Source organism: Paramisgurnus dabryanus, chromosome 19 (assembly GCF_030506205.2).
Source record: "Paramisgurnus dabryanus chromosome 19, PD_genome_1.1, whole genome shotgun sequence".
NCBI lineage: Eukaryota > Metazoa > Chordata > Actinopteri > Cypriniformes > Cobitidae > Paramisgurnus > Paramisgurnus dabryanus.
In genome coordinates, this window is record NC_133355.1 from 32,929,177 (window position 1) to 32,983,729 (window position 54,553).

At 37.9% G+C, this 54,553-nt stretch overlaps 1 protein-coding gene across 2 annotated transcripts; it reads left to right on the top strand.

Annotated features, from left to right (window-relative positions):
- Positions 1–1,062: 1,062 nt before the first annotated feature.
- On the top strand, positions 1,063–34,042 carry nt5c1aa (5'-nucleotidase, cytosolic IAa). Of its 2 annotated transcripts, XM_065290876.2 has the most exons (7): positions 1,064–1,451; positions 4,110–4,154; positions 13,742–13,909; positions 14,725–14,854; positions 23,002–23,124; positions 30,447–30,631; positions 32,607–34,042. In XM_065290876.2, exons 1-7 carry the CDS (start codon positions 1,305–1,307, stop codon positions 32,943–32,945), a joined length of 1,137 nt encoding a protein of 378 aa, XP_065146948.1. In that variant the 5' UTR covers positions 1,064–1,304; the 3' UTR covers positions 32,946–34,042. The 2 variants fall into 2 exon arrangements, with proteins under 2 accessions (XP_065146949.1, XP_065146948.1); XM_065290877.2 differs by lacking the exon at positions 4,110–4,154 and having other exon boundaries at positions 1,063–1,451.
- Positions 34,043–54,553: the final 20,511 nt, after the last annotated feature.

Below are 54,553 nucleotides of genomic sequence, written 5' to 3' on the forward strand. Positions count from 1 at the left end.
TAAATGTAAATTCAAAAATATATTTAATTAAGCTTTTACTTCATACAAAATGTATTTAGCATATATTTAAAATATATTTTTGGCCAAAAGAAATGTTTTTTTTTGCCATATGGGTTAAGATATTAAGTATTGTTTATTGAAATAAATAATGAAATTCAAAAGGTTTATGCTTAAAACAAGTACAAAAAAATCTGACAATGAGGTGAGAAAATGTACTTAATTTAAGTTTAAACTTATTTCAATAAACTCGACAAAAGTACATTTTTCTTAGCCCAATGTCAGAATTTTTTACTTGTATTAAGCAAAAACCTTTTGAATTTCATAATTTATTTAAGTAAACAAGACTTAATATATTAAGACACTTTGCTTATCAAGTATATTAATGTAAGCATTCTTAGATAATTCTTCTTGAAAACAAGATCAAAATATTAAGTAGCACATTCATTTTTGGAGTGTAGAACCTATGAACTTTGCATTGCTAATATGGTCTACTATTGCTGATCAATTTAAATGATAGAGGATAATTTTTGCCTTCACACAGAGGGCTTTCTCAACGTATCATCGGTCAGAATGGGTGATCTGTCACTCACAGCTCCAGGCCTTTGGTCACGGCTGCCACTAACCAACCAATCCCTGGGAAGGTTAAACATGGAGTCTGAGAGCTGCCTAGCAACGGGTTATTAGGTTATAGATTGTTTTGTCCTAATGCAATCAAAGGAAAGAGAGGTACAATTGGTCACTAGCATCTGCATGGTTTGAATTTGCATCATGTTGTCATGTTCAAGTGTCAACTTTGTCCAGCTTGTATCTCTATAACTCTATAACCTGTTATACATGCAGAGTTTACATGCTGTGTTTTGCTTTCTATAAAGTCAAGCTACAAATCAATACACACAAACAACAAATATTTGTCTAGTCAAAAAAGCAACATGACGACAGCTGACAGCATGAAAAAAGAGGGAAAAGACAATCTGCGGATAAGCAAGGGGTGAGGGGGGCAAGAGAGAGAGAGAGAGAAAGAGTGAGAGAGGGGAGGGGGGTCTGATACCAGCACCGCGTCAGACCAGAGAGGATATAGCTGAACACAACCAAAGCCAACACTTCTATTAGAAGGACAAACAGGAGCTTTACCATCAGCAGCATTGGATTATTGGATACTAAACAAGATTCGGCTGTCGGCTGGTGGGCATAGACTGAAATCCTTGTGTGTGTGTTTGTGTGTATGTTTCTGTGTGAAGAGAGAAAACAGCACAGCGTAATACAGCACTGGATCAGTGTACTGTTCATGAACACAGTTGGGGAGAATGAATCTTGACCCTGTACAGGTCATGATGGGGCCAGACTCCATGCCCAACACCTGTCCAACAACCTCCAATGGAGATAGCAAAGGACCCTGGGAGGACAGCAAGGATATACATGAAAACGACGGTCTTACAAAGAAGCCCAAATCTGTAAGTATCACATTTTTCCCTAACATTTACGTATGATCTGATTTTCCGTTTCCCACTTCTGGTGATGTCACACTTGGCAGTCTCCTTCTTGTGCGTGTAATGTTTACATAGCACACGTGTTTCCAAAGCCTTTACCTTTGCTATCCATCATCAGCGGGTAACACCATCGTATTTCTTATTTAGTAATCTTCATAACACATAAAGTTCTTGCCTGGTTGCAGATATGTACGTGTTCATAAATGAGAACCAGAAGAGATTAGGGGAGGGGATTGATATTAGGTAACAGTACTGAATGTAAGGAGATAATGCCATCTGAGGGAGAGCAGGTGTGGCTCTTTTAAGTCATCCACAGCTTATTTAGAGAGCGCTAACACCCTCATATAGATATCGAAATGCCATCTTTCAAATGCACTGGCAATGCTGGCAAGGACAGGGGTTTATCATTAAAGATCTGATTATACAGTAGTGTCCTAAAGCTTTTAGAGGACATACATTACAAAATTTTGCATGACTAAGCATAAAAGCAACGTGCACTGAGTGAAGAGATGCTTTCAACGTGCACTGCTTTATAAAAATACGTAGTTTTATACTCAGATCATGAAACATGTGTGTTGGATAAGTGTACTGGTTGTTACCGCTGTATTAACTCTCTCTCTCTCTCTCTCTCTCTCTCTCTCTCTCTCTCTCTCTCTCTCTCTCTCCTCTCCTCTCTCTCTCTCTCTCTCTCTCTCTCTCTCTCTCTCTCTCTCTCTCTCTCTCTCTCTCCTCTCTCTCTCTCTCTCTCTCTCTCTCTCTCTCTCTCTCTCTCTCTCTCTCTCTCTCTCTCTCTCAGCCTGTAGTTCTATACTTACTCTAAGCGTCACTGGCCTTTTCCAGCTCTATTAATAACCTGATCTTTGTTATCCTCTGCTATTCTCTCATTCCCTCAATACCTGATCTGTTTGTCCTAGACTGCACTATCAACATCAATAAACACAACACAACAATCCTCCACATACTGGTTTCCATTATTAATGGACAGTTTTAGTGGTAACAACATAAACAAACGGCTTTCATGCAACAGAGGTACCTTCCGGTAAACTTCCACAAAGAATCAATAACAACAAAGTTTTTTAGAGTAGTTTATTTCTGATAACAAGCAACTAAATAACAAGAAGATAAAATCAAATCAAAGCTATCAAAAACTACACTGAACTAAAGTTACCATGCAAAATGAATGTATACAATGTTAACTACAGATCCTTAAATTCTTGCCTGGCTGCCAAATAATCACAATGGTGATCCAAGCTCGCCATCTCCCCTCTTCTTTTGGAAACCCAAACAGTTGTTTTCCACGAGGTGTTTGTTCCAGAGGTCACTTTAGTCGCTAGCCAGACCGATAAATAAGCACAAACTGGAAGTTAACTTCGGGCCAGGCGTGTAACCATGACAACACACTTGCATCCGAAGAAACATCCATAGATATGTACACTAGATGTCGCCTTGGCTACGGCAGTTCATTGGACCGAATGCGTCAAATAGAGCCGCCATCTTGAAACAGGGGAACCCCGCATCAGCGTCATTGTAGGCAATGGTGTAACAGAAATAAAATCACCATAAATCGTCATGAATACGATTTTCTTGGTTTTACATTTGGTTCGTTTCATTAGTCAGACATGTATTAAGCATTGAGTCAAGAAAAAAATTACGTTTTGATATTATGAAATTCTACTTTTCCTAACTGTAATGCATAGTGCTAGTAGGCTTAACATCCATATGCAGCACAAAATTCCGGCACCGTCCATGAATTCAAAGTACAGGCGGAGATAGCAGCTTTACTCCCTATGACAAGACCTCTGTTCCAAGATGGCGGCGGTTTTGATGCATGCTTAGAACCCCAAGGCGACATCTAGTGTATTTATCTATGAGAAACATCTATAGGACATTTCACAAAAGTAATAGTTTTTATACTGTACAAACTGTATATTTTATCCTGTTCCCCAACCCTCTAGATTTAACCTCTTACAAAAATCTATATAATTTATAAGCATTTTATCTTATGGGGACTGAAAATTGTCAACCCATGAGTTCAGAAAATTACTGGGGTGACCATCTTTATGAGGCATGTAATGTATGGTAACTGTCATGAGTAGAAAGTCCTCATCTCTTTAAAAATGTTTTCTTGAATGACACCTAAACTGTGTGTTGAAATTGAAATACATTATTTAGATTTCTCAAGCCTGATTGCAAATAAAACCAATCATTTCTTTGGGTAAGTGAACGTCTTCAAAAAGAGATGGTGACATTCAAATGCATTGATAATTTAGTTTATTTTTAAGATGGTTTCTAGTTGTTGATGGTAAGAGTAAATCCTGAACTCTTTATGGTGTCTGTAACTGTAGCTAAGCTAACTGAGTGTAATTACAGTGAACCATTAATAACTCCACACTGGATTTATATATAACATCACCTCAGGAGAACAACATGGCATGCTATCATTCAAGCTTCACTTCCAACCTGTTGTCTGAAATTGAGTGTAAGCAAATAGTAATATTCTCAATATCAACATCAATAAATACACTGAATGTAAATGTATTTTCATATGTTTTACATAACAGACTGATCTCTATACACTGTACCTGTGAAATGAAGGTTGATATGAAATGTTATTTTATAAAGGTGCCGGTGAGACGGGTCAGGAAGGTGGAGGGAGGCATATTCTTTGTAAGTATTTTTAAAATGGTGTCAAGGGTCATGCAGACGTCCATCTCTACCGTCTCATTAACATCTTGTTCTGCTTGGTTCTGTACTAAACGCATGACCCACAGCATGAGTTAATACACTCCTAACAACACAATTCAGTTCATTTGTACATGAAATCACAAAAGTGCAAAAACACTGTATTTAAAAGCCATTTCTGTCTGATATATTTACATTTAGTAAGAATGCGAGGGAAAAATAAAGGGAAAAACATCTCAGTGTTGTGATCTCATACTGTAAATAAAGACACAACACTCGTCTAATCAAATAGACCTATAGCTGGAGGCAAAATTAAGGAAAAACTGGAAATGACCAACTGGAGATGATCCTGTCACATCATCCCTACACTAAGTAGTTGATAGTTCACACAAAAATGAAAATTTTGTCATTATTTCTTCAACCTTATGTTGATTTAAACCTGTATGAGTATCTGTATTCTGTTTAACACAAAAGAAGATATTTTCAGAAACAATGGTAAGCACACAGTTGACGGTAGGATAAAAGAAAAGGCAAAAGTAACATTTTTCAGAAAAACTTAAATTTAAACGATAATGAAAGTAACACAACAGAACAAGATAGATGTTTGTGTTACACTTGTTTTTATTAAATATACATGACTGTGACCTTGTAATATGTAACTGCAAACATATTTTGTTGTTTATCTTATCTTGTAATGAAATTTCATCAAATTTTAAATTTCGAATGTTTCAAAGCAACCTGACAGTACAAACTTGAATTGTTGAGAATAAAAAAAAATTTCAACAGTATGAAAACTATGAAAATTAAATTAAATAGAATAAAAAATAAGATATTGCAACAGTATTAGCAGTGGGACAAAAGTAACAAGTGTTTTTGAAAAACTGAAAAATGCAAACTTCAGGAGGTGTTACAGCACTAAATAACCAGTGGCACTGGTCAAATGCTGTGCTGATCAATACTGTAACACATGAAACCAGAAACACAAAGTGTGATTAGAAAGAAATTACTGCTTTAGAAATGTACTTACAGTGCTTGAATAAAGCTTTCCGGACATATATTGTACAAAAAATCAGCATTTTTGTCAAATCAGCAAATATTTTTATGCTACTTTTATTAAAAAAAGTTTATAAGTGATGTCAACTAGTCACAGATAAAAACTTAAAATAGTAGGTTGAATTGATTTGCAAAACCAAGTTGTTTTAACATTTTTTACAGTGTACTCACGGGAAACGATGATGAAATAACGCAATATTTGTCAGCTCTGTCAAGGGTTGCATGCTAAAGATGCTGTCATAGTTTGAAATGCTATTTGCTATTGTATTATATATGCTATTTGAAATGAATTGAACAATCTGAGAAAATCACTTTGGTTCTCCCCATCCATTGACTTCCATAATAAACTTTAAATAACAATAAATTATAAAATGTTTAAATGTTTGTATTGTGTGGGATAAACAAAATTCGTGCACTATTAACAATGACATTTTTTGTTTTAAAATATTTAATTTAGTTTGAGAGATTGCATTTGTAACAAAATATGCATGTTCCCGCTAAACCCCAGACAGGTATCATGGATTGTAATTGCAACAATTAAATTTTTAACACATATGAAGTGGTTATATTGTGAATATAGGTTTTATTTATATATACATACACACACTCACCTAAAGGATTATTAGGAACACCTGTTCAATTTTTCATTAATGCAATTATCTAATCAACCAATCACATGGCAGTTGCTCCAATGCATTTAGGTTCTGGTCAAGACAATCTCCTGAACTCCAAACTGAATGTCAGAATGGGAAAGAAAGATGATTTAAGCAATTTTGAGTGTGGCATGGTTGTTGGTGCCAGACGGGCCAGTCTGAGTATTTCACAATCTGCTCAGTTACTGGGATTTTCACGCACAACCATTTCTAGGGTTTACAAAGAATGGTGTGAAAAGGAGAAAAAAATCAAGTATGCGGCAGTCCTGTGGGTGAAAATGCCTTGTTGATGCTAGTGGTCAGAGGAGAATGGGCCGACTGATTCAAGCTGATAGAAGAGCAACTTTGACTGAAATAACCACTTGTTACAACCGAAGTATGCAGCAAAGCATTTGTGAAGGCACAACACGCACAACCTTGAGGTGAATGGGCTACAACAGCAGAAGACCCAACCAAGTACCACTCATCTCCACTACAAATAGGAAAATGAGGCTACAATTTGCAACAGCTCACCAAAATTGGACAGTTGAAGACTGGAAAAATGTTGCCTGGTCTGATGAGTCTCGATTTCTGTTGAGACATTCAGATGGTAAAGTCAAAATTTGACGTAAACAGAATGAGAACATGGATCCATCATGCCTTGTTACCACTGTACAGGCTGATGGTGGTGGTGTAATGGTGTAGGGGATGCTTTCTTGGCACACTTTAGGCCCCTTAGTGCCAATTGGGCATTGTTTAAATGCCACAGCCTACCTGAGCATTGTTTCTGACCATGTCCATCCCTTTATGACCACCATGTACCCATCCTCTGATGGTTAGTTCCAGCAGAGATGTTCACAAGTCTTTGAGCTTGAGTCCAAGTCAAGTCTGAAGTCTCTTAGCTTGAGTCCAAGTCAAATGTCAAGTCTCGTTGTAACAAATAAAACTCTAATAACAAATAAAGAAATTACAAACATTTATAAAAAAGAGGTCTAAAATTAGCATAAGGTACAGAAATTAAATTAAATGGCACAGCAGCGGCCGGTGCAGTCGACATGTATGTTCGCGGCCACGCGCGCAGAGAAGATACGTCACGTGTTACGTCGTGGGCAGGTTGTAGGTAACGGAGGGAGGGGAATAACAGCGAGCTCATCAGGCGTTACCTAAAAATAAACATTGTTCAGGAATCGCGCGGCTCGAGTCCAAGTCGAGTTTGAAGTCTTTGAGGACAAGTCTCAAGTCGAGTCTGAAGTCACTGTGTGTCCCCATCTCTGACTCCCAGCAGGATAATGTACCATGTCACAAAGCTTGAATCATTTCAAATTGGTTTCTTGAACCTGACAATAAGTTTACTGTTTTAAAATGGCCCACACAGTCACCAGATCTCAACCCAATAGAGCATCTTTGGGATGTGGTGGAACCGGAGCTTCCTGCCCTGGATGTGCATTCCACAAATCTCCATCAACTGCAAGATGCTATTCTATTAATATGGGCCAACATTTCTAAAGAATGCTTTCAGCACCTTGCTGAATCAATGCCACGTAGACTTAAGGCAGTTCTGAAGGCGAAGGGGGGTCAAACACAGTATTAGTATGGTGTTCCTAATAATCCTTTAGGCGAGTGTGTGTGTATATATATACTAGTCAACATTTGAAGTGGATCAAAAACGTTTATCAAATTTGTCCTAAGACAAGAACGGGTACTGGGTACTGGTTTTAAGACAACTTTTAGGAAAGGTTTTGATCCACTTCAAATGTTGACTAGTGTATATACGCCATTTAAGAAAAGGGGGAAATCTATTTGGAATATTTCCTGTTTGTAAAGGTCATTGCAGGTGCTGGTTGATCTGAGGGTTGCATGGTGAATGCATTCTTTTTTATTTGTTTTCTAAAAGTTGTCTCTGGTGTTATTTAGTTGGTGCAGATTTTAAATATTTTAATCAAAATTTTAATAAATAATATTTCCTAAATGTCCTCCGATCTTGAAATCATCATGATGGCAGCCTCCATTTTAGAAAAGACTGGATTGAGGCTAATTTGTTACTGGTGTTACTGTCTTTTTACTTCAAATATTTGTAACACCACAGAAATAAGTGGACGTTTCACCAATGTTTTATTATATTTTTTAGTATTTAAAATTAAATAAAGCTAAATGTTATTAAGCTTCATTTGAATGGATATATAAAAATTAAACTTATTTTAAATGCATAACAATACATTTTATTAAAAGAAAACAAACAAGCATTTTTAAATTGCTGCCTCTCATTTGCTACCCCAATTGAAGAATGACCAATCAACTGTGTTGTTACCATCATTCATCAAAATATCTTCTTTTGTGTTTAACAGAATAAAGAAACTCAGACAGGTTTAGAACAACATGAGGGTGAAGAAATGAATGACAGAAATTTCATTTTTGTCTGAATTCACCATGCTAACAGGATGAGATGTATTGGCATTACCGAAGATGCCAATGATGAAATAATAAATATGATAAATGATAAATAAATGATGAAAAACTATATTGCTTATTGTTAGTTCATGTTAGCATCTGCCCTGTAACGCATATACTAATGTTAACAAATACAACCTTATTGTAAAATGCTAGCAAACAAACTATCAAAAGCTTTAGTGAAGTAGTCAGCGGTCTTTTTGCCTCCACAAAAAATAAAAACGTCACAATGTTTACTTACTAAAAAAGGGTCTATTAGACAACCAGAATCACATTATTTTAAGTTAAGTAGTGTCTAAAAATTAAAGGTTGCATTCTTATACAGTAGTGGGGTCAGTGAAAATATTGGCAGGTCCTGTACTGTATATTTGTGTGTTTAACTGAAGGCAAGGTAAGGAATAGATTGAATGTTTATCATGCATAATGAATTGAGTGACCACACAAGAGAGGGATTTGAATATCTAATAATCACATATGTGATTGATTATTAAAGAAAGCATATAATGTCGGTAGGTATATGTGTATAGTAATACATTCGGTAAGTGGGCCATAACAGTGTAAGTCAGATCCTGAGTAACACATCAATGTTCACTTGTTTCTGTTGGTTGTCATTGATTTTTAGACTAAATGTTCCTCTCTAGTGTTGTGCTGACTGATTCAATCCAAATCCAGTCATTCCTACAAACCCATTCTCCCTGCAATCGTGCCATATAATGGCCACTCATCCACTCACATTCCCAGTAATGTCTAATGTCTATAAACACCAATCAAAAACTCTCCCATAAAACCTCTCCGGATGTCCCAGCATGAGTGAAGCGTCTCATCTGGAATGACATATCATTCTCCTGTTCTTTAGGGAAAAAGGCTTTTACTCGCCACAGATCCACTCACACAGGCTAGCTTTGTTCCCATAACCCCCACAGGCAGCACATCTTCATCTGGTTGGAGGGTGGTCGCTGGATTTAGGTCGTGTCAGGCAGCACGCACAGCAATCTGGCTGCGTCATACGGTAGCCCCTTTCCAAATTTAACTAGCCTTTCTCTTCCTGGTGGTTTCCTGTGACATACTGAGCTGTCAGCTGATAGGTGGACCATGTGACAGACTGCATGTACTGTGTGTTTATGCTGGGAATCACATTACTAACTACAACAACATCTGATACTTTCACCAACAGTGTGGTATACAAGCACTCATGAAAACATTAGATAGAAGTGTGATATAACTGTGTTGTTTTGATTGATCTGCATCACTATGTTGTCGGTTCCAGCTACATATTTAAATACCCTGTTTAAAAGATTAGTTCATTGGCCTGTTGATTAACCTAGTCATCAATTATATCTTTTGAAGGTGAGTTATAAATACAGTTATAAATGCAGATAAAGGTCTGATACTCTATGGAGCCGAAAAGTAAAACTTTTAAGTCCTAACTAATTGCTAGTTTGACTAATTTGTTTGACTTGACGTGGCATCGTGCAGATTGGTGGTATGACACATGAAGGTATCGTGAGAACAGTGCCAATGGTTTACAGAGAGACTGCATTGTATGTGATAGTGTGCACAGATAAATAAATGGCATACTGTTTATCAACCTAGCAAGCATGAATTTATAATGGACAATATATTTTTATAGCATTCTTTGTTATACAAATAAAAATGTTAATTGTGTGTTCAAGTTGGGTTATAAGCATCAACTAATGTGTGAAGTTGAAATTGTTTTGTTTAATATTTATTAACATGTACCAAAATGAATAAATTCTGTAGAAGTATTTATTTATTTATTGTCAGTTCAAGTTATAACTAATGAAGTGAACACTTTATCTTATTGCATAATGTTACTTAAACGTTTAATTAGTAAAGGTGTAGTTTGATAAAACTTTTTAACCTTTTATATCTAAATATTCACGGCTGGTAATTTTTTTCATTGGCAGATGTAGCAAGAAGTTAGTTTAAGGCCCTGACTAGAGATAAAGAGTGACAGTAACAATAATCCCAACTTTCTCAGTCCTGCTTGATCAAGTCTGAATGTCTAAATGATATAATAATAACACATGAACTGGCTTTGATCTGACTGCTTGCTTGAATAGAGGACTACTGCGCTTCAACCTGTCCTCTCTATCTCTTCTGGCTTTCTCTGTCTTGTTTTAAAGCAGACTTTATCTGAGCGTTAAGACTAGGGTTGCCAACTTTCTCACTATGAAATTTAGGACAAAAGGTGGCCTGACGCAGCATTGACGATATGCTTTGTGTATAAGTATATTTAAGTCATTTGTCAAAAGATAGCTAATCTTCTTATTAATTATTAATTAAATACTAATTAATAACTCTTATGCCTTGGAAACATACGGTAGGTTTATTAACCCTTGTGGGTTTTTCAAATTTACTACCATTTCCAAGGGCGTCAGTTTGTGTTGAAAAGTGGTGGGGACAAAAGATCAGATGAAAAAACATTATAGCAGGATGGGAAAAATATTGAATAACGGGGCATCAAAAATGGGCATAAAACCCTCAACAATGTCGATTGCACATGTAACAGTCCCTGCAACACCAGCTCAACCGAACAGTGCCAAAGCACCATACTATAGACAGCAGATACCAAATGTAAGTGATTTTGTGCATAAATCTGCCAATGGGGTAAGCAAAACATTTTTCTTAAACAATATTTTTCAAGAAAAATTCAAGAAAAAAATGCTCACCCCATTGGCAGATTTTTTGCTTGTTTTATGCACAAAATCACTTAAATTTGATATTTTTGATTTAAAAACTAGATTATTTTTGTCTTGTTTTCAGTAGAAAAAAAGATGTATTTTCTTGATAAGCAAAATGACGTAAGAGAAAATAAGTCAAATTTTTAGACAAAAACTATACAATTTAAGTGAATTTGTGCTTAAAACAAGCAAAAATATCTGCCAATGGGGTGAGAAAATTTTGCTTAAATTAAGTGTTTAAGAAAAAAGAAATCTTATTTTTAGATTTTTTTCTCACCCCATTAGCAGATTTTTTTGCTTGTTTTAATCACAAATTCACTTAAATTGTATATTTTTTTGTCTCATTTTTGCAGTGTAAGTCGCACAGGTATTGTTTGATTTTTCAGAACATTTTAACCAAATGCTTTCAAAAAGTGGTGGGGACAAAATCAGACATTTCAAAAAGTGGTGGGGACATGTCCCCAGCGTCCCCAGTGTAAATGACACCTATGACCATTTCGGTTGTTCGTGTACAAAAAGCCACAAAATTATACGGCTGAAAAAATGTATCAGATTTCCTTTTTATTCATAAATCTGTTAATCAACCTCACTACTGATGAACACTACCAAATGTTTACAAATATTTCAGGATTTTTGAACTCTTTAATTGCCAAGTTCATCAGTGATGTCACTGATTTGAGAAAAAACACACAAAATGAGAGATTTTCAATATAAAAAGTGATTGTGGACTGGATTTTTTTCTCCCTTTTTCACAGTTTTGGGCATGTCAAAGATTAGTAAAAACATTGGCTTTCAAGCATTTTTAGTTATTTGAGCAGCATCAGATTTAATATTTTTCTCCCTAATTAGTATTATATATTTAATTGCAAAGCCATGACACCTTATTATCATGCATTCTTGATTGTTGGTGGTTTTTCCATTTGCTAAGAGGTAAAATTTGTCATTTTTACTGTTGATCACCATGTGTCACTACTAACCCTTTAGTAGACCTGTCCAAAAAACAGATGTATGAAGTATAACAGTATATTAGAGAGAGAGTTTGTGTGTGTGGGGTGGGGGGGTACCTGGTAATTATTACGTTGTGGGGACCAATTGATAGGAATACCAGTAAATTTGTGACTCTGTGGGGACATTTTGAGGTCCCCATGGGGAAACAAGCTTATTAATCAAACAGAATGATGTTTATTGAGAGTTTAAGGTACCAGAAAGTTTTCTGTGATGGTTGGGTTTAGGGTTTGGGTTAGGGGAAGGGAATAGAATATAAAGTTTGTACAGTATAATGGCACGCATGAGCACACACACAAATATGCTGTTATACACCATACAACTTAATGTACATGCCAGAAATTAAGCTCTGTTTTTTGCACAGGCCTACTGAAGGATTAATGGTGGCACATGGTGATCAACGGTAAAAATAAAACATTTTACCACTTGACAAAAGGAAAAACCACCAACAATCAAGAATGCATTATAAAAAGGTTTCATGGCTTTGCAATAAAAATGTTTTTGTTATAATGGAAGTCAATAGGACAAAAAAGCCACAAACAACTAATTAGGGAGAAAAAAATGAAATCTGATGCCGCACAAAAACTAAAAATGCATGAAAGCCAATGTTTCTAGTAAGCTTTGACATGCCAAAGACTGTAAAAAAGAAACAAAATCTAGTCCACAATCACTTTTTATATTGAAAATCTGTCATTTTTTTGGTTTTTTTCACAAATCGGTGTCATCACTTAAGAGTTAAAATCCTGAAATTTTTGTTAACATTTTGTAGTTTTGATCTGTACTGAGGTTGATTAGCAGATTTATGCAAAAAAAAGAAAAACAAATTCAACTGATACATTTTTACATCTGTTTAATTCAGTAGCTTTTTTGTACACAAACAACCCGAAAGGGTAGTAAATTTGCCCACAGTATGTTGTTGAGTTTTTGAAAGATTTCAAAGCATTTTCTCAAAATATGTGTCAAAATAAGATTTGTCACCAAAAATCATTCAATTTGTTGAAACAGAGAAAGTTGTGGCCAAATTAAGACAAAAAAATTGCCCCTCAACAACCCATAAGGGTTTTGATAGACCCGCACCACACATACGCAACCCAGGCAACGGTGTTGGTTAATAGACACGCCCCTTACTGCTGATTGGCTACAAGTGTGTTTTGGTAGTCGGCCCGACTCCCTTTTCAAAGCGTTTTTCAGAAATCGTGCACTCTGCCTTTAAACCTATACAGATTATGCTTGAAGGGGTCTGTGATTGGAGATCATTATCAAGTGTTGTGATAATGCACTGCTGCTGTTGCTGCTTGTGGCGCTGCAAGGACTGACATGTGGATGACATCAAAGTACTGCGAAACTATTTCGATAGCAGTCGTCCCATACAGGACGTTCTTTTTTACACATTTTTTTTTATCCTATTTAACAAATTATGTGTGATTTCGTGTTGATTTTGTGTTTAAATAAATAAAAGGACAACACAAGATGTGTAAAAACAACACAAAGAGATGTTTCATTTAATGTGTTGTCGTTTACTAGACATAACATGTGTTGTTTTAACACATTCATTTAAGAGCAACTGTGAAACATGTTCTTATTTTGTTGATCTAAAGTACAGTATATTAACCTAATGAGAAATATAAAAATGATGCTTTCAAAAGTCTGAAACATGGATGTTAACTTTTTTACTTACAGGCTATATGCTAAAAATGTTTAATGAATGTCTCTTATTGTGCCTGTTTAGCCTAAACCAGAGAACGCAGTCACCATAGCCGTATCATCACGGGTTTTGTTTCGCACAGACATCGAACAGAAAGTGTATGAAGAGAAAGGAGTGGAGGAATATCTCAGATATCAGATCCAACATGAGAACGAACCTTTAGCTCCTGGTCCAGCATTCCCATTTGTTAAGGTAATAATGTGCTATTTGTTAACTTGTTTTTAGGCAGATCATGTTTTATCAAATTTAACAATGAGTTGTGTGAAATGTTAAACACTGTTCTTATATATATATATATATATATATATATATATATATATATATATATATATATATATATATATATATATATACAATACTGACCGTTCACATAGCCTTGATTATATGTTGCAGACATGAGAGTAAAACTCTGAATAAACAGGAAATTACAAATCCATTTATAACTGACAGTATTTTTCCAAAGCAATTTGATATCATTTGTTTGAATCAGATGTACATTTTTCCCACACTAATGGTAGTGTTAGAAAGTCCAAATCTTTTTTGTGAACCGGTTCTTTCAGACAGTTCGTTTTAAGGAACCGCTTCAAAAAAATGATTCACCAGTTCTTTATCATCCTCACGTAATAATGTCATTCATATTTTCTATCATTCAGGAGGGTAAATGTTCTCCTATGAAGAATTGATACATTAGATACAGATTACTCTCTCTTATTTAGAATCAGAATGACTATTGAGCACATCTGAAAGTGAATAACTTGTGGATCATTGCTGTCTCTCTTTTAAACAATTCAGTCTGATTTGGTGTACTGATTTAAAATAATGGTTTAAAAACGGTTAAAAAGAATGATTCATTCACTAACTCTTGGGTTTGCTAGCACTGTTCTCTAACAGTTGACTTTAGTAATATTGGCGGTATTGTTTGTTGACGATTTAATGTTTTTGAAAAAATTGGGGTAAAATCTATGCCACCGCTTGCAGTACCTAATTTCACTTTGTCTTTGTCTTAGGCACTGGAGACAGTGAACATCCAATTACGAGAACTTTATCCAGCCAGTGAGGAACTTTTTGACATTGTGCTGGTAACTTACAACCATGCCCACGTAGGGGTGAGACTCATCAACACCATCAACTACCACAGTAAGAATCCTTACTGACCGTTCCCATACCCTTGATTCTTACTATATATAAACATACACACTGTCTGACAGGACGAATGCTGGACAATAACCTGCTAATGTACTGTCTGCACAGTACAAATATTTATGACAAACTGATGACTTTGCAGAGCAAGGAAAATAAATACACCATTCCGAGGACACAAAAGCATGCAAAAAGTTATTGTTTATTCTGATTTCATTGAAGATAAATCTCCAGCTGCCCAATCAAATCTTCCCACAGAGATGCATGAGACACCTCTAACCTTTGTATTTCAAACCAGCCACTTCCTGCTTGCTTCCCTGCAGTGCCACAGCTGGAGCGGTTTTGAACGTTCCGGTGGCTAAATCGTAGAAAAACAAACATTGGCCCATCTCTTGGCCTTTATTTGAACAAAATAACAAATATGTGGATATGGATTGACGTTTACATTTGAAGTTAGAAAGTCACAGCATTGCAGTTCTTCCCATTCTATCATTATGTCAAAATATAATCTTGTTTTTTTTATATTAATCGAGAGCCAATGTGTCAAATCCCATGATTAGGTTATGAGACTTCAATTGGATTTCACAAACACGGTCGCACACTCAACATTTTCTGTTTATTATATTTGGCTGTAAATCAAACATCTAGAAGAAGAATCCATCAGATACATGAACGAACATTTGATATGTAATATCTTAAAAAAGTCCCCAATGATCCACTTCTAATCTCACTAGGGAACATGTTGTGTTGTGCTTATGAACCCCATTACCCTGAACAAAAACAAGAAATCATCACATTCATGAATATCAGCTGACGTCACTCACATCACAAACTTGTCTTCCGCCTAGAAGCTATGCCTTCTATATTTTGTGAGCATCAAAATTTTCTATACAACACTGAGAAGGCCTGACACAACATGATATTTTGCTGGAGGTATCACCTGTGTCTCTACTCGTGAACTCGAGCAATAAGAACATGGTTTGTGTACACAGAGTTTATTAAAAAGAAAGGTTTTGAAAAACGGGCTTTGGCTGTTTTGGTGTCCGCTCATCAGTCAAGATGTATCGACCTTGAATGCGACATAAGGAGGGAGGAGAGTAAAGATGTCAGGCTCAAAGAACACAGAAGATCCCAGTGCAGATAACAGAAAGTTTTATTGAAATAATAATGTATGCAAAACTGACAGTGGCACGTCTCGGCATAAAGCCACACCAGGGCAGACGGCTAAGTAGGGGAGCACACACTTGCACAGGGGAGAAAAACCACACACGTTCGGGCTCCGGCCGACAGCGAACGGTGGGAGAGAGTATATGTGGGGCTATCCACAGAACGCCAGGGAAAAAGCGACAATCCGGCAACAGGCACTCGAGGCAGATGGGAAGAGGAGATCCTGCGGCGGGCAGAGAGAGAGAGAGCGTTAGTGGTGCTGAAGGGAGAAGCCGGGCAGCTTCAGGGCTGAAGGACCCTCCTGCTGGACAGCGGCAATGCCACGGCGAGTGTGCGCTACTGCAAGCACAAAAGGCAGTCACAAAAGCAGGTAGATGGAGAGTAGTCCGTAACAGATGGATGAGAAACAGATCAGAGGGCCGTCGAGTGAACAAAGACTTCAGCAAAACTCCCGGGTAGCAGAGAGCACAGACTGGGGGTAGGAAAGAATAAATTTATTAACTAGAAACAGAGACAGGACAGGACAGGACAGGACAGGACAGGACAGGACTGGAAACTAGCAGAGCTAGTAATTTGGCGAGTACACACAAAGACGAACTTGCAATGAACAAAAGACACACAGGGATTAAATACTAAACCGATTGGGCATGAAAATAAGCTGCAGGTGAGGGACGCAGGTGAAGGAAATGACACTAATGACACCCGTGACAGAGACGCGCACGTGTGAAACTGACAACACAGAAACACAAACAGAGAAACAAAAATACAGCAGTCAATCAAACCAAAGTCATGACAAAAGATGGATAGCTCCTAAAGCATAGTTACCATATAAATGCTTGGATAATTCGTTGTTCTCAATGCTCGCGTTCATGTGTAGAAATCCAGGTGATACTTCCAGCAAAGTTTCATGTTGTGTCGTGCCTTCTTGGTATTGTAAAAATAGTGGTAGTTCGGTAGCAGTGGACAGCGGCTGGAAGAACGCATCAGGGATCGAGTAGGCATTACACCCTAACCAAGATATTTTTTTCATGGTAGTCGAGGTGCGAAATGTTGTCTTCCGTAGCCATTTCCTGTATCCGTAAGGATCATAGACAGTAAAAGATAAGACATCCATAAATTGTACCAAGCTAGCCAATGCTTGTCAGTAGCCTACTGGTACTCGGTAAGTACTCAGGATGACGGCAGTAAGCTGGAAAAAGAGCGGATGACGTAAAAGGTCACATGACTGATATTCATCAATTAATTAATTACAACCTTTAGTCTGTTGGGATACATCTCTAGTAACTTCGCACATCTAGACTCTGCAATATTAGCCCACTCTTCTTTGCAGAACTTTTCAAGTTCACTTAAATTTAATGGTGTCTGTTTATGGACTGCATTCTTCAAGTCATTCCACAGATTTTCAATGGGGTTTTAAGTCTGGGCTCTGACTAGGCCATGCAAGGACATTCACCTTTTCTTCCTTTAACCACTGTGCAGTCAGTTTTGCTGTATGCTTCGTGTCATTGTCATGTTGGAAGGTAAACCTTCTTCCCAATGACAACTTTCTGGTAGAGAGCAGCATATTTTCCTCAAGAATTGACGATATTTTGCCCCATCCATTTTTCCTTCTATACTAACAAGTGCTCCAGTTTTTGTTGCAGAGAAAAACCCCCATTACAGAATATTACCACCTCCATGTTTTACTATAGGAATGGTGTTATTTGGATGGTGAGCTGTGTTGGATTTCCACCAGACATATCGTTTGGTGTTGAGGCCATAACATCTGACCATAACACAAAGCTTGGCAAAAGCTTTGGCAAAGCTCAGTTGTGACTGAATGTTGCTTTTCTTGAGCTGTGGCTTTTCTCTTGCAACCCTCCCATACAAGACACATTTATGAAGAATTTGTGATATTATTGTCACATGCACATAATGACCACTCTTCGTCATAAAACACCTGCAACTGTTTCAGAGTTGCTGTAGGCCTCTTGGCTGCCTTTCTGACCAGTTTCCTCCTGGTTGTTTCACCTAGTTTGGAGCGACATCCTGATCCAAGGAAAGTCTGTGTTGTACCAAATACATTCCACTTCTTAATAATAGATTTCACTGTGCTTCTAAGTGTTGTTAAATCCTTTGAAATGTTTTTGTATCCATCTCCTGGCTTGTGCCTTTCTACAACTTTATCCCTGAAATTTTTTGACAATGCCTTGCCACCCATAGTGGATAGTTTGCTTCAGTTGCACTACCAAGGACTGACATGCTCCAGAAAAGCTAGTTTCATGCTAAGCCAATCAAAATGACCACAGCTGAAAGTCAGATGAGTTTGTATGCAATTGACAAGGTGATTAGCTACACTTGATAAAGCTCACAAGTTATTTTTTTGGAGGGGGTGATCCTTTCTCTAACTCCCCTACTGAAAAATCCAGCTAAGACAAGCATAAGCTGGTGAGCTGGTTTTAGCTGTTCTCCAGCTTGGTTTTAGCTGGTTTTGCTGGTGTATGAAGCTGGTTTTGCTGGTGTAGCAAGCTGGTCTAGCTGTGTTTTGGTCACTGTTTAAGCTGGTCTAGCTGGACTTAGCTGGTCAGGCTGGAAGACCAACTGGCCCACCAGCATGACCAGCTTTGTCAGGCTGGCAGGACCAGCATAACCACCTAAAACCAGCTACCAGCTTATCTGGTCTTAGCTGGATTTTTGAGTAGGGTCAGTGATTCTGTTTTTTTGTTTTTTAATTTTTTATAATATATTGGTGTTATATCTATTACTTGGATATTATAATTTGAATGGAGTAAATACATCTAGATAAAACAAAGAGTGTGCCTGTGCTCATTTCAGGCTGCAAAGCAATACAATTTGATTATTTTAAAGGGGGGTGAATCTTTTCTATACCCACTGCAGTTACATCTTAACCCTCTCTTTGGCTGTTTGCTCTCCTTCGCATCAAGTATTTTTCTCATTTGGACTCTGTGGATTCTGATCCACGTCTTGTTTCCTTCTGACCAAACTTGGCAGGACACTGTCATGTAAATAACAACTGCTGATGATGTCTTGTTGAGCTGGCACAGCGCGTGCACTAATATGTCAGATGCTAAAAGAGGCGCATAACCCCAACATTCCCATCCATCTAACCTTTCCATCAGCTGAACCATGATGCCACACTGTCAACACTGAGAAGTCTCAGTTACAAAATCCTCTCATTGAAAGAAAAGAAAATCATTATAATATTTTTTATAATATATTGGTGTTATATCTATTACTTGGATATTATAATTGGCGCCGTTGTTGCTGGCATGCCGTCTGTCGCCCAGTATAGTCTTGAGTTTGTTTGTTTTAACCTCTTTTTTACTATGTTTAACACAGTGTGCTTCACCAGTATTAACCTATGATCGATGTACTCTTTTAAATTTGGAAGATATCTCATCTAAGTTGTTTAAAAACCCGGTCACCAGCTCTCACAATGCTCCACCTCCCTTTCTGATGTCGATTCCTGACTGTATACGCCGGTGGCCGTGTTCTCTACCGTGTAGAAGGCGTAAGAGACGACGTGGAAGACGGAGCGGCCTTGCTGTTAAGTTAAAACGCTACCTGCTACTCCATGGGGAGTCGCGTTTTAAACTGGGGCGTTTCGCGAAAGACCTGTCTGGGAAATGTTACCTCCGTTGGCGTTCTCTGGAACCAGTACACGGTTGGATTATCCCTGTGTTTCCCACGTTGCTGGAGCCGCTCCCGGTTTTCCGTTCACATCGACCTTTGCGTAGGGGAGTTTGTCCGGGCAATCTTCGGCCGCTGCCTCGGGCAAAACAGTCTGTGGTTTCTCCAGGACTCCCACCGCGGCTAAGGATGGCTTTGATCAACGCCAGATCGGTAATGAACAAGACTTTCATTATTAATGATTTTTTCTCTGCTCACCACCTAGATCTTCTCTTTCTGACTGAAACTTGGATTTCTCCTGGGGATATTAGCGCCTTTTCCGAAATGCTTCCGTCTAAGTGTTTGTTCTTTAATTCTCCTCGTACAACGGGACGAGGTGGAGGTTTGGCCTCCATATATAAAGACATATTTTCCTGCCGTCCCGTGGCTTCTAACGATTACAACAGTTTTGAACTTCAGTTGTTTACATTGGAGCTTTATGACTCTGTTCTGGTTGCACTGATTTATCGTCCCCCGAAGCCCAATGCGGACTTTTTAATAGACTTTGCTGATTTTTTGGGAGATATCATTCCAAAACATGATAAACTCCTGATTGTAGGAGATTTTAATGTCCATGTCTGCTGTGTAGCAGATTCATTAGCAAAGGAATTCATTAACTTACTAAATGCCTTTGATCTGACGCTTCAGGTCAATGTACCGACCCATCAGCATGGCCATACACTGGATTTAGTATTAACATATGGTTTTTCTCTGAGTGACCTAGAGGCGTGTGAAAATGGTTTCTCTGACCATAAGACTATTATGTTTATGTTTCCATCCTTTTTTAATGCTGTTATACCAGTGTCTTCATTTCGCCAGTCCCGGCATATCACACCAGCTACAAGAGAAGCCTTTTGCTCAGCGTTTAATGAAGGGAAGCAACAATCAGACGATTTTAACTGTGTTTTGAGTGCTGAAGAGCTTCTCTTCAGGTTTAATTCCATCTGTGCTAATGCTCTAGATCAAGTGGCACCTTTAAAGACACTACACAATAAACCAAAATCTGAGCCTTGGCTAAATGATTCGACTCGCTCTCTAAGGCAAAACTGCAGGAAATTTGAGCGAAAATGGAGAAAGGACAGACTTCAGGTTTCACTACAAATGTTCAGAGACTCATTAACTAATTATCAAAAAGCTGTGAAAACAGCTAAATCTATCTACTTCACTGATATTATAAACAAGAACTGCCACAAACCAAGAACTCTTTTTAATGTTTTAAATGCTGCTATCAACCCCTCCACTGGATTCACGACTGAGGCATCTACGCTTTCATGTGAAGACTTTCTTCAGTTTTTTGTACAAAAGACACATGATTTAAGAATGGGGATAAACCCAGTTCTGACTGACCCCTCAACTTTCTCCAGATGCACTGCTGTTCTTAATTGCTTTAATTCTGTTACAGATGACTATTTGATAGAAATAGTGGAACACCTCAAAGCATCAGGTTCTCCAGCTGACGTGATGCCCCCTTCTTTCCTTAAACAAGTTATCAATGTGGTTGGTCCAAATTTATTGATATTGATTAATCAATGCTTACAAATAGGCACGATCCCAGAGTTGCTAAAACATGCAACGGTTCGCCCCCTGCTTAAAAAACAGGGCATGGATCCGACTATTTTAGCAAATTTTAGGCCCATCTCAAATTTGTCTTTCATTTCAAAAATTATAGAGAAAACTGTTTTTGATCAACTGCAATCTTTTTTAGCTGACAATTTGATCTTTGAGGTTTTTCAGTCTGGGTTCAGAAAACATCATTCTACTGAAACTGCATTGTTGAAGGTCTCAAATGATATATTGTTAACATGTGACTCAGGCAACTATGCTGTTTTATTGCTTTTAGATCTTACTGCTGCATTTGATACTGTCGATCATGCTATACTTATTGATCGACTGGAATATTGTGCAGGCATTACTGGCAGTGCCTTGAAGTGGTTTAAATCTTATCTTACAAATAGAACCTTTTCAGTTAAGCTAGGAGATTATACCTCGGGTAAAGCTGCAATAACTTGTGGAGTTCCTCAAGGGTCCATTCTGGCTCCCATTCTTTTTTCTCTATATATGCTTCCACTTGGTTCCATCTTTAGGAAATATGGGCTGTCCTTTCACTGTTATGCGGATGACACACAAGTTTATCTGCCGCTAAAACGGAATTTTGATGGAATGAATGCACGGATGGCCTGCTTAAGTGATATAAAGAAATGGTTGTCGCTAAACTTTTTACATTTCAATGAGGACAAAACTGAAATTATTGTTTTTAAACCATCTGATTCTGTTACTATTGCCAATCCAAATCTGGGTGTATTATCATCATATGTTAAGCAACATGTAAAAAATTTGGGTGTGGTATTTGATGAACATATGAAATTTGAGAGACAGATTAATACTGTAGTCAAATCTTCTTTTTTTCAACTGCGGCTTCTGTCTAAAGCAAAAACCTTTCTTTCTTTTAAAAATCTTGAGAAGGTGATTCATGCGTTCATTACCTCTAGATTAGACTATTGTAACTCATTGTATGCTGGGATTAGTCAAACAGCTCTATCTCGATTACAACTGGTTCAGAATGCGGCAGCCAGACTTCTGACTAAAACTCATAAACGGGAGCATATCACTCCAATCTTACAGTCCTTACATTGGCTGCCTGTGCGCTACAGAGTGGATTTTAAAATTTTATTAATTGTGTTTAAGTCGCTAAATGGGCTGGCCCCCTCTTACATATCTGATCTACTGATTGAACGAAGTGACACAAGATCTCTACGGTCTTCCAATCAGAGACTCTTGACTATTCCTAAGACAAGGCTGAAATGCAGGGGCGATCGTGCTTTTACATCAATCGCTCCAAGACTTTGGAACAAGTTGCCCATCTCTATTAGACTGGCTCCCTCTGTGGCAAATTTTAAGTCACGATTAAAAACATACTTGTTTGATAAAGCTTTTATATCTGGTTGAGGTACTCTGTCTTTTCTTTTATCTTGTTTTATATTTTATACATTTTATTTTACATATTTTATTATTTTTAAATATTTTTACATTACGGTTGATGTGTTTTTACTTTATTTTGAGTTTGTTTTTTGTTTTTTTCTCTAATTGTGCGAGTGTTTGGTGTATCTGTTGTAAAGCACATTGGTCAACCTGTGTTGTAGAAATGGTGCTATATAAATAAATTTGACATTTGACATTTGACATTAAACATCAAATTGATTTTTTATCCATTTGATATCTATGTTGTCCACAACTAACAAACCTGTAGTGTCTAGACTCTAAAGCGTCTCTGGCTGGGACTCATGTGAATCGTTTTCTCTTGTTCTCAGATCTGTTCATTGAACGCTTCTGCATGACAGGAGGCAGCAGTCCCATTGGGTACCTGAAAGCCTGGCAAACAAACTTATACCTGTCAGCTGATGCTCAAAAGGTGCAGGAGGCTCTTGCTGAAGGTTAGCACATGCTCACATTATTTACTGATTTCTTAAATGTCATGTATGTCATTTTACTAACAGCATCAGAAGCGATCTGCTTGTTTGCAGTTGGCACAGAAAGGAGACTCTTAAAATCATGCTCATTAATATAATATCTTTAGGATATTACTGCCTTTAAATGAAATGGAACAAATAAAAAAAATTAACTAGATTTTAATTAAACAAAATTCACATATGGGGCTGAATTGCATAGTAGGGTTGCTCAATATTATCATAAACCAGGGACGGACTGGGGCTAAAAACCAGCCCTGGACTTTTTCAAAAATAGGCCCATCATCTGGCCTTTCGCAACAGACACAAGGATGTCCTGATACTGCCACAACACTGTCAGACTATCAGACAAGGTTATTTAATATTTTGTCAATGTCATATTACACTTTGATGTATAATAAGGCTGTGAAATAATGAAATGGCTAGGCCCTATTAATATTGTCTGTAAAGCTTTCACAAACAACCACCAGGTCTTTGTCAATTCCACAATACTAAACACAAAAAAGACAAGGAAAAACTGCACTCAGACAGACAGTGCAAGCTACATGTAGGATTTTTTTGATTAAACTAATATTTGGTCAACTATTTAGCCCCCTGTCTTGTATATTAGCACGTTTAGAGTCATAGCATCCGTTTAGTCTTCATTGTACCAGAAAATGTGAGCTCACTACAACCTATCTTATAAAATAAAGTCAATGAAAGAAATGAAAACCAATGCAATACGATGAATGTCCACCCACAGACTGTTTTTAAATGGGGTTGGATGAATATTTTTTGCTTTGGTGTGTGTGATTTTGGTTAGATGACAGTTGTAAGTTACAGTTTGACAAGAGTTTACAGTTTGACAAAAGCACATATTTTTGTGCAGTCGCATTAAAACAAAACATTAAGCAAACACTTTGCAGTTTGAATGATGTCCCATATGAACAAAATGACGGATTATGTATTGTTTTTACATTTCCCCTGTTCAATCGCGCCCGCGCCTCTCCCTCTCTCTCTCTCTCTCTCTCTCTCTCATACACACACATACAAATGCGCGCGCGACACACTCACATCACGTCTCTCTCCAACAGTAGTTGCGCATTACATTAATTTTCACGCAAGTTTTATTTATATTGTGTATATTATATTATAATAATGTCACGTGTCCTGCTACTACTGGCACTTAGCTCTTGCTGATGTGAAGTTAACTCGGTCTGTCCCTCATCATGACCAGGCTGTGGATGCTCAGGGCAGGCTCGCGAACATATAGACCATATGGACGCTCGCGAATTCCGGGAATCCGTGGACCAATCACGGCTAGTAGGCCGACTCTTCTTCCTTGTTTTTTTTTACAAGTAGCAGCATATAAGTGATCCTATTAGTGCCTCTGCTGTTGGCTGTTCATATTGCATTATTAGACTTTTTTGCCGTCGCCCGGGCAACGGCCCTCCGTGGAACGGCCGTTCTGGACTTTTCCAGAACGCACAGATTGCCAATCCGTCCCTGTCATAAACTTATTGTTATCGCGATGGATGTATATGCGATATCCATATCGCAAAGAGTTGCAATAACTTACATTTATTTTACATGTCTATCATTTCTATGTTGCATGCTTAGATTGTCCAAATTAGACCAATCAGAAGGTGTTTTCCACACCTTAAGTTTACTTGGATGGGCCTCCCAGGTATATTAACAACCGCCCAAGTATATCTGGCATCAAATTTAGTCTTTTTTTGTCCGTGAAAATGACACTCTTTGATAATGCCATTTTGCCTGGGAGCACGTTGTGTCTTTTCCGATGAGTTTGTTGTGCATTTGTGTGCTATGTTTCTCGATAAATTAGGTGCGACGCAAACCAAGCTCAGTGTCACATTGTATACGTCCATGTTTCTGAACTTCAGCAAAGTTGGAAAATGAGAACTATATTGTATGGCTGAAGAGCACTTAGTTTCCAGCACTTTGACCTCTGATGCAGTAACATCATCACTCCTGTGAACTCCCCCCTCTCGCTCAAATTTAGTGAGAGGGGGAGTGATGATGTTACTGCACTCCAAGGTCGAAGTGCTGCAAACTAAGTGCTCTTCCGCCATACAATATAGTTCTTATTTTTTTACAACTTAAAAATCGTTTTATTTTGTGCCATCATACGTACTTGTGTAACTACTCACAGTCTTTAAATAGGGAAAACATAGAAGTGTTTGGTGGCTTTTAAATTCATCCCTGTTTGGATCCTAAGGAATGAATGGGGCTAGGCTAAATGCTGACACATTCACAATGCGCCGTGCAATGATGAATGGCAAGCATTGAAAACAGTTGAGGTAAGAACATAGTAAAATATTGAAAAACGGGGGTGTTTTAATTTATTAAATCTATTAAAAATATCTTTCTAGCTTTTTTCAGGGCTGGAAATGGGGGGAGGGATAAGGGAGGACAGAGTATGCAGAGTTCCACCTCAAACTTGAGGTGATGAATTTTTGAAATGGTGGAATTGAAAATGAATAATATTTTAACAACTTAATGAAGTTTATTTAACTAAGTTCGGGAGAAGCATGGTCATGTAATCCAACCAATCAGCATTGAGAGGTCTATAGCATCCCTATATGATGTTAACAAAGTTTGAGAGGAACACGTTCAAGGAATCTACCTAATCATCTTGTAATTGTGACCAGCTGTCAGCAATCAGGTGTCCACCTGATCAGCATTAATGGAAACTTAATTAGACTGGTAAAAGACTCACCCATGTTCCTTGATAGTTTCGGCATTCGGTTTGTCCATTGCCACAACGTACAGGAAAAACAACAATGTCCGAGAAACAATTTTCTTCATTTGATGACATATCCCTAATCACCCAGGATGTGGTCCAAGCATCAATGCTGCTTTCCGCCACAGCAAAGAGCACTCATGCTCAAGCTGTCACACTGAAAGCCTCAGCACCTCGACCAACGAACCAAAGATCACCCTCACCTCCACCATCAAGACATCCACCATCTTCCCCAGCATCATCCTACGCTTTAGCACATCCGGCAATCCCTGCTATAGAGAAATGGACAGTAGTTAGCTTAAGACAACATCGATATCTTTTTTTCCAAGAAAATTTCTGCCGTCCCAAGCTTTTCTATCTATTTTTTAAGCCTTCTTACCCTGTCCGAGGCTGCCTCTGTTAGCAGCGCAGGCCCAGATGCCCCTACCATTTTCCCAGCTTCCCCCTCCTGCTCTTTTCAACTCTCAAGCCCCAGGCATTGAATCAAGGCTTCCTTCGCAAATGGTACCTGCCTCTTTACACCTCATTCTCTGCAACGTCGATGCCTCTACTACCAAACGCTACAGCCCTAAAAACATGTCGCAACCAACATTAGAGCAAAGATACTTACAGGGCGGATCTAGATTTTTCCCCCTGCTATCTCTGCTTCCTCCTCCCGCATTAAGCAGCCAGATTTTAAAAACTCACCACATAACCCATCACGTGCACTTTTTTTTTGCTTTAAGTTTTCAATTGCTTTAAACCGCTACATCAAAAACATTTTCTTTGCCTTACCCCAAAGAAGATGGGAAATAAAAGATTATCTCGCAATTATCGTAGAACTCGCTTTATTTACTGAGGCACCCATTTCTACACCTACCACAAGCTTGTTTCAGCCAAATTCGCCGTCAGTGTTTACCAATGAAACTGGAACCCGTACTGGGGCGCAATATACCTGGATCCCCACAACAGAGTCTTTCTAGGATGTTGTAACATCACATTCACGGCCTGCAGATCATCCGCTCATTCCTCTAGAACCTGTCCTCTCATTAACCCTTCAATTCCCCCATGCCCAAACTCACCTCAAACAAAATCAACCAGCTACATCCCGCCCACAGCAAACACCAACTTTAACTCCTCAAGCTCAAAAAAGAATCGTGCCTACAATTCCACTAACCAAGTTTGTAATAACTTCAACACAGGACATTGCACAAGACAACACTGCCGATACATGCACATTTGTAACTATTGTGGCAGTGCTCATGCCCGCATCATTTGCCCCGTCAAAAGGTCTGAAAATAAAAAATGTTAAACATTATTTGTCAAATTTCTCTTCAAATCTGTTTTTGTAATCGGTCCCTTAAACACCCCACCTTTCAAATGTTTCTGATAAACAATCCGAGTGACTACCCGAAAATTCTCAGGAAAGAAACAACTATCAGACCTTCCTAGCCTACCTACACTCCAGAAACCCCAGGCTAGATCTACATCAGACCCACTGCCACAGAAGTGTTGTTTCCTCTGCACCCGCAGGAGCCCTGCTTTTCACAATCTCCACTGCCACAGCAGTGTTGTTTCCTCTGGTCCTGCAGGAGCCCCGCTTTCCTTTATTTTCTCCACTGCCACAGTAGTGATGTTTCCTCTGCTCCCGCAGGAACCCTGCTTTTCACAATTTCTCCACCACCCCAGTGGTGCTGTTTCCTCTGCTTCCGCAGGAGCCCTGCTTTACAGCATCTCACCTGCCACAGCAGTGATTTTTCCTCTGCTCGTGAATTGTGAAAAGCAGGGTTCCTTGCTTTTCACAATTTCTCCACCACCGCAGCAATGCTGTTTCCTCTGCTTCCGCAGGAGCCCTGCTTTCCAGAATTTCTCCACTGCCACAGCAGTGATGTTTCCTATACGCTCCCACAGGAGCCTCGTTTACCTTCCACTTCACATCCCTCAAGTTTTTGGGGACACCTACACAATTCACATCTGCTGTCCATTGCTAGTTTTGCAATCTTTTGGGGGAGTGTTCTGGGTTCTGAGCCCTCTCCTCTAACAGCACGCCAAATACCCATTCCAATAACTCTATCTGACTTATTTGTAAGTGTGAACTCGTGAACCTCTGTCCTGTGACAGTTTTTGCAGCATCCCTTCTCCACCCCATCACCTCAATCTCTGCTGGTACATCTATCTCAGTTGAAGAGAGGGCAGTACTCTGGGATCACTGTTAGTAAATTTGGCCCTTAAATGACAAGTTCAGTATTTTACACTTAAAGCCCTGTTTTCAGATTGTTTATGATGAAATAGAACGGTTTTGACTGAAATTTGGACATATGATGCTGGCCCGAGAATTTTGGGGTGTTTGTTGTATCAGCCCCCACCTCTACAATGGCTGCATAGGTCCACAGGAACAATCCTTCCTAAAATGCATTAAACATTCGTTTAAAAAGACGTGAAACTCACAGAGTGGTCAGGGTGTTCACTGATATGCTCACACAAAAATCGCTGCAAAAGATGTTTTCCAACAGGTTTATCATAGTTTTTGTCCAAATCCATTGACTTGTATTAGGTGTGCTGTGGAATAAAAAATTTCACATTCGGAAAAATAGGTCCACAAGTTTACAACAAATGGTAAAACACCTGTTGGAAAGCATCTTTTGCAGCGATTTTTGTGTGAGCATATCAGTGAACACCCTGACCACTCTGTGAGTTTCACGTCTTTTTAAACGAATGTTTAATGCATTTTAGGAAGGATTGTTCCAGTGCACCATTAAACCCATTGTAGAGGTCTGAGCTGAAACACAAACACGCGAAAATTCTCAGGGCAGCCGCAAATGTCGAAATTTCAGTCAAAACCGTTCTATTTCATCATAAACAATCTGAAAACAGGGCTTTAACCTCTTGAAAAGCACCCCCACTCTGGCCCAAACCATGAAAAGACCTACTTTCACTAAAAGGGCTGTTTTTACTAAAACATTTATAGTACAAGCATAACTTTGGTATCATTAGATAGAAGACACTTTGAGCTTCGTTTTCCAAAATTTTTTTAAGATAAAATTTAAAAAGTTAGAGAGGCTGAAGTGGGCTTTAGAGGTATTCACAAAGCAAAGATATGACAGATTTCCTAAGTCACCAACCCGTCTGGCCCTGAATACCTGCTGGGAACACAGCCGTGGGAACAAAGCGCTCATGCGTATTACGTCATTTTGTCACATACCTAAATGATGCCAAAGCCACAAGTCTAAAAAGTCCTGTTTATATTTTGCATGTTGCCATCTGGACTTCTGTAACAAAATACTATATTTATGATGCTAGAGCATCTGTATCTCAAAACAGAGATCATACACTGATGCTAAACCCGTAGACCTTTTAAACAATGTATAGTAATGTTAATATTATTGTTGTTTGTAGACAGTAGGCTATATATATATTGTTAGCAGTGTTAAAAAAAACTGACGTCTTTCCGGCCCCAGAGCTAGTGTGCGTCGTTAAGTGTAAAATACCGAACTTGTTCTTTAATGTGTTCTTCTTAACTAGACACAAAATCTGTTGTTTTATAAATTTATTGTGAAATTATGTGTGACTTAATTACTCAAGAAAACATACTTAAGAGGAAACATAAAAATTCTAATGTTCTATAATGTTTTTTTAAACCCGTTCTAAGAAGTTATCTAGAATCCCCCGATTCAAAGATTTTTTGCAAATCTTTACTTGCATCCCTATTAAACCTTTTAATAAATTCTAGCAAATTATAAGAGTTAAAGTCCCCCTTTGTTCAATAATTTGTGGCGGCTGGTGACTTCAAAATAACTGTTCAGAGTGTCATGTGTGGCTCGTCATGTCAAAATATGTGTTCGTTGCGTCATGTGAACCATGTGCATCATGTGTCATGTCAAAATACGTGCCTGCTGCACACGCATCAAAAGGGTTTATGAGACTCTCGCACTCTGATTACACATGAGATTAAGCGTCTCTTTTCATAAACCCCTTATAAGTGTCTGCAGAAGGCACGTATTTTGACATGATGCGTAATGCACATAGGTTCACATACACATAACTATTTGACATGACGAGCCACACACATGACTGGCTAAATGCATGTTTTGAAGAGCTTTGCATTGTGCGCTCTCGGAAAATAAGTCACTGGCCGCCACTTCAGTGAAAACTCATCTGTCAAAGTGACAGTAATTGCTTTATCCTTTTAAACAGCTTGAAAGTAACTATACACTCTTAGAGTCTACACAGATCTGTGAATACAGTTCAGACCATAGATTTATATGTAGGCCTACATGGATGCTGCGTTCGGCAGTTTTAGACACGTAGCTGCAAAGTCCGTTTTTACACAATGCATACGTGTGAGCTGCGCATTTGCAGCATTTTTTTTCAGTGCTGATGTTAACAAAACAGTTTACTGCTGCTTCATTATTTAGCTTTTAAGGTTTACATTACATTTACATCTATGGATTTGACAGACTCTTTTATCCAAAGCAACCTGTGCAATCCAGCTATACGTGTTTTTATCAGTATGTGTGTCCCCTGCATGGGATGAAAGCAAAGACTAACCTTGTGTGTTTTCTCCCAGGCATTGCAGCAGCCACCATGTTCATGCCAGATAAACAGATGGAAGTATCAGAGACGCAGCTGAAAGTGGCATTTGATGGTGATGCTGTGCTCTTCTCTGATGAGTCTGAGCGGATTTTTAAAGCTCATGGTCTGGACAAGTTCTTCGAACACGAGAGGGAAAATGAAAACACTTTGTTAGATCATGTACGCACCTGACTTTTATTGCTACCGATTTGTGCTGCATATTATGAAATGCAAAAATCCTGTTTAAAGGTCACGTCATAGGTCAAAAATAGTCATTATTTTGGAACTTTATTTTGCAAGTGTCATTGCAATGAAAAACTGTAATTATTTTTCGAATATTGTTCTTTTTTTTTCAAATGACTTATCTGTGAGCTTCATTTTTTTTTAAATTCATGTGCCCTTATAATTTTTTATCAAATACACAAATCTCCTCCCCTCCCTCAAAATGACCTTTCTTTACATTCAGTCATATAATAATAATAATAATAATAATACATTTATTTTGTATAGCGCCTTTAAAAGTTGCTTTCTCAAAGCGGTTTACATACAAGCATAACAACAGACAAATAACACAGTAAAATTACAAAAAATAAACACAAAAAGAATTAAAATCAAGGAAAAGCAATTCTAAAATAGGATGTTTTGAGAAGAGATTTAAAAGTCACTAATGTATTTATTCTCTGATGTCGGCCGGGAGAGAATTCCAGAGCTTGGGAGCATAGACAGAAAATGCTCGATCACCTCTAGTATGGAGCCGTGTCTTAGGAACAACCAAGAGACCACTCTGAGAGGAGCGCAGATGCGACGTGGTGTGTAAGGCATTAATAGATCAGTCAGGTACTGAGGTGCCAGATTGTGCAGAGATTTATATGCCAACATTTTAAAATCAATACGGTACCTAACAGGTAGCCAGTACAGTGACTCCAAGACAGGATTTATATGGTCCCCAGCCCTGACCCCAGACAAGACTCTAGCAGCTGAATTTTGTAAATATTGCAGTTTATCCAATGATGATTTAGATACCCCAGCTAGAAGACCATTACAGTAGTCAATGCATGAAGAGACAAAAGAGTTAATCAACTTAAGCAACCTTGAAAGACAGCATAGGACGTAGCCGAGCTATATTTCTAAGGTGAAAAAATGATGTCTTAACTGTATTCTGCACAAAAGGCTCAAATGACAGAGTGGCATCAAATATGACACCAAGATTTTTTAATTTGCTCTTAAACTCCAAGGTGGCACCATCAACAAACAGGGTAGGAGACCCAACCTTTCGCAGTTGATGTGCAGATCCAATGAGCATAATTTCTGTTTTAGAGCTGTTTAGCGATATAAAATTATTGGACATCCAAGTCTTTATCTCAGCAATGCAGATAGATAGATGCACAACGTTCACTTGCTGACCCGTATGAATCTGGGGGAGGATCTGTGTTTTATCAGCATAAAAGTGATTGAGGTTGAGAGATCGTAGTAATTGACCAAGTGGATAGACGTACATACTAAAAAGTAAGGGACCCAATACTGACCCTTGTGGAACACCAGTATGAAAAAAGCCGACTTTGGACCTATGACTACCCATAAAAATAAATTGACTGCTGTCAGTGAAATAAGACTTGAACCAGTCAAAAACAGTCTCGGATAAACCGAGACTGTTCAAGGCGATTGAGTAGTAGAGCATGGTCAATAGTGTCAAGGCCGAAGTGAGATCCAAGGGAATAAGAATTGACGTGGAGCCTGATTTGAAGGCCATTAGAAAGTCGTTAGTGACTTTCACCAATGCAATCTCTGTGCTATGTAATATTTGAAATCCAGATTGATGAGGCACAAATAGATTGTTTTCAATTAAGTGTTTGTTAATTGGGCCGCAACCACCCCTTCCAAGATTTAGCCAGAAATGGGAGATATGAGATTGGGCGATAATTTGATAAATGTTTCACATCAGCGTTTTGCTTTTTAAAACAGGAGTAACCGCAGCAGTTTTAAGTGTTTCACTCAGATATATACGTCACCACGGGAAAATAAGACAATCGTTACTTCCGTTTATGGTGACTTTAAATTATCAGAGATAAAGTGAAATTTTCAACATTGAAACTGACAATCCATCTAGCAGATGTTATAATATCTACTTTATGTAATGTATGTCTCTGGTTCACAGGGCCCACTCAAAGGTTTCCTGGAGTTGCTTGGAAAGCTTCAGAAGAAATTCTACGCTAAAGGCCACCGTCTGGACTGTCCCATCCGTACTTACCTCGTGACCGCCCGCAGCGCAGCCAGCTCAGGCATCCGTGCCTTAAAGACTCTCCGTGCCTGGGGATTGGAGATAGACGAGGCACTTTTCCTGGCCGGGGCACCCAAAGGCCCCATGTTAGAGAAAATCCGTCCCCACATCTACTTCGATGATCAGATGTTTCACGTGGAAGGTGCTGCAGAGATGGGTGCCATCGCCGCCCATGTGCCCTATGGGATTGCACAGAAATACACAAACAAAAAATAAACAAAGCTCAGCAAAATAAAAACAGAGAAATGCAAGATTTAAGATACAGACAGTACTTTGTAAGTCAAATGTGCAGACTTTGGATGGTGACAGATCTGTCTGTACTCTCTTGGCCTTATTTTCATGTGGCTTACACAAGGTCACACATGACTTTATATGCAGCTGAATATTCAACCCAGCCCTCTTCTTACAGCATTATTCATATTTCTGTACGTAATGAAAATGGCAGATGAGGTCTGTGCTTCACTGTAATGAAAGGTCAGGTTCTCATCTAAGCATTATCTGCTTACAGGTCCATTTTAATAGTGGAAATACACCGGATTGATAAATCTGCATGTGTGCTGCTACTTTTGTAAGCCATTATGAGTTTCCTTCAGCTGGTTAATCATTTAAAACGTGAAAAAATGAAGATACTCTTGTTTGTGTATTTGCATTTGTGTATCATCTGTTTACACAGTGTGGGCTTTAACCACACTGTTTACTTCAGCAATAGACTGTCATTGTGTTCTTGTTTATTGCTGTATATGGTGTTGTGTGAGAAGAAACTGCAGTATTTCTGTATGTGATCTAAAGTGATGTAAAGCAAGTAGTTATTTATGAAGGATGCTAGTCTGTATGTGCAACATTGCAAAAAAGCCATAATGTTTAGCATTTTAATAAAGAAAGCCATTGATAGTGAAAGATTTAGTTTATTCCGTCTTACCTGCACTTGCTGTTTTTCTCATCTGCATATAATATATTTTTTGACAGAAAACAGTTGTACTGCATTGATTCCTTTTGTGTTCTGTTTAAAGTATTGAATCTGGAGTATAGAGAGAAGTTCATATGGGTTATCCTGGTCTAGAGCTTCTATAAATAAAAACATACGTTACAAATTTACATGTTTTGGTTTAGATGAATCCAGGACTAGGGCTTAGTTATCATAGGACATTTAAGTAGTTTTTACAAACATAACTTACATAAAATCATAATTGGTGTTCAACTTTTCTACAGATATACCGGTGCTATTTACGACTTGTTTTGTGGTCCAGGGTCACATATGTGTGTCCCTGTTTGAATAAGATAAATTCAAAATAAACATTATTGTTTTGTAACTATTTTATGATTTGTGTGTGTCCCTCAGTTTGGCTTACCACCCTGTCACACTAACTTGTTTTATCTATAAATAATGTACTGCTGTATTAAATTAAGTCACATTTAAGCCTTGTAGCCACCAAAAATGTTGGGCATGGTCTGTCAAGCTCAAACCAACCACCCCGTAAAGCAAAATAGATGAGAAACGGTTTTTAAATAAATGTTTTACATTATTAATGCAAAAAAGTTATATTTCAGATTGAATGCATGTTAGATAAGGAACCTAACCACATTGGAGATCTGCAGCCATTGTGGGATGAACTTTGTCACAGGGTGGTAAAGGAATGTGATGGTTTGGTTTGCGTCCCATTAGAATGTAAGAATGGGTATAAACAATAATTCTAATAAAGGCTTGTATAATGTGTTGTGAAAACAATCAACCTACAATGAAATTTTTTTTTACATCCCCATTAGTCTCATTAGACATGCTGATTTGATTTTCCTACCAATGTGATGTCACACTGATAAAGCCCCGCCCGCAGCCGCTGAATGACAGTCCTGCAGAAACCATTGTTTCTCACATTATGACGCTTTTCCATTGCATAGTACTCCACAGGTCGGGTCAGCTCTCACACACACAGTATCTACCAATCTCATGTTATTCTTGAGTACGTATAGTAGTATTTCCTTCCTTCATATGTACAAAGAGACTTTCGCGTTGTTAGATTTACAGAAATAAAGAGTTATGAGTACAGCACAGCTATATGTTTGTGTTGTTTACATTATATGTACTTATGCGTCGATTGCATACCGCCACTGATCTATATAAATATATAATTGACTGGATTGCACATAGAACGCTTAACGTAACAGCGTGAGGTGAAGCCAGCGCAGAGTTTGAGCGGCCATATTGGTATACCCAACTGGCAGAGGGTGTCATTGACTTCCATTTCACCCACTTTACAGCGTATCAGTCACACAAGGTTCATTTTTAGAATATGTGTACGTAAATTAATTAATTCTGGTGTTATTTGCAATGTTTATGGTTTAATCGGGCAGGATAATGGATTTATAAAAAACTTTAAGGTGAGTGTGTCTGCTGCATTCTGTTAATGACATGGAAGTTTTTTTTGACATTAAGCTGCATGGTCGGGGTTATTTCTCTGAATAAGTTTAGGTAACATAATTACAAAACCAGCAAATTATTGCATGCACAAAGGTACAAAGCACAATTCTTTATTTATTTAGATTTCAGAATGAGCATGTTTGTCATTAATACTAAATATGCTGCGGTCTGTCTGCTGATCTGATACTGTAATGAAGATGAATGTATAATAACTGTTTAAAAAGCAAAATGTACAACTTTCTGTAAATAACTATGTACATGCTTAGGACGTTTGTGTTGTAATACAGGGAGACTTCAGATATAAAAACAGAGACTAGTAAAGTGATGTTTTATCATTAAAATCTAATAAAGTCCATTGATTTAATAGAATGTTTGGGTATACCAACATGGCGGGGGGTGGCTTCACAGTTGTGACGTCATGCGCAATCCAGTCATTTATATAGATCAATGCATGTGGTTCCGACTCCTGGGAACCACAATGACTGGCAAATCCAATGTCGAACTGCAGCCTTGTTTGTAAAGCAATCGTCTCCAAAATGCAGGGAACAATCATTAACCCATTCACAATTACCTTGCCCTCCTGGAAAAACAAACTGCATGCACTGTTGTCTTAAGACAGGGTTACTAGGGAAGCTAAATAAAGCTTTCTTCTCCTAAAAAATAGTTAATAAAATATTGAATGTTTCTTACCTTAATTATGAGGTAAATAGCCGTGTAATAATGCAATAGTTAACCATGTTCGAAAAACTTTCCAAAATTTGTAGGAAAGAGGAGCGAGTTCAGCACAGAAATCCTTGTTACACGCTCAACTGCTTTTTTGACACTTTGAATTTGTTTAGCACGAGGATTACAACTCTTAACTGTGTTAATAAGTCATAATGCATGAAATACTTTCGCCCCTTAAAGGTACACACATTAAAACAGCTAATTTTTGCTCCCACAAAAATAGGGGAGATTTGGACATACTATAATAAATGATCTGTGGGTATTCTGAGTTGAGTCCTTATGTTTCCACTATGTAAGCTATGTTAAGAAATAGTGTTTTTTAAAATGAAAGTGTGACATGTTTGTCAAGTATGCAACTCATAATCAAAATGTGACCTCTCATTTAAGTGCAAGTCATAAACACACACACCTCCTGGAGCAGTGGGCAGCTAACCCCTACAGCACCTGGGGAGCAACTGGGGTTAAGGTGCCTTGCTAATCAGGTATCTTATAGCGCTTTCCATTGCATAGTTCCCCCACAGTTTGGGTCGGGTCAGCTTACTTTACTTTGGCTTGGTCAGCTTTTCCATTGAGTTTAGTATCACTTCAGAGTGGGAGGGATCATAAGCGTGTTGTTATATTTGCGCTGCCTACTGCTGTTACATCATACACGTGAGAGCGTCATTGAAATGCAGGGTTTCCCATACATTCATTTATTTGTCAGTCTGCCACAAAATCAAAATTGACCACCACAAATAGATGTTTGCAAATCACATTTATTACTATACCTCTGTCTCACATGACAGTTTCTGTAGGCTATGTCTGGTAATGTAGTGTGATACTGTGGTAGTGTGTGATGATATTTTTAACGATGCCATATTGAAGTCGATATTAAACTGTGCTCATTGGAATTGTATTGTTTTTAAACAATTTTCGGATTACAAAACAAAACATTTTACCGAATGTATTTTAATGCTGTTCATTGCAATTAATATTTTTTTGCTTCATTAAACTGCCTGAGCTTGCAATGCAGTGAGTGTTTATCATTTCTACAGATTGTTCATTTAACTTACTGTACCCATCTGGTGTCAAATATGTTGACGCGGAGGGTATACCTTTCGCGTCACTTTTTGACGAACTGGGGACTTCAATACTATCAGGTACGCGAAATTCTCTTTCCTATTTTCTTACCATTTTCTACCATTTTCGCGTCGGTTTAGGGTTAGATTTACATAATGACATCCCTACCCAAACCTATCCCTAACCCCAATGTCAGTTGACAACTGTTTAATTTCGCGTACCTAATAGTATTGAAGTCCCCAGTTCGTCAAAAAGTGACGCGAAAGGTATACCCTCCGCGTCAACATATTGACGCATGGTCAAGTGTCGTCAAATATTGACGCCATGGGTGTGAGACTGTGTTGCTGGTGTTCTCTGGTCTGGATAGGTAACACTTACTGTATGTACAACATGGTCATAAACTAACTGTTTTACTGTCAGCATCGTTTTACTACTGTATAGAGAAAATGTGTATTATGCTACTTCTTGTTCAGCGTTTACAGTTTTCAAAATTAATACTACATGTGTATAGCATTGATTTGCAGTATTTCTGTCATGCACCTTCTCAGTACAACAGTAGGTGGCAGCATTGCTTTATGTTATTCTGAATCATTTGATATGGCAGTTTAGAACAAAAATGTTAATGTTAGCTTGATTTGATTCCGAAAACAAAACTTATGAACTTGTCAGTTTATGTAGGTCTATGCATTTATGTATAAGGATTTCTTTCAAGACATAACATTTTTTCCCCTTTGTTATGTCACAGATTTGCTCAGTGTTTAATGCAAAATTGGTCAGCATTGAGACATTTGTTTGAAAAAGAATGCACGTGACCTCTGATCTTCATTACAGAGAAATGAGTTTGTTGCTGCTGTGATATTAATAATCTGAAGAAACAACTGATGTGGACTCTTAAAGGTTTTAAAGAGATGAAATAAATGTTCTTTCTGGGAATTACTCAGGCTTTGCCAAACCACGGCTGCAGTTTATCAAAGAAACTTAAAAAGCAGCTGTGTCCCTGACAGGTTATTGTAGAAATGAGATGATCACTGTCCACCCTGTATAGTGACTGATCAGAGACCAGTGTCATCTGTAGTATTCTCTTATCAAGTCTTCATTACATAAACCAATGAAAATCCTCTATAAATAGCCTTTTAATAAAGCTTTAGGCTATATTGTATGATTGATAAGTAGATTTGAACTATGCTTTTTACAAAGCACCTCTAAGTAATGCTTTACTAAAAACAAATAAACTGCTGTAGTATTATACAGTATGCTTTAATAATTCATCTATTATTCTGACACCTTTAAATGAATGTGTCTACGCTGGAGACATTTAGACAGGATTATGTGTGTGATAAAGCTTAAATTGACATCAATTCTGCCCGTAAATCAATAGTGGTGCATAAAAGTTTTGCTGCTCAAGGAACAGTGGGTTTATATCCAGTCAGGAAAATAAATTCAGACCATTTTATTTCCTTCCTGATGTTGTATAGTCAGTTTATGGTGTCTGGTCTGATAAGCTCTGGTCTGAAGCAATATGCGGTTTCTGATAAGTCTTATTTTATAAGAAGCACACAGAGTTTTTGACTTAAAAATGACCTCAGGTCAGCATAGGCTCATTTTACTGTAGTTAAAGGTGCCATAGAATATAAAACTGTATTTATGTAGGCATAGTTGAATAAAAGAGTTCTGTACATGGTAATGACATATTGTGAGCCTCAAACACGATTGTAAAACTTGCATGCATAAGACTGCTGTAAAACTGTCTCAACATAACACCGACTGTGACGTTACAGTCCAGATGTTCATCTCCAAGATTAAATTACACATTAAATTAAGTACAATGTTGTTACAATGCTAAAAACTATGTTGTGACTGCTAAATTAGCGTCATATGCTAGTTAATGCTTTCTGCTAATGTTTAGGCTGTACTATTGGCATTACAGATATATTTTGCATATGCATACTAAAAAAAACACAAACTTATCACTCAGAAACGTCCATTAACAGTCTCCAAACAATTGATTATTCCTCTGTATCTTCATCTGATAGAGACTCAAACATAAGATCTGTTTACACAGAGCTACTGAAGGAGCTGCTCTGAGAAACAGCCAATCAGAGCAGAGATCAACATTATTATTCATGACCCTTTCAAATAAGGTAATAATAGATCATTTTATTCTAAAGGCCAAGGTTGTAAATGGACCGTAAATGTAAAACCGTCTCTGGATCATTTTTGCACTTTAAGTGACACTTTGTAGTTTTTCTACCTTCATAATATATTTTCAAGACCCTTGTGATGGTACATCGACTTAAAATAGGTTGAATGACATGTCTACAATAGCCTGACGGGGTCTCTAGAAAGAGAAAATGGGAGATTTACAGAATAAAAAGAAGGACGAGGATCAATATTGGGCAATTCGCTCGCTGGTGTGAACTAAAGAAGGAGGAGGGGTTCCTGACCGATGCTGACTTGATCATCATGCTTTGGACTAGAAATTAATTTTATATTGCTTGCATTTATAAGTCCTGTCTGTCACCCAAACTCAATTGTGGAGTTACACCGTTTAACGCTTTTCCTTCTTTCACAATCGCGAGCATCCATTCAGGTTGTAGTTGTGTTTGACAGTTGAGAAAGAGACGGCTGACAGTTTTCCCATGAGTGGTTTTAGCGCCCCCAGCGTTTGAGAGCAGAGATTTCCTTCTATTTTTTTAAGATTTTGACAACTTAATTTATTTGTTGTCCCCACAACATTATTATTACCAGGTACACAAACACACGCACACAAACCCTCTAACCATTTGGCTACAACTGCCCCCATATGTTGGGAGTCCTATAGTTGCACCTGTCATAAATCTCACGTGAGATTTGTAGCTGAATAATCACAGACAACTGATTTATTTGGTGCCTACTTTATCTGCATACCCCATTTACATAAGCAGCATAGCAATTGTTTACTCAAGTAGGAACAGCACAAAATAAATATTTTCTTCCAAACCTCACATTCCCAAATGACTACAGCAACAATACAGCACCCTCCTCTTCCAGCATGACTTCGGTTACGTTAAGTGAGTCGTTTCCGGTGCTGATGTGTCTTTATGTATTCACAACAGTGTTTTAGCAAATACATACGACCGCAGAAATAAGCTCTTATTGGATAGGCTGCAGTTATGTGCTGTATATGTTTATTGTTCAATATCCTGTATGAAATCAATACCCTCATTGCCCCTGTGATTGTAACCAATGAATCTGCCTTTGTGTGAGTGAGGTAATAGTGAGGAAATTGAAGTAATAACAATAATTATTCCCTATCAGCCGCTGCAGGAATTCATTAAAGAAAATCACACCAGTGAGTTAATTATTGTTATACTCCAACATATTGACTAAATGAAATTGTTTTGATTGTATGTGCAGACAGTGTAAGGGACTTTTAGTGGCATTCACCTTCTGGGACATTTGATGACAATTAATGGAGTCTGTCCAACCAATCATGAAATGCAAATCTATAATAAAGTTTAAATAAGGACAGTAGTTTTGTTCATGTTTCATTGGATAGTAATCAGAATGAAGACGCTCTGTCTAATCAGAAAGCATACTGTTGCTACAGTATATAAATCAATAAGCACTAAGAAGTCGTGCTTTACAGTGAATTTATAATAACTAATGTGAGTTGTTTGGCGGTTTATTGACTTTATAAAACGGTTATTTCAGATACCTTTTAATGTCTTTTATAGCAGTTCAAACAAGATCAATGTTCAAACAAAATGAGCATGCATCTTGTTTATTCATAAAATCTCATATGTTATTAATTCTCTATATTTATATTAATTTGCAAAATTAATGCAAATTTGTGTGTAAATATAAAATACAATTCATGAGCATTAGGCAGATAGTGAGAGTCAGCAGTTTGTTGCTACAGATGAGGGAAAATCATGCTGTGAACCAACAGACCTGAGTCAAAAAGTAACACCATATTTAATATTTAATGCTGAATATGAGGCTGTAAGACATAGATGTACCGTGTGTTATAGGGATTGTTTAAATTGTTGTTGTGTATATCATATCATAAATAAAGGGTAAAGTTGGTAGTATGAACATTAACCACATAAAAAACAATTATCCATACTAAGATATGGAAGAAAAATAATGACAAAAGTTTTTGAATTAAAATAGCCTGTTGAATTGTACTACCTGAAAAAAATGCATTGTATTAACCGTACTTGAATTTTAATGCATTGTATTTTTATGTTTTTGAATTAAAACAGCCTGTTGAATTGTACTACCTGAAAAAAAATGCATTGTATTAACCGTGCTTGAATTTTAATGCATTGTATTTTTAGGTTTTGCATTTTTAAGGGCTGAAATTCAACATGCGTGTATATTTTCTGTATTAAAAATTCAAAAGTCCACATTCACCTTTTAGATTTCACTTTAAAATATTCGGTCTGTTTAAAAATACAACGTAAAATATTCAGCAGGCAAGTTTCAGCCCATTTAAATTCGCGTCCAAAAATTCAAGTCCAAAAATTCAGTCGTACAGATTTCAACATGTAACATCCGGGAACTGCAGGAAAAGCAGTAGAGTACCGAGTATAATCTCATCTGCTGTTAATCGATCTGGCCAGCAGGTGGTGCACGTGTTCGCCAAAACTTTGTACATGTAAGATGATTTATCCACTGCAGTGATGAATGTTGGCTTTTATGTTCAGTTTTAGTAGAACAACTGTAATACACTCATACAGAGAGTGTATTGTTTGGTTATGTTATTGACAGGATACTAAACGGTTTTTAAATGCCATATAAATTAAATAGGGCCTTTCTGCCTGCTATTGGCTTCGTTTCTCAAAAGCTAAGTTGATTGTAGATTTTATTGGTGGCAATCTACCATCTTCTTATGCCTACGAGAAACGGACACGTTTTTGTAATTCTTCACCTCAGTTTATAAACCATACTCGGATTATTGAACTGTTCAAGTTACAAATCGTGCGCGCGGATTAATAAACCATACGCACAATTAAACAATCAGTGCTCTCAGATTTTCAATCCATATCCACAAATTCATAAACAATAAATAAACAGTGCACACGCTTTCGCAATGGTTTTGCAAACTGAGTCCACTACCGCAGAGGTCCCCAACCACCGGGTCGTGGACAAGTTGCCACCGGTCGCAAGAACATCCTGAAAAAATGTGTATAATAGCTACGTTATAGTTTAATCAGGTGTTTTGTCCTCTACGAGCCGACTTCAAATAACATATCAATCCACTTCTATACAGGGCCGTGCTCACTCTTTTTCTTTGTCTCTCTCTCTCTCTCTCTCTCTCTCTCTCTACCAGCGCATCGGCGATCACATTGCTGTCATTAAGGCCGTAGCCAGGATTTTTCAAATACCGAGGACAACCCCTACATTTTTTTTTATTATTTATATTTTTTCCATATTACAGAATAATAATAAACACGTCCAAACTACAACAGCACAAATGTAACTGTGTCTGTGAGAATTTTTGTTGGTGACTAATAGCATCCAAAAAAATCAATGGTTACATTTCATCATCTGAAGTCACCCTTTCAGTGGCGGATGCAGAACGTGACATATGGGTGGGCATGGATTAAGTCCGGGTGGACCTGAATCTATGGGTGTCACTTTTGAATAAGAAACTATAACAAGTCTATAAAATTCGTCAAAACTTCAGGAATCACAAGCGTATTGGTGAGAACACCCGAACTGCACGTCACATTTTTGACATTATTGATATACTTTAAATTGTAATGCAACATGACAATTAAGCCTTTTTGGTTAAAAAAATTATTGGGCTGTCATATAGCCTACAAAAAAGAACCTGCACACAGTGACAAGAAATATAAATGAACACAAAAAACCTAATACTTTTTAAAATAGCCTATTAAAACTGTTTAAATAAATTAAGCTACTAAATGCTTAAAATGAAGCTTCACTCTGAGCGAACACATACCTTGACGAAGGCTATTTGCCGATACGTTGGTTATAATAAATAATTTTTGCAAGTGAGTGTGCAATCACTATTTTGTGTTATAAAATAAAGCTTCTAACATCATATTCTCTTCATACAAATCACTAAAAATATATTTTCGTTCTCAGATATTTAAGTTAACTTACTAAATAAAGAAAGAAAAAGGGAATTGCTAGAATAATGTTTGACTCTGAGGTTAAACGAAATGACAAATAAATAAACATTTAATATACTTTTTGATGACCATAAGAAGCGGGTACTCGTAAAGAGCGGAGCCGAGGAGCGCGCATTTCAGACGTGAACACGAAAGGAGATGGGTTTAGTTATGCTTTCACTTCATTTCCTGACAGTTTCACTTGTTAGTGGGGATAGTAATAACTAACAAGATGACACCGAATTACATACAATATAATTACCTAACTAAATCTGAGAGAATGCAAACCCATTACAATATTTTTTCCTCCGACGGGCAGGGCGCAGATACATCTTTGTAGCCCGACAGGAATTCGCCATAGCCCCGGGACAGTTAGACATGGATACAACTTCATATGGTGTATTTTACCTATTGCATGTTATGTTAAAAACAGTAAAATTATAAGTAAGCCTGATAACTATTTAAAAACTATTATAAAGAAGTTGAATGTTGCGTTATATGGTTCTAATGAAAAAAATATTCCCGAGCAGCTTTCAGCCATGATCACTTTGAGAACTTTTTTTGCAAGCAAGTGGAAAACGTATTTTGAATAACAATACGTTATAAATATGTGCTGCGCGCTTTCCTCTCAATAACATAAACACACAACAAATATGACAGCGGGGTAAAAAATAGAAAGGAAACATCTGATCACAGTGATGTTGTTTGATAGCCTACCAGCTCTCTAACTCAGCACTAAGTCACGCCATGTTTATTGCTACACTTTATACAATATAGGCTAGTCTATTGCTTTTAGCAACAAATAGCCTATCATAACAACCTATAAGCCTACTGTGTAATTGAGACATTCATTTAAGAAATGCATTAAAAGCAGTAATAGGCTGCGGAAATATAGTGGGTTCACGTCAATCCACACCACAGACGTTCTTGGTTTGCTTCTTATTTATTAAATCGAGGCAATTGTTTGATTAAACATTGATTAATATTAAGATACAATTTATACAAAACGAAATTCACTTTAAAGAAAGTCTTTCTACAAAACAAACCTATGCAGGGCTCGCAAAATCGCTACCCCGACGTCCCGAGTATTATTTATTTTTCATTTCTGATTGGGCGGGCCAGCTGTCAATCTAGCTCCGCGCCTGCCTGCAATTAGTTTCATTTGCGATATCAAATGAATGTCTTCATTTTATTCATAAAGTCATACCTTTGCAATTCTTTGATCGATTGTGTTTTAGAAGTACTGTATGCTTGAACTCTAATGACAGCAATGTGATCGCCGATGCGCTGGTAGAGAGAGAGAGAGAGAGAGAGAGAGAGAGAGAGAGAGAGAGAGAGAGAGAGAGAGAGAGAGAGAGAGAGAGAGAAAAAGAGAGAGCGCGGCCCTGTATAGAAGTGGGTTGATATGTTATTTGAAGTCGGCTCGTAAAGGACAAAACACCTGATTAAACTATAACGTAGCTATTATACACATTTTTTCAGGATGTTCTTGCGACCGGTGGCAACTTGTCCACGACCCGTGGTTGGGGACCTCTGCGGTAGTGGACTCAGTTTGCAAAACCATTGCGAAAGCGTGTGCACTGTTTATTTATTGTTTATGAATTTGTGGATATGGATTGAAAATCTGAGAGCACTGATTGTTTAATTGTGCGTATGGTTTATTAATCCGCGCGCACAATTTGTAACTTGAACAGTTCAATAATCCGAGTATGGTTTATAAACTGAGGTGACGAATTACAAAAACGTGTCCGTTTCTCGTATGCATAAGAAGATGGTAGATTGCCACCAATAAAATCTACAATCAACTTAGCTTTTGAGAAACGAAGCCAATAGCAGGCAGAAAGGCCCTATTTAATTTATATGGCATTTAAAAACCGTTTAGTATCCTGTCAATAACATAACCAAACAATACACTCTCTGTATGAGTGTATTACAGTTGTTCTACTAAAACTGAACATAAAAGCCAACATTCATCACTGCAGTGGATAAATCATCTTACATGTACAAAGTTTTGGCGAACACGTGCACCACCTGCTGGCCAGATCGATTAACAGCAGATGAGATTATACTCGGTACTCTACTGCTTTTCCTGCAGTTCCCGGATGTTAAATGTTGAAATCTGTACGACTGAATTTTTGGACTTGAATTTTTGGACGCGAATTTAAATGGACTGAAACTTGCCTGCTGAATATTTTACGTTGTATTTTTAAACAGACCGAATATTTTAAAGTGAAATCTAAAAGGTGAATGTGGACTATTGAATTTTTAATACAGAAAATATACACGCATGTTGAATTTCAGCCCTTAAAAATGCAAAACCTAAAAATACAATGCATTAAAATTCAAGCACGGTTAATACAATGCATTTTTTTTCAGGTAGTACAATTCAACAGGCTGTTTTAATTCAAAAACATAAAAATACAATGCATTTAAATTCAAGTACGGTTAATACAATGCATTTTTTTTCAGGTAGTACAATTCAACAGGCTATTTTAATTCAAAAACTTTTGTCATTATTTTTCTTCCATACTAAGATACCATAATAACCTAGCAGATAAAGGGGCAGTTTCTTCAGACAGGGTTTAGATTAATCCAGGACTAGACTTTAGTTTTATTAGGACATTTAAGTTGTTTTCACAAACAAACCTTACTGGTGTACATCTTGAGACAAAACAATAGCACTGATATACACTCACCTTAAGGATTATTAGGAAGACCTGTTCAATTTCTCATGAATGCAATTATCTAATCAACCAATCACATGGCAGTGGCTTCAGTGCATTAAGGGGTGTGGTCCTGGTCAAGACAATCTCCTGAACTCAAAACTGAATGTCAGAATGGGAAAGAAAGGGGATTTAAGCAATTTTGAGCGTGGCATTGTTGTGATTTTCATGCACAACCATATCTAGGGTTTACAAAGAATGGTGTGAAAAGGGAAAAACATCCAGTATGCGGCAGTCCTGTGGGTGAAAATGCCTTGTTGATGCTTGAGGTCAGAGGAGAATGGGCCGACTGATTCAAGCTGATAGAAGAGCAACTTTGACTGAAATAACCACTCGTTACAGCCGAGGTATGCAGCAAAGCATTTGTGAAGCCACAACACACACAACCTTGAGGCGGATGGGCTACAACAGCAGAAGACCAATCATCTCCACTCCACGAATAGGAAAAAGAGGCTACAATTTGCACAAAATTAGACAGTTGAAGACTGGAAAAATGTTGCCTGGTCTGATGAGTCTCGATTTCTGTTGAGACATTCAGATGGTAGAGTCAGAATTTAACGCAAACAAAATGAGAACATGGATCCATCATGCCTTGTTACCACTGTGCAGGCTGCTGGTGGTAGTGTAATGGTGTGGGGGATGTTTTCTTGGCAAACTTTAGGCTCCTTAGTGCCAATTGGGCATCGGTTAAATGCCACAACCTACCTGAGCATTGTTTCTGAACATGTCCATCCATTTATGACCACCATGTACCCATCCTCTGATGGCTACTTCCAGCAGGATAATGCACCATGTCACAAAGCTCAAATTGGTTCCTTGAACGTGACAATGAGTTCGCTGTACTGAAATGGCCCCCAAAGTCACCAGATCTCAACCCAATAGAGCATCTTTGGAATGTGGTGGAATGGGAGCTTCGTGCCTCGATGTGCATCCCACAAATCTCCATCAACTACAAGATGCTATCTTATCAATAGGGGCCAACATTTCTAAAGAATGCTTTCAGCACCTTGTTAAATCAATGCCACGTAGAATTAAGGCAGTTCTGAAGGTGAAAGGGAGTCAAAAACAGTATTAGTATGGTCTTCCTAATAATCCTTTAGGTGAGTGTATGTTAAGAGAAATTAAGGCATGTTTTTAAATTAAGAGAGAGTTTACTATCGGCTACACTAAATCATTATTTATAATTCAGTTAAATGTCAAGTCATAAATCTGATGTTATGTGTGTTGATGATAATATTGTACTGTAGATTTTTCGACCTGTTTTTGTAATGCAATTCAACACCGTTCTCATGAAGTGCATATAAATAGCATGCAGTGTGAAAAGTTGTGCAACACATAACGTCATATTCCAATTTTGCGTGCATATGATACATCAGTCTTTCTGGTTCACTTAACACAGCACATCTTTACATGTTATTTTATGTATTGGTTTTCAATTTTTCTGTTATTTTTACCATTGTTGCTTGGGTTTGGGGATAGAACAGCTTTTTGTTACATAAAATGACATCCAAACCCCAATTCTAGCCCCAACTCCAAGCATCCATGTTATTTAAAAAATAGTGAAAAACATAAAGAAATCTATATATAAAATGACACCCTAAAGCCAATACCACACTTCTAAACCCAAACCTAAGCACAGTGATTTGAAAAACAGATAAAAGAGAAACCAATAAATAAAACCACATGAAAAGATGCGCCATATAAAGTGAACAGGGACTGGCATATCATATGCATGCATAATTGGAATTTGACATATTTCTTGCATAACTTTTCACACTGTGTGTTATTTTAAAAAGCTTCATGAATTACAGCAAAAGGAAAGATTTATACGGGCACATGCCTACATGTGGGTGAGTACCGTAAATAATGAAATTTATTGTCTTTGGATGATCTATTTCTTAAATCCGGGAATCAAATCTCCCCAATCTTCTAGAAAATCATACTCTGAGTTTGGGATGGACTATGCCCCCCCACACACAATTTTGAGCACATAAGAATACTGATATTTCTTTATTCGGTCACTGATGCATGAACGTCTGCAGATCAGTAAAGACAGCCCACTTTATGGGTCCTGACAGAATCCATCAGGCTTCACTTAAACGCCATTGAACACACAGATCCATCAGTCCTGAATGACAGGTATGAAAAGATGACAGTGAGGTGGAAGAGTATCTGTTGACATGACTCCTGTAGCAAGCATGCAGATGAAATCAATAAACTCATGCACAGCAAAGCATTGATTTCCAATCAGACTAAAACCAACGGTTATACTCATTCTTTTACCTGCAGCTAATAAAGATCAGTGATTTTTCCCACAGACGTCTGACTCTGAGCTTTAGGCTATCACGTCTCCAGGCAGCAGAGAAGAATGAGATGAATTACTCAAATCATCATGGTTGATATTATTACGGTGCTTAAACAAGCTTTATTTTAAAGTAGTTCATTTATTTGTTTGAGCATCTCTGTGATACTGAAGCCGGCCTATGTGGTTGGCAAGAGGTATCCATGGCAACAGGATAAAGTTGTCCCTAGGTGTGGGCAATCTATGGTCAGTCCTTACAGTATTTATTAAATTAGAAACAGCTTACTGCTATCTCCATAGTAACAAAAACCCAAGTTGCACAATTCACACAATCATCCATTCCATTGCTTGGGGTTCTTGTTAAATAAGCAGTGCATTTATAAATCATCTCACATAAGTGTGTGTGAGAACTCTTTGGAAAAGGAATAACCCCATGTAGTCTGCAAGAAATGCTCTTTAAGTCAAGTTTGCATGTTAACTCTAGTTAACATAAACTGGCAACAAACACTAGATAAAAGCTTGATTAATCTTAATGTTAATGTCAATATATTTAGTTAATGTGTTTTTGTTATATAATAAAAGTATTTTTGGTTGAGAGCTGTCTGCACTTGGGTTTTGTCTTCCCCATCCCTAACAGAATGATCCGACCATTCTAGAACCCAGCAGACAGCTGTTTTTTGTTTTGTTTACCTAGTTTTGTTCACGTCCTTCGTTTGTTCCTGTCGTCTTGTTTGGTGTCCGTGTCCCGGTATGGCGAGCCGTGGCTGAGCTCCCGGGTGGCGAGACGTGGGCCAGCGTTCCTGGTTGGTGAGCCGTGGGTCCCTGGAGGAAGCACCGCGAGAGGGCATTCCTGGTCGGGGAGCCGCGAGATCCTGGGCGGTGAGACGTGAGCCCGCATTCCGGGATGGTGAGCCGCGGGTGCCTTTCCTGGGATGGCTGCCGGCTTTCTGGAGGGAGAGTTCCGTGTGCCTGTTCCCGGTCGGCGAGCTCCACGGGAGTGTTCCCGGTCTGTGAGCCCCGCAGGTGCGTGCCTGTTCGGCGAGCTCTGCGGGCGTGTTCCTGGTTGGCGAGCCCCGTGGGGGCGTGGCTGGCCGGTGAGCCTAGAGCGGCGCGGGATCCTGTGCCCACCTCCTTGCGGAGACTGGAGTCCCGCTTCTTGTCTTGGGGGTCTTAAATATTGTGTCATGTGTTATTCTCAGCCCAGTCTCACGAAATTTCGTTATATAGTCACGTATTTTTTTTTATTCTTTTTTCGTGCTATTATCACGAAATTTCGTGTTTTTTCGTGATCGTATAACGAATTCCTGTTTTCGTGTGATTATCAGGTATTGGTTACTCAACTGTTTTGTCCTATTTTCTTACCATTGTCGCTTCGGTTTAGGGTTAGATTTACATAAAATGACATCCCTAACCAAACCCAACTCTAACCCTAACGCCAGGCGACATATAAAAAATAAATCAGAACAAATAGTATAAACCAATATATAAAGTGACATTCTAATGCAAGCACCAAATCTAACCCTAAACCGAAGCGACAATGGTTTTAAAATAGGAAAAAGCAGTTGAGTAACCAATACGTGATAATCACACGAAAACAGGAATTCGTTATACGATCACGAAAAAACACGAAATTTCGTGATAATAGCACGAAAAAAGAATCAAAAAAATACGTAACTATATCACGAAACTTTGTGAGACTGGGTAGGTTATTCTTGTGTACCTGTTTCCTGGGGACGCCAGGAGGCGTCCCTTAAGAGGGGGGTACGAGGGGGGTACTGTCATGATCCTGTCAGCCCTGTATGTCTTATGTGTTTCATGTGACAGGGTCTTGGCAACCCTTACTGTTACCAACTCCAGCAGAGGAAAATAAGGGACAATCTCAGTTCTTTAAATGAAAATAACAGACAGTCAAATATTTGTACTATACAATATAATGTATTGTATTCCAGCAAAGGAAAGCTCAGGAGTGACAATGAAGTCAACCAACAGCATTGTAAAAGACTAAGCATGGCAAGACACACAACAGATTAAAAATTCATCAAATATTCACTAATATTCATTAATATAAACTTGTTTTCTTTGCAGTATTCAAGATTCGAAAACATTGCATCTTTTGGTTAGCTTTTTGTCAGTAAATATATGCAAATATCCATGTAAGGAGACCTGCGATGTATGAACATAAAAGGTAATAAAAACAATACAGTTCATTATGTATACAGCACTGATGATATAGTTATGTATTTTGTATTGCATTTCTGTCAAGAGATCCTCGTAAGCTACACAATGCACCTTTAACGTTTTGTTTGTGTTATCGAACAAAATCCTCTATTAAGACCTCCACTTTGACTCCTCCACTTCCCCACACACACCCGTACATCAGATGCAGAAAAGCTTATCCATGCTTTTATGACCTCTAGATTAGACTATTGTAACTCGTTACTCGGGGGATGCCATGCAAATCAGGTAAACAAGCTACAGCTGGTTCAAAACGCCGCCGCAAGAGTGCTTACTCGATCTAAAAAGTATGACCACATTAGTCCAATTCTGGCATCTTTACACTGGCTACCAGTTAAATATCGCATACAATTTAAAATATTACTAATCACCTACAAAGCCTTAAATGGCCTAGCGCCCTCGTATATAAAAGAACTACTATCAGAATACAATCCACCACGTAAACTGCGATCACAAAATTCGGGTTACTTAATTATCCCTAGAATATCAAAAGTGTCTAAAGGTGGTAGATCCTTTTCCTACTTAGCCCCTAAGCTCTGGAATGATTTACCAAATAATGTTCGAGTATCAGACACAGTCGATCAATTTAAATCTAAACTTAAGACATTCTTCTTTAACAAAGCATTCACATAGAATGTCCAGTAAATGTACTTTTCACGCAGTAGTTATTTTGTCTAGAACAAAGCACTCACATACCTCATACGGGTAATTTACTCTTGCCGCAATAGTTAGCCTGTCTGGAACCGAGCTGAATTAAACCACTATAATGTATGACACTTGCATTACATGCGAACGGCCCCTACGCTAATAGAATTCTGTTTTTGTCTCCCTGTCTCGTCCTCGACTCTGAGGACAATGAGACAAACAGACCCAGTTCCTGTTGCTGTGAAGGTCATCGCACCACTAATCAACTGGCTGTCCTTCAACGTGACGCCCAACCGATGCGCGACCAACGGCCACCGGCTGAACCAGTTTAATCCGCTTACACGCTTCCTATCCCTACCGTGTCTATATATTATAAATATAAATATTAATCTCTCCCTAGGGTTTTTTGTCCTTCTAGGATTTTTTCCCATTGGGTTTTCTCCTAGGGGGTTTTTTAGTCCCAGGGAGAGTCAGCCAACTTTGGCTTAACTTAGCACTTTACTGTACACGTTACATTATTAATATGCTCGCTTACACGGTTTTTTATCCTTAGCCGCTATATTCTACTTCTTATACTATGTATTGATTTTCAATGTTCTCCTCTACATCTACTCATGTAAAGCTGCTTTGCAACAATTAACAATTGTGAAAAGCGCTATATAAATAAAATTGAATTGAATTGAATTGAATTGTGCATGCAAAACTGTTACTTCTGCGTAGGCCTGTGTGTTTTAACAGACCAATCACAGCAATTGATGTCCAGGTAGCAAAGACCCGTTTACTGCTCAATTCAGCCTCATGAAGACGTGATAGACCTAAACTTTGCCACGTGTGCCTGTCCTCCAACAGTTATATTGATGGTTTAATTTTAGTAGCTTTTTATTAAAAGCAAAATGTGCTGTAAAGGTCACTTGTTCACCTCCTAGTGACATTTTAACTGTTGAGTCACACTTCACTGTATGCGTGAGATGCTTGTTCCCGGAAATCAGGGTTATTTGATGTCACTCTCTGTGGGTTTGATCTCGAACAACAGGCATCTACAGTACCTGCAACGCTGTTGATTTATTTCCACTCCCTGTCAAGCTGAACCTCCAGCATCAAATGACCGAATTCATTCATCTCTCTGGGACAGTAATGTGATAACAGGGACCCTGGATGCAAAGGCACAGCATGTAGTTGTAGATGTATCCTCTCTGAAGCAGCACAACAAGACTACGCCCTGTTTTTTGCATATTCCTGAGGGCTGTGTTAATTAAAATTACAGACATCATGAAATCACCATGTAAAGCCAATATAACTATAACTCGTCTTTCCGCTGTCGTCCACACACCCTGTCCGTGTTCAGCCTAATTTTTGTGACAGCGCGGATGGTATGCGTAAAACAGCACATGCACGAGAAAATGTTGAGACAGGACCCTCCACTATAAACCATGGCAATACACAACGTTTGCACACACCATAATCTTTTTGTGTATTAATGTGTATATCTGCTATAGGTTTTTTTTTTTTACAACACTTGAATCTAAATCATCTTAAAGCTAACGAAGCTCAAATATAATAACATGCACATGTATTATGTTCTCTTTGCTTTATGTTTTTTGATTCAGTCTTCTGATTGATCATTACTTTCTTTCACTTTACTTAACAAAGCACTGTTGTCAGTGTCACTTAGACCCTCAAAGTAAAAATCTATCAGACTACAGGAGATTTTTGTCCAGTTTGAATACATCTGAGTCAATGAACCTTTCTGCTCACCATGGCAACCTATTTGTGCACTGGACTGTTTTCAGATCAGATCTGTTTGGATGGACCCTTTTAGCCTTACGAAAAATCAACCACGGTTTTACTAAAGTTGAAACCAAAAAACATGGTTACTGTAGTAAAATGGTAACCATGGTAACCACAAAATAACCATGGTTTTCACAACCATGGTTTTCAAAAACCATAGTTAAACCATGGATTTGCTGACAGTAATCAATACACACAAAAAACATGGTTACTACACTTTTACATATATGCCTACATGATCTCAAGATCAAAGAAATTGTTAAATGTGTGGATTTTTGGCATCATCATAAAAATATATCATAGTGGCCAAAAGTGTTGTCAAAAAGTGGGCATATTTGTACAATATTTATTTTGATGTCACCTTAAAGCTCCTATAACACATGCTGTTCCTTATGCATATCTCATGTTAATCTTGAGTACCTATACCTGTAGAGTAGTATTACATCCTTCATATCTTCAAAGAGTCTTTTGTTTTCTCAGATTAATAAAATACAGATTAACTCTACCGAATGTTTCCTTGAGGAGGTGGGCTCGGTTTACTTGGGCTCAGTACAGAAAGCACAATATGAGCACAGATTGCATCAGATCACAGTTCAAAGGGCAAGACGTCTGAGCAACACAAGCGATAGATTGACTTAGCAATATGAAGGCATAGTGAGAGGCAAAATTTACTTTCTGTTTCCTTTAAAACAATCGCATCCTACTGACGAAAACATGATCAGATCGAACAAAATACAGTGTGAGTGCAAGCTTGTGGGGGAGTGGGGACAATTGTGCTTGGGCACAGTTCAAGGCAAATGTGCGCCCTGAGACTGTAATCTATTTAAGGAATAATTGATGATGGGCTGTTGAGTTTTTTGAAAATTATTTGAAAATAATGCACAACCAAGGTGCTCTGGTAGCTATTTTAAGAAATTTGAAAGGACAGGTGTGCGTTTATAGGAAAATAATGCATACCCGTGGAAACATTCAACAGGCCAGTTGTATAAATATGTATATATAGATATATATGAAGAGTTTGGTTCCAAAACACGATTAACGGCATTTCAAAAAAAATAGTTACCACCAAAATCAGTATTGTAGGAACGAAGGAAAAATGCCGGCTGTTGCCTGTTCTCACACGAGAGCATCAAGCTTCTGTCATGCTAACACATTAAGACAGGGGATCTTATGAAAAACATTTCATTATTTTACTAAAAGTCAACGAAAATGGAGCAGGACCAAAACATTTTACAGCTAATTAAAATGCAGTTCAGCGAGGACGTCCCAAGCATGACAGCAGCAATGACAGTGTTCTTAATATAACAAAGAAGGGTTTAGATTAATGCCATTAATGTTGATTGTTTTAATCAGTGTAAACCACTAGTCAACTAAATGAATATAACATGGCAAAGATGAATGCACATTTATATATTAATTTAATACATTTATAAAAAAAACTTGGATTTATTGTATTTTGCTGAAAAAAATATTGGTTTTTATAATACATTTTTGAAAATGAAATTATGTATTTGAATTTTTAATGTCATTATAACCTAAAGATGCTTTGTGACAGGTTGTAACAGATAATAGTGTTTTTTATCTTGTATCTTTCTTGGTATTAGAAAACACGTTTTTACCGAAATGAGTCAAAATGGATTTATTACGTTTTGGAACCAAACTCTTCATATATTTACCGTTTAATAGTTCATTATATTACATTTAAAAGCTTTTAACAATATTAGACTTCAGAAAATGTTTAAGCCCAGTTCACTCACTTACTCTCTATTGAAATTTCTCCCAGATATCCACTGCATGATTGGCCC

Coding starts and splice junctions, on each gene's coding strand:
- nt5c1aa (XM_065290876.2), top strand. CDS start 1,305: ATGAATCTTGACCCTGTACAGGTCATGATGGGGCCAGACTCCATGCCC. Junction 23,125..30,446: donor GCAGGAGGCTCTTGCTGAAG/GTTAGCACATGC, acceptor GTTTTCTCCCAG/GCATTGCAGCAGCCACCATG. Junction 30,632..32,606: donor AAAACACTTTGTTAGATCAT/GTACGCACCTGA, acceptor TCTGGTTCACAG/GGCCCACTCAAAGGTTTCCT.